Genomic DNA, 71,696 nt, shown 5'->3' on the forward strand with positions numbered 1-71,696 from the left:
TCGGTTGATAAACATGGTACATGAAGTATAACTATGAATAGTTAACGAGAAATGTGTAATGAAATTAAGTATCATGAGAGATAAGAATAATTAAATAGTACTTATATGTGTTCTAAACCACGTGAAAAATTGTTCACATTGTAATTGAAAGATTTGAGATTAAATCATTTGTACGTTTTGCGATAATAAATATTGCCTGCAAGGAATTCAATAATGTATCAGTTTATGGTATTATAAGAGATAAATTGTTTGAAAATAACATGTTAAGCATTGTACTTATTGAATAAAAAGTATCGATTCATCGCAATTAAAATCACATAATTATACATATGTCTGAATTCTATTTTTGACAAATATCTTTTCCTCACAATATGTTTTTGTATGGGTCATTTAGGACGCGAGAATATTGACACATTTTCACTCAAAGACATTTCCCCACCATCGTCATGTCTTGGAACACGATTGATTTATGTTCTTAATTAAGGCTTAAAATATTACGAGATAAATTTTGAGATCTCTTCAATAATATAAGCCTCACATATCAAAGTCTGTGTCTTATTTTTTACTTTTCTTTTAAAGTTGAACAAAAACTTGCATGGAGTTAAAAGAATGTTTTGAAATATGTGAAAAAAGATAATAAAATTTTAATTATGATGCATGTGTAAACCCTAATCTCTCGAATGGATATATCCATCTATATTAAATTGTGCCTCTAACTTTTGCATCAAACGGTAAATATATGGGTAGATGCTCTATTGAGTCAAAAAACAATTGAGGGAATATCATTTCAAGTTTGCATATTGTATGGACGATATTCATTTTAAGCCTCTTCATTTGTTGTGTCTGCAACTTGTTGGAGCTTATATCTCTAAAGACGTGGCTAATCTCTGTGAGTGCATCTCATATCTCTTTTGGCAATAAATCCTGGTAAGCTAATAGAATGAGTGTTTGCATAAACATATGAAAGTCACGACTCTTCATTCCATGTAATTTGCAATCCTCTAAATTCACTAACCTTAATATGTTCGAGGCATGTCCATTAGAAAAACACAGACTTTTAAGCTATTGGTAGACAAGTAATTGTGCATTCTTTTCTAAGATGGAGTTGACTTTGGGTTTTGCGAGCCATATCCTAACATAAATCAACTCTATATTTTTACGGTGATAAAACAAAGCTATATTCATTCCAACCTTGATGTTGTTCTTTGTCTTCCCCTTCATGTCCATCGTATTGAAAATGCTCTCAAACATGTTTTTTTTTATGTGCATGACAACTAGGTTATGGCAAAGAAAATTGATCGTCTAATAAGAAAGCTTCTAAAAAAAGTACTTCGCTTTACCTAATTATATGTCAAACCAAAACCATGAAACTTTTACTTACCAAATTGAAAATCAAACACAATGTCACCGTACTTTGACATCACATTATACAATTCTTCACCTAAAATAAGCGACGGTGCAACATCTCTTTCAATAATGCCAATAAAGAAGTCCTTTCTGTCTAAACTTGTGATTCATTGGCAAAAACCACTGATGACAGTAAAAAAAGATGTTTATTGTTGTTTATTAGCTTGAATGCCTTATTATTTTCCATACATTATAGACATGCTAGTTTTCCACACACACACACATACATGATCTTTTTTTATTATTATTGTATTAAAGAAATTATTTGGCTTTCTATTTTTATTTGTGTGAAAATGATTTTTTTGGTCAAAACATTAAATCATATACCTAATTAGTGATTGTCTTAATCTATTAAAAAAAATCAAACATGACAATCAATTTAAAATAGAGATGAAGTATATATTTAGTAAATACAAGGAAAAAAAAACATGTTTAATCCTAATAATATACCTAGTTACATGTTTTTAGACATCACAATGTAGTTTGTTTTAAGAACATGACATCTAAATTAGTTGAATGTGCTAGTGAATTTCACATAGTTCATGAATTGTTTTTTAAAAAATTACCATTCCTTCAATAAAAATCAAGAACATATCTATACATAGGGAGTCGGGATGGAAATATGATTGGTTTTACCTTATCATCTCCACTTTATATTTATAGAATTCACAATGGGGGTAAATATTCTTTTTCCCGTAAGGTTGGGATAGGTTAGAGGATTTCCCCTCAATTAAAAATATTTTGTTTAATTACTAAAAACATTTAAGAATTAATGCATAATACAAAAATAAATTATTATTATTTGATTTCAATATAATTATAATATATAGTTAAACATAAATAATCAAAAAATAAATTCAATAAAAAATATTTTAAAAGATCATTTTTGTTTTTTAAAAAATGCTTAATTAACAAAAAAAAAAAAACATAATCGGATTCAAATTTCTCAAGGAAGATATATCATTCCTTCCATCCCTATTTATTTATCTAGTCAGTCTTCAACAATAAAAATAAAATTGAACTATTTATTTTATTTAAAATATGAATATTTTTATATTAAAATAAATTATTTATAAGTCACATGCCTTGGTGTTTCTCATGATGATTTATTTTTTATAAGAATAATAAGTAATCTTAATATATTTACTTTAAAATGTTTTATAATAAATTTATATTGTAGTTCAGTCGGTTAACAAGCGTGGTAGGTTAGAGGTCACGAGTGTAAGGGGCATAATTATTTTCTAAATTATGACATATGATTATCTATCATTTGTTTTTCTGCTTAATTAAAAAATAAATCAGGTTTATTATTGGCCTTTTCTTTTTCTCTTTTTTCATGGTTTTTTTTACACTCCGTAACAAATTTATTAGGTTTACTTAATCTTTAATTTGAACAAATTCACTTACTATTTATGTGTGTGTTTTCTCTTCATTTTTTTCTAAGCTATATCTTTTTTTTCAATTTTAATTATATCAATCAATATTAGATTTTATTGAAAATTTAAGTTCATAATTTTTTTGATTTACTTTTTATAAGGTTATTTCAGTCCTTAACTTGAACCGCGAGTTTGATCAATTAACTCAGTTAACTCAAGTTTTTTTCTTCTTTTCTTATTGATCTTTTTTTCCCCTTAACTTCATCATTCAACATTGACTTTATTAGGAATTAGATTTCATAATTTATTTTAGTTTGTTTTTTATGAAGTTATTTTCATCTCATTACTCAGGTCACAGACTTGACATATTAACTCGAGTTAACTGAAGTTATTTTGTATGTCATTTCTTTATTGATTTTTTAATTATAATTATATTCTTCAACATTAGGTTTATTAGAGATTAGTTTTTATAATTTATTTCAATTTGCTTTCTATAAGGTTATACCGGTCTCATGATTTGAGTCATGGGTTTGATAGATTAACTAAGGTTGAATCGAGATTTTTTTTAATTGCTTTTTTTTTATTTCATCATTTAATATTAAGTTTATTAGAAATTGAGTTTTATAATTTATTTTAATTTGCTTTATATAAAGTTATTATGGTCTTATAACCCAAATACGGATTGACATATTAACCCGGGTTAATACGAAACAATCCAATTTATTACCATCTTTTTTATTTTTTAAAATAATTTTTTTAAATACTAATTTATTATCATCTTAATATTTATAAAAATATTATTTTAAATATTTATTTTAAATTAAATTATATTTTTTTAATCATGCAGATAAATTTTAAATCAGTCATCCAAGTCATTTAGAAAATTGCTTTAAATCTTGTTTTACGAAAATAATATTAGTAATATTTAAATGTTTTTTATATTAAGAAAAGTAATCAAATCCGAGAAGAATGATTTAGTTTGTATCTATACGAGAAAGATGCTTTTCTTAGAGGATAAATATTAGTGAAATTAGAAATATTTCCACGTGTCCGTATTGGAGTTCAAATTCAAGCAGGGCCAACCTCCATCTGAAAGCAACATTGCCAGCTAGCTTAGAAACAGGTTGTGATTATCTGTGAAACGGCCTTTCTTCTTCTTTTTTAGTTTAGTAGGGTAGTTTTAGTTATTTTTTATTTAAAAATTTATTAAAATATTTTTTCTACTTTTTTAATTTTTTTTAACATTAATATATTTTAAAATATTAATTTAAAATTAAAAAACAAACTTTTTTAAACAGCTTGTTTTTAAGATATGATGATCATCAGCTTTTAAAAGAAAAGCTTGCTAACACAACCTCGCATAGATATAGAAAAGCTTTAAACTCAGTAAGAAGAAGAAGAAAAAGAAGATGAAGATTGAGATTGTAAACACGAAATGGATAGCCACGGTTGCAAGCATCTGGATTCAAAGCAGCGTTGGTGCGTCCTACACCTTCGGTATCTACTCTTCCATCCTCAAATCCTCTCAAGGCTACGACCAATCAACTCTTGACACCGTCTCCGTCTTCAAAGACATCGGTGCCAACGCAGGCATCCTCTCCGGTCTCCTTTACTCCGCTTTCACTCTGCAAAATAACCGAAGAAGATTAGGTGTGTTTGCTGGACCGTGTGTTGTCCTCTTGGCCGGTGCAATCCAGAGCTTCTTGGGGTATTTCGTGATGTGGGCATCCGTTGTTGGGTTGATTCGCCGCCTTCCGGTGGCGGTGATGTGTTTCTTCACGTGGATGGCTGCTCACGCGCAGACGTTTTCTAATACGACGAATGTGGTGAGTGGAGTTCACAATTTCGGCGATTATGGTGGGACCATCGTCGGGATCATGAAGGTATGTCTCTTGTTACCATTTTTTTGCTTCTTCTCCTGCTTTTTCGTTTTGACTACTTTTTGGGTTTTGTTTTTTATTTTCTTGTTTGCTTCCGGCTATCATAATTCAATTAATAACACAAGACTTGTGTTTTTATTTTTAGTTAGTTAAATAGATGTGTTAGTATTTTTTTATTGGTATAAAAGGTTTTTGATGTTTTTAATTTATAATTAGATTTAAAAAAATACATTTAAAAAACTTATATATTTATTTTTTATATAAAAAATTATTAACCGACAGTAAATGCGGTTCATAGATTTTTTTTTTGTGCACGTCGCTTTCACTTGGTACTTAGATTGATTCATGGCTGCATTCATTACACGCCAACATTAGCCGATAGACTAAATTAATTTTAAGTTAAAGCTAATTTTTTTGTATATATTATTTTATAAAAAGTAACAATTTGAATGAAGATATAAATAAAGATTTTTAAAATAGTTAAAAAAATCTAATTAAGATTTTTTAAGAAATCTAGGACAAAATTGATATTAAAAAAATGTTCCAATTAAAACATTTTATATTTCAATAATTAAAAAATAAAAATAAAAATAAGTGTCAACTCGAGAGTTGTTTGTATGAATTAGCATGTTTCATTATAACAATCCCGCACTTGGAATTTTCTTTTGCCTTTATTTTCTTTTTAGAGAGAGACTTAAAACTTCTTGAATCATATATGAACACAAGAACAAATGTTGACTGGACAAGGACAAAGGCCCCTTAAATCAAAAGGATAAACTTGAGAATCATGCTTAGTCTTGAATCATATATTGATCATATGTTGAGTTTTTATAGTTTAATTGGTTAGATTTTAAGTTTGTTTTCTAGAGATTAGTTCAAATATTTCAAATCTTAGAATCACTAATTAGTTACATGGTTATTAATGTCATAACATCACAGAATTAAGTAAAGAGAGAATCATTGTTGCTTGCTTGCTTGCTTTCTTTCTTTCACATCACATCATTTAAAGATGCTAACTTGCACTGCATTTATTCTTTACGCTAAGCAAATATCTGGACTCGTTGTCATGACACCTACTGTACCAGACGTGTCCATATGGCAAAACGATCAAGGAGTATACATCTGCTCTTCTGATGTTTCGTTAAGATTTGGTCCGTGGCTCATTCATTCATTCAGACATCCTTTATGTTATTTTTTGCCACTTATTTACTCATTCAATTCAAGTTTTTATCATGTCTTTTTTTGTTACTAACCTACCCTTTCCATTAAGCATTTGCCAGCACTTTAATCACCAACTTATTCATCTCATTCAAGCATTTTATCAAACACCTTCTACGCAATGTTATCATCCCCTCTTCCACATCATGATTTCACATAACCAAGCTTCCTAAACAAATCAACAACAACTTACACATCACAAGCTACTTTAATAACAACATAATCAAACACAAACAGGCAAATCACCATCACATCACACAAAAATCAACTCAAAAACATCATTACATCAAATCATGCTCAAATTTGAAACTTACTACACTTAACATTCATGGCCGGCAACACATGGTTGGCCTCAAATTCTTTCATTTATCTACTAATTACTTTATTTCAAACACAAAATTCTTAATTTTACATAACCTAGGGAGAAATCAATTACGCAACAAACACATGAAGTTAAGGAGAGTAAACATTCCAACACTTCCATGTTACTCTAATTTACGGGAATTTTGGTGTGGGAATCAAAGAATCCAAGAACCCACCTTTCCTTCTATCCAAGTTATAATTTTCCAAACCATAGCCAGAGCACTACAACCTCTCACTCCCCTCCCCTTTTCCACTAGCTTTGATTGTGTTTTTTATATCGATCCTCACTCTCATTCACCCTTAGAAACCAATTTGGAGGATAAAAAGAAGAAAAAGAAAGCTCTCCTCTCACCCTCTCTTTTGCTCCTAGGCCACTGTCCTTAATTGGCTTTATAGCTGATACTTCAATGTTTTCCGTTAAACCGTCAATCATAAGTATTTTCTTCGTGTTACATATTCACGTACTCAGGGTTTATACTACTAAAAATGGGGTTGACAATAAATTTTACCAATTTGCTCCTAATTCATGTCACACATGCTTATTTTCATCAAGTCTTCGGCCATAATTATTTTTCGTATATAGTTTTATTATTATTATTTCTGGTCGGGATTTTCCACTAATTAACTATGATCTTACATTATTAAATCTTGGGGTGCACTTGTAGCTGGAAGGAGAATCCTAAAAGCAACGGTTTCCAACTGAAATCTCTTTACATCATGTATGTTGGCATTGTGGAAAGTAACTTTCTTGTGGTGAGCTGAATGGTTTCACATCCCAATTACACAACTGTTCATGATAAATGTTCTCTCTTTGTAAGCTATGGTGGCCGAGGTAGTTGACAGTGATGGATGGAAACAGCTCTCCAAGAACTTTTAGTTCTAGGAAAATGATTGATGATCTGCTCTTATCGTTTTCCTTCAGATTATTGCTATCCGCCGGGTCTCCTGTGTTTGTGTGTGTGTGTTCTATTTCCTTTTCTTCGTGTGGGATATTGGCATTGAACAAAGAAAGATAAGGAAATCAGACAACTAGTTCAGGACAAAACCTACGAGCACGGTGGAGAAGAAAGCGGCGTTAGGAGTTGTCCTTTAGCTTTGATAGATTAGTCACCGCGTAAATTCACAGAAACCCAGGAACATGCAATAAACTTACAAACACAGTGCAGAAGAAGGGAGCAACGGCAGCTTCCCTTTAACTTTGATAGATTAGTCGCCAATTAAATTCACAAAAACCCAGGAACACATAATAAACAGAAAACACTACTCTTATTTACCATTGCTGGTAAAAAACTAAAGCTTTATGACAACGCCCTGAAAGCCATGCAACCTAGGCAAGATTCCATTGCTGGCCAGAACTCAACTCAAACTTCACTTTCAACTTCAGTTTCACCAGTACAGATAGCTTCAGATAGGTATTCCTGAGCTTCTTCAAGTGCAGATTCCTTGGTATCAGCAGCATACAGTATCTTTTTTATAGCAACTACCACCTGCATGGAATTTAAACAATAGCATGACTAGAAGCATAACCCCACTCCATGTTTATGATACTAACCATGCCTTTATCTATATATTCGGCATCCAGAAACTCTTACCGGTAGATCCTCCAATTCAGGAGTCTGACATGGTATTTCTATATCACGCAACTTTGCAAAGTAAAAATCTCTTTCTTTCTCCAAAAGGTCCACTGAGAGCTTCATATCTGCAATCTATATGCACACCAGAAACTTCAATACTCATTGCATGATATCTTTCATATTCCCCATATGAGAACTATGACTACAAAGTAGAGCTAGTGCGGTTATTGAAAAATTTCAATCGCTACCATCTGTGTAAAACACATGCTCATCTCCCTGCCAAATTGACCATCTAAACTCTAAAGTGCATGATAACAATCTGCATATATCAAAGACACTAAATGCAAGGGGGTTTTGACTTGCTGCTGTTTCAAAAACAATAAAAAAGTAAAATAAAAAAAATCCAATACCTCCTTGGACAAAGCTTGAATCTCCTCCGAAGAATTTACCTCACCTACCACAGCACTTCCCCTCCCTTGCTTTTGCCCTGTAGCAACATGCATTAAACAACAGAGGATTAAAGCAAAATGAAGGCAAAATAAAAAAGAGAGGCAAGGATATGGAAGATATCACGTGCTGCATATTTACCAGACATTTTGTTCAGGTCAACTGTGTAACCAGAGGAAGAGTTATGCATGTTGCTTATGGCAAAACGATCAAGGAATACATCTGCTCTTCTGATGTTTCGTTAAGATTTGGTCCGTGGCTCATCAGAGCTTGAGCTCATATCTAACACTTATTTCCTTTTGAATTAGAAATATACTAAATCTCATCAGCATTTTACTGTAGTAATCCAAGGTGAAATTTTTTTTTTCATTTTTGTTTTTTAAACTGTTTTTTTTAAGTAAAATTTTTTCCTTTTTTTTTATTTTTTCATTTTTGATGCCTTTAGCTTTTATTTTTTGCTTTGTTTTTTATTTTTTTCTTTTAATAAATTTTGTTTTGTTTAATTTAGTTTGTTAATGTTAATATTTTTTTTAATTTAGTTATGATATTTTTATGACACTAATCCCAAGTTTAACAGGTTAACATGATTTCACGAGTTAACCTGAATTTTTATTTTTTTTTAATTATTTTTTTCATTTACTTTAGTTTGTTAATGTTAAATTTCTTTCTATTTAGTTATCAAACTTTCATGACACATATCCCGAGTTTCACGGGTTAACTCAGTTAATTTTGGATTAACCTGTTCATTTTTTTTATTTTTTTATTTAGTTATCAGACTTTCATGATAAGAATCTCAGGTTTAACGAGTTAATCTGATTTGACGAGTTAACCCGAAGTTTTTTGTTTTTGTTTTTTTTCTTTTTAATTAATTTTTTTCATTTACTTTAATTTGTTAATGTTAAATTTCTTTCTATTTAGTTATCAGACTTTCATAACACATATCCTAGGTTTGACGGGTTAACTTGGTTTTACGGGTTAACCTAGTTAATTCGGGGTTAACCCGTTCGTGTTTTTTGTTTTTTTTTGTTAATGTTAATTTTTTTTAAGTTATCAAACTTTTATGACACGGATCTCGGGTTTAACGGGTTAACCTGGTTTGACAAGGTAACCCGAAGTTTTTTTTTTCTTTTTAATTAATTTTTTTCATTTAGTTTAGTTTGTTAATGTTAATTTTTTTTTATTTAATTATCAAACTTTCATGACACATATCCCAAGTCTAACTGGTTAACCTGGTTTCACGCGTTAACCGAGTTAATTCTGGGTTAAACCATCAACTTTTTTTTTCTATTTAGTTATCAAACTTTCATGACATGAATCTCAAGTTTGATGGGTTAACCCAGTTAATTCAGATTTTTTTTTCTTTTTCTTCATGTTGGTTTTTTTCTTTGTTTTTTCTTTTTAATCAATCCATTTAATTATCATATTTTTATGACACGATCTTGCAGCCAAACATACATCCAAGGTTCTTGGATCTGAATGAACTAAATATATATAAAAAAACTAAATATAAAAACATAAAAAAAAAGAAAAAGAAAAAGAAACTAGAGGCATCAATTGATAACTAAATAGAAAAAATTTAATAGTAATGAATTAAATTAAACAAAAAAATATTAATTAAAAAGAAAAAGAAAAAGAAAAAAGATATAATTTGGTAGGTTAAATCAGCTGATTCAGATTATTTTTTGGATTAGTTTTTTTTTCTAATTTTATATTTTAATATTGTAAGCAGTCCACAGTGAAAATGTTGATGCCTTTAGTTTTTTTTTTTCTTTTTTTTATACTTTTTCATGGTGGACTGCACAGTGAAGTCCACGGTGAAAAGGCTTGATGCCTTTTTTTTTTCTTTTCAATTAATTTTTTTAAATTTATTTTGTAGATATTAATTTTTTTCTATTTAATTATCAGACTTTCAAGACACGGATCTCAAGTTTGACGGGTTAAACCAGTTAATTTATATATTTTTTTTCTTCATTAGTTTTTTCTTTTTATACGTTTTTTTTCTTTTTCTTTTTAATTAATATTTTTTATTTAATTTAGTTCATTAATATTAATTTTTTTTTCCTATTTAATTATCGACGGGTGCCTTTAGTTTTTTTTTTTTTATGTTTTTATGTCTTTGACTCTAGACTGCACAGTGTAATCCACAGTGAAAATGATAATGCATTTTAATTTTTTTTGTTTTTTTAACTTTTGAATTAATTTTTTTCTTTTAATTTGGTTTGTTTTTGTTAATTTTTTTTCTATTTAGTTATAAGACTTTCATGACATGGATCTCATGTCTGGCAGGTTAGCCCAGTTAATTCAGATTTTTTTTCTTCATTAGCTTTCTTCTTTGTTTTTCCCTTTTTAATTAATGTTTTTATATATAATTTAGTTTGTTGATATTAAATTTCTTTCTATTTAGTTATTAAACTTTCATGACACAGATCTCAGGTTTGACGGGTTACCCAGTTAATTTAGATTTTTTTTCTTTTTTTTATTAATTTTTTTTCCTATAAGTTTTTTTTTTTGCTTTTTGCTTTTTTTATGCCTTTGATTGTAGAATCTTAGCTTTTAAATCTTAATTTTTTTTGATATTTTTTATGCAAAAAGAATTAACCCACGGCATCGTGCAGGTCATTTACCTAGTTTACCTCTAAAAGAGGTAAACACTCACATACTTCATATATTATTAGATCAAATTAGTCATTTAACCCGTGATTTGCTGCGGGTTATAGTTTTTTTTTTTAAAAAAAGTTATAGGGTATATATATTTTTTCAATATGTTTTTATATAAATTTATAGAAAATCAATATAGAACGAATGAATTAGAATTTTTAATAAATAAAATTAAAAAAAGAATTATATAAAAGAATTTAAAAAAAAATAAGGTGAAATTTATTTTATTAGAGGACAAATAAAAATTATTTGTTAATGATTATTATATAAAAATAATTATTTCCCGATTTGACTCTTTCTTCCTTGGCCATTTCCTCTCTCTAGTTTCATCTCTTTAGTTTCATAACTAAGCTAGTTTTGAAAATATTATATATTTTGAGTGTTTCTTGAAAATAGAATATCGCGCTGTTAGAGACATCGCACTCTACTAAACTAGCATGCTAATAGCATACGTTAATTAATAATTTTTATTTAAATATACAAGTTTTTTTTTTAAATGACTAACATCATTTTATTCTCTATAGTGATCTATTTAAATCTTGATATGATTATTTGACTTATAGATTAATTAATAATTAGATAATTATCAATCAAATTAACTAGCTGTATTCAATTTAAAATTCAATAGGATTCCTTAATAGGTTAGTTGTATTGCATTTAAATTTTAATAGGATTCTTAACTTAGTAGGTTAATTAATAATTATGAATAAGATTTTGTGAATAAGATGACAGTAAATCAGGTGTTTTGACAACTAAAAACTTTAATGTATTATTTGAATACATTTTTAATTTAATTAAAAATATTTTTGTAAAATCACACACTCTGCATAAGAGCAAAATTGACTCACATCCTTTATCAGTCTGAAAGTGAATATTTCCTTGCAATTAGCATTGTTTTTGTATGTAATGGCTCCTACTTGCTGTCCTCTAAACTTATAGGACTACGACATTGTATGTAAGATTCAAGTGTGTGGTTTTCAATGCTCCCCGAATGTGTTGTCCTCTTCGATGTAATATTCCTGAATCTGCATTTGCAGATTACTCTCTTTTTCAATGTTGTGCTCGAAGCATGCCATGCTCTACTGTTTCATGTAATTTACCATTTCAACTTCCTGTCCAGGGCTTTCTTGGTTTGAGTGGAGCAATACTAATCCAACTCTACCAAACAGTGTGCAATGGTGATCCTGGCACTTTCCTTCTTCTTCTTGCGCTGACGCCAACTCTAGTCTCTCTCTTGTTTATGAGTTTGGTACGAAACTATGACACAAATACAAAAGATGACAAGAAGTACTTGAATGCTTTCTCTGCAGTTTCTCTGATTATTGCAGCTTATCTCACAATCATCATAATTTTGGAAAACATTAGCACTCTGTCATCATTGACGCGCATAATTACGTTCACAGTCTTGCTGCTTCTAGTTGCCTCACCTCTTGGAATTGCAGTCAGAGCCCATAGAGAGGACTCTGATAGGTATGCACAAGCGTTACTGGAACAGAGGGGTAGCAAACAGAACCCAGTGATATCTTCTGAGATCTGTAAAGCAGAGGATTCTATAGAATACCATGAACTTCCTAGTGAAGAAGGTCAAGCAAAGGCTGCTTCTGACGAGGAAAGGCTGTCAGATGAAGGAAACATGAATCTCTTGCAAGCCTTATGTAGCGTAAACTTCTGGTTGTTATTTATCGCTATGTTTTGTGGCTTAGGTTCTGGACTTGCTATGATAAACAACATCAGTCAAATAGGAGAATCTCTGGGTTACACGGCCACTGAAAGAAATTCTTTGGTTTCATTGCTGAGTATATGGAACTTTCTTGGCCGTTTTGGAGCTGGCTTTGTGTCAGATATTTTCTTGCACAGAGGTGGTTGGGCAAGACCACTGTTTGTCGCTGTTACTCTAGCAATCATGACCATTGGCCATGCAATTGTTGCTGCTGGTTTTTCCAAAAACTTGTACTTGGGTTCGGTACTAGTTGGTGTTGCTTACGGTTCACAGTGGTCATTGATGCCTACCATCACTTCTGAGATATTTGGGGTGGGGCACATGGGGACTATATTCAACACCATTGCCATAGCAAGTCCCGTTGGATCTTATACATTCTCTGTAAGAGTCATCGGGTTCATTTACGATAAAGTAGGAAATGGTGAAAATAATACATGCTTCGGCAGTCGATGCTTTATGTTATCTTTTATGATCATGGCATCTGTTGCTTTCTTTGGAGTTCTTGTTGCTCTCCTATTGTTCTTTCGGACCAGGAGGTTCTATAAGTCGGTCGTGTTCAGGCGTTTGCAAAATTTGTAGAGACCATAAGAGGTGAAGGTGGAAGGTTTTGTGAGCCAGAATGTATGTGACAGGCAATTTTCTTGTTCAGGTTGGTGTGCATGGCAATGTGCAGCCCGTTTAATATTTTGGTTTCTTATTTATTTTTATTTTTATTTTCGAGTGTTCGATTTCTTTCTTTCCTTTCTTACCTTTTTTATGTGTGGTTCTTGGTTGATTGAGCATGATTTCAGGAGCATCATTCTACTGATGAAAGTCATATGTGATACGATCAAATCAGAGAAATTTTCAGCGTAATGTCAGAGATAAGAGTACAACCAGATCTCCCTGTAATCACAACAGCATCAGCATAATCACACATGTATGATCACCATTCCAGCTTAATTAATGTCCTGATTGCTGTATGATTTTCTATCGTATTATAGCTGTATAATTTCTATCGTATAGCTATTTTGATCTCAAATGCTTTGTATATATTGAAGTTCTGCAAGGATGAAAATCAAGCCTTTTGGCCTTAATATTATACTTTTATTTGTTCACTTTCTTTTCTGTTCATGTAATCAGAGCCTCGCTGTCTTATAATAGCCTATCTTTTCCATACTCCAATCTCCTCCTCTTATGCAAATCCAATCTAAAAAGTAAGAATACTAGAATTCACAAATAAAAAAAAAGTTAAAAAGTTAAAATTATATTGATAGAAAAATAATTATTTGAATAAAAAAAGTGAAGTTATTAGATAAAAGATCTCAATTTATTAATTATACATAATCAAAAACCAAAGGTATAAGGATAAACACTATAAAGATAGTTATTTTTAATAAGTTTTGAAGAGTTTGATAGAAAAATAATTATTTGAATAAAAAAAGTGAATTTATTTGATAAAAGATCTCAATTTATTAATTATACATAATCAAAAACCAAAGGTATAAGGATAAACACTATAAAGATAGTTATCTTTAATAAGTTTTGAAGAGTTTGATAAAGAATCAAGAGAATGAGCAACTTTATACATATATAATATTATTCTAAAAAATATATATAAATATAAGCTAAATAACTCTATTTATATTAGGTAAAATGTTTTGAACAAGGCTGGAAAAACAACAATAGAATTCTAAATAAAATAGAAAAAAAATATTTCTATTTTGTTGGCCACCAACAATTAATCTAACTCTATAGGAAACAAGATATTTAGAATTTTCTAGAAAAATTTCAGTCAATTATCAAATCAAAAGTTATGCATAAAACTATGTATTAAAAAAAATAAGTCCAAAATCATCTTTAATGTCCTTGAATAACGAAGAAACCTTCCTAAAGAGGAAACCCACAAAATAAATGGAAACACATGTTGCTAAGGCTGCAAAATCTCTAATGTTCTTGAGTAATAAAGAAACCTTGCCAAAAAGAAAATTCACAAAAATAAAAGAAAGCACAAGTTGTTACCGCCTCTCTTTATGTTACTAAGGCTACGAAATGCTTTTAACCAAATAAAGATCTCCTTCTTTGCATGAATTACATTAATTAAAGTCTGACCATTCTTTATTGAAGTTTAAAAGCTAGATTTAGCCTAAATATCCCGAATAAACTGATTAAGTGCCTTTTTATTTTTTTTGGCTCTTGACCTTTTAATTAGTCTAATCGACACCTGTAATGGGTTTTATGGTGATGCTTGTTGATTGTCATCATTCCTCATCTTTGCAAAAGAATTAGTCAAATTAACAATAAAAATACCATCGATAGGCAATACATCCACATAATCATGCAACAAAAAATCAACGACACTATTTTCCATAATCTTGTTAGTATAAAAAATATTATTTACAACACTTTTTCTTGTATAAAAACTTTCATGCTTCTTTGTTTTTTCTTAAACACTTTTTTTTTCTTAACAAGTGGCTCATCTTTTATTTCTCTCATGTTGACCACTTTATTCTTGTAAGTTAATTCCATTGACATATCCTAAAAATTCAAATTCCTAAGTGGAATAACTTCACTCCCATATATGCAAACAAGCACATGAACTTCTTAGCCATGGATTCCACCGAAGCTTATATCCTTGATTATTGGAACAACTTTTGGATCATAAACATCACCAGGGTGTTCATTTTAGTCTATTTTGATAACAATTCCAACTTGTACATCATCAATTGTCAGGTTCTTGTTGGTTATATATTGAACATATCCATCTTTTCTAGGGGTAGTCTTGATCTGAACTGCACACCTTAAGCTCCATACAAGGAGGTTCTCCACATTAATATTTGATACCCCACTTGATAGGGGCGATCATTTTCGATTCGGTTTGGTTTTTATAAAAAAATAACCAACTCGAATTTTAAAAAAAACCAAAACCGAACAAAAACTGGTTCAAACCGACCGGTTTTGGTTCGGTTCGGTTTTTTTAGAAAAAAATCGGTTCAAACCGATTTGGCTCGGTTTTTTTGGTTTGGGTTTAGTTCGGTTCGGTATTTTGGTTTCAGGTTTATAAAACCGAAACCGAACCGAACCAGTTGGTTTTTTCAAAATTTTAATCGATTTAATTGATTTTTTTTCACAGTTTGGTTTTCTCGGTTATTTTTTTCGGTTTTCTCGGTTTAATCAGTTTTTTTACTCACCCCTACCACTTGACATCTTATTGCCAATTTATACGCTAATGCTAACCATAAAACGAACTATAAGATTACAGATGGGAATATTCATTAAAGGTTGTCCATATGCAATTTCATACCGATCTCATTTACTCTTTATTGCAATTACATCATCCCCCACACTTATGTAACGGTCTTCAATTACAATAACCTCGCGCAAATCAGGATCAATTCCATCGATATTTAGGGATTTAAATATGAGAGCCTTAATTGTTACATTCATAATTGTTATATTCTTGCAGTCATATAGATGGAGTGTCCAAAATGAGAAATTATGTAGAGTTAAATTTGTAAACACAATGTCAGATGACCATATTATCTATAGAAAGACCCTCTTAGTGTTATTAAAAAGCTTTTGGGGATACTTCTTGCATCATGTTATAACAACATCTCTAAGATTTGTTTTTTAACATGAATTAAACTTTTATACTAAGGTCCAAGATGCTCTCTTCCATATCCATATGAAGGCAATAAAGGTATTAAAGGCCAATACTTCTCATCCTCGCTAAATTTTTAGATATAAACAATAAAAAAAACCCACAAACAAGTAACAACCCAAGAAAACTAAAATCAAATTGATAGAAATTCAATCCAATAATTACTTGAACTAAAAAAATCTAAGTAATTGGACGAAAACCCCTACCCTTTAATTATAAAGAATCAAGAACTAGAAATATAAGGATGAATGTCACAAAGATAGTTAATTTTTACTTCCCTATATTAATTCCATCTCTAAAGTCTATAAGGTTTATAATGCTTTGTAGTATTCAAAGTCAATTTTCTAACAAGTGTAGTCCTAATTATATTAGCATAACTCACACCATTTATAATCATACTACATATCTCATTACTGATGTGACATCTAATATAAAAAATATTCTTTTTTTGTTGCTCCAAATCATCATATTTAACCTGAGCATTCAATGCTTGCCTAATCACAAGCGATTCACCCTCAACCAGATACTCTACATCATCATCACCAACATCTTTAAATGGGAAACATCTTCTAATCATTGCTATCACATTCAAATTCAATCTTCTTATGATCATGTAATATCATAACCCTCTTGTTTGGATATTGAGACGCTATGTGAGTTATTCTCAAACATCAAAAACATATAGAGGCCGTTTGGTAATGCGGCAGGAACTGAGATGCAGCCAAATCGTAATATATATCTGTTTGGTTATGTTTAAAACGTGGGTTGAAATTGGTGGGACCCATCACCATAGTAGCCGAACCTGTGGTTAGCAAAAAGCTGGAAATACTTGCTGCTAACCAGCAGCAACCTCAACTTTTGTCATCCACCGACACTGTCAAAAAAATTTAAACTCCTAAAAAAAAGCTGTTGGATAATTAATTACTCCTCTCCCATCAAATCAATTCAAACGGCCTCATCCACTGTCAAAAAAATATAGTATTGCAAATTGTAATTTTGTGATTAATATATATAAAGAAGAATGCCCGAAATTAGACTCATTTTATCATTTTTTTTTTTAACCACAATCCTATTATGTTCAACCAAGATTTTTATAAATGTTACAAAAGATTTTTTTGTCAAATTTTTCTTCATAACAATAGTGAAAAATAACTTTAAACCAGTTTATATATATATCTTGAAACTAAATTTTTTATTATTAAATTTTGTATGCGATGACATTGCACATAATTTAATGGAATAATAAAAAATATTTTATATCAATATTATTTATTTCATGATATAATAACAGTAGTTAAATCTACAATATTTAAATTAAAAATCATTAATATATATATATATATATATATTTAATTATTTTATAACCTCAATTTGAAAAATATTTTTTTAACCAAACACATTAAATTACTTTTTGTTCAACCTCAATTTCAACCACAGTTTTAACCAAACATATATTTTTCCAAACCAACCTCAACTAAAAGTATTTTTTATAAAACAACTTTTTTAAAACCACAACCACAACAGTAACTTCAATACCAAACACACCCATCATATCATGATTATGAGGTGTTAGAGTATTATGATTATCTTTAGTATTAGTGAAGACTTCTTTTTTGCCTTTAGGTGGTTCAATTTTAGCTTCCATAATTAACTTGGTTTAGACAATCCTCTTTCTTTTATAATTAAACCTATATTTAAAATAAAAAAAAACCTGAATTTTAAACTTGTCATGTACTGTCTCATCTTAAGTTGTCTTTCCACCTTTATAGTTATGTGCACAATGTCTTTCAACTTCATATAATGTTGTAATTTCACCATATTTGCTATCATGCAATTCAAACCATTCAAGAACCTAGCTATAATAGCTTCCTTATCCCCATTATATTAGCCTAAATTATAGTTATTTCCATCTCTTTATGTTAGTCCTCTACGTACACTCTTAGAACCATGAGTTAGGTTTTGCAATTTCTAATATAAATCCTGGTAATAGTGATTTGGGAAAAATCTCTACCATATAATTACCTTCATCATATCTCATATATCAATAGTTCTCTAATGATTTCTCCTCTTACTCAAAATGAGTTGATCACACCAAACTATAACATAATCAGTAAATTTAACTACAAAAAGTTTTACCCTTTTCTTTTCCAAGTACTTGTGACAATCAACTATCAACTCCATCTTATTCTTCTATTCTAAATAAGCTTTAGGATCATTCTTCCTATCATATAAATTCACAAAAAAATTGACAAGTCTGAGGTGATTGAGAACTTAATTAAACTTTAAATTAGTTTAATTAATGAAATTATGAGCTTAATTGAAAGAATTAATAAGTCTAAGGACTTCATTAAACTTTGATTTGGTTTAATTAATGATATCGAAAGTTTAATTAAAGAATTGATAAGTTTGGAGACTTAATTGAGTTTAAAATCAGTTTAATTAATGAAATCAAGGGCTTAATTGAAAAAATATTAAAATTCAGAGCTAATTTAGGTCAAAATTACATGAAATTAAAGTAGAAGGATCGTTTTGCAAAAGGCACCGCACTACAGGGGTCCAACTATAATTTGCCTAGGGGCCGGAACAAAAACATATCGAGACTTTGAGGACCAATTTGAAAATGGCCGTTCCCACCCAAAGTGACGCCGTTTCAGAGTCACTGTGCGTCTTCTTCTTCGTCTTAAACAGGATAAAGTCCGCATGCGGAAAAATTCAGGCCAGGCGTTCGCCGCCCTCAGTCCAGGTCTTGACCGAATGGTTTAACATTCAGTCGCATTCCAGCCAACGTTCCTCCACCACCGCGAGGCACCAGGGAGCTGAAGAAACCGCCACCAACAGTCCAGCAATGGCCGGACTGTTGGTGTCCCGATCCAACAAGAACACAAAGGCCCAAAGTCCTTATCTCCACACAAGGATCAGTATCCTGGGGAGATAAGGATAAAATCCACACCAGAAACGCCTATAAAAGGCGGAAAAAAAAAGAAAGAATGGGGGAGAACAAACGAGAGAGCACTAGACGAGAGAGAACGAGAGAGAGAGAGAGAGAGCCAGAAAGGGGCACAAAAGACGAGATAAAAATAAACAGAGGGGAAGAAACCGTAGGCAGAAGAAGAACCCCAGCAACGAGCATCAGCACCATTCTTTCGTGCAAAGCTCTACTGTAGTAGGCGTGCGTGGACAATTCACGCAAGCCTGCAGATGAGTCACCCGAGTTACTGGTTCTGGCTGGGCCGGACTGACTATATCTATCCCAGGCCAGTCCATACAGTTGGACTAGATCCAGCGCATAGAAGCGAAGAGAGAAAAGGAGAAATTTTACTGCTGGGCTATGTCTGGGTCTCGCCTAACCAACCCAAATTGCTTTGTTAAAGGTATGTTTGACAAAACATTCTTTTATGCCTTGTCAATGTATTTTATTACCTTTTTATCTTGATATCTAGCTAAACAAACCCTTTTTACACATTGAAAATTTTCAAAAATATTTGGGGAACTTCGTTGATTTATTTGTGGGCCCCTTACACTTTATTTTATTTTTTCTCTTTGTGTTTTGTTTTTTATACTATATGCTCCATCTGTGAACTATCACTGTTAATTGCAAATCTGTTATGCAATGCCTTTTGTTCTTGTCTAAAAAAAGCAAATAATAAAAAAGCTAAACAAAAATAAAAAATGCATAGAAAAATTGTTTCTTCTTCATTAAAGATTCAAAATTTTGCGAACTTATTTACTGAAGGTAGAGTCAGGAATATCATATTTTTTGGGTTTTTATAATATTTACCAACGACAGAGTTAGAAATATTTGTAGGTACTGTTCATTGACATCAGAGTCAGGAACATGATATGAGGAACAAAAAAAAAAAGAGGAGAACAAATCCTTAGTAATTTTAGACAAAACCAGCAATACAATTTGCCTTAAGTAGGACGTTTAAAGGGTAATAACATCTTTTCTTTTGCGTAACCAGTTATGTACCATAGAATTTCTGTTCACCAGTTAGGGTTCCTAGTGACCATAATACTAGGTGACGACTCTTTGAACTAGATATTTTCCTTCCAAGAACAAGATGTTAGATATTTATTTCTTTTCTATTAAAAAATTTTAATCGGTCGTCGTGATGTCCGGGTGTGACACCTCCCTTGGAAGGATAAAATTTTAATCTCAATACTCCCCAAGTTTCTGTCCAAGCCATCACAAAACCCTGTATGTCTTCCTATTTTTTTATAGTCAAAATTCTTAGCTTACTAAGACCTTCCATCACCATGATTTCTTTCTCGTTGAAATCTACCCTATTGGCAAAATGATACACGGTCAAATTCATCGGTGTTTTCATCTTCATTCTCATCAACCAACTTATCCACATGTGTTCAGGAGGACTTGAGGGAGGGTCTTATATGAGCATGCTCACATTGACTAATAAGAAGCGTTTTGAGGTCATATGTGGCTGTCAAGAACAAATCCGCGAGGCTCGTAGGCTAAAGCAGACAATATCTTGCTAGTGGGGTATGGTTTTACAATTTAGTATCAGAGCCCAACTCACTGGTTGTTTGATGGTGCCGACAGGGTCGTCAGACTCTTTAAGAGGGGTGAATTGTAATATCTCACATCGGGAAGTAAAGACTTGGGGGAGGGCCTTATATGAGTATAGTCACCCTAACTAATAAGAAGCGTTTTGGGGTCATGCATGGATGCTAAGAACAAATTCATGGGGCTCATGGGCTAAAATGGACAATATTTTGCTATTAGGGTGGGGTGTTACATGACCTCTCTTACAAACTTGCAATCATAGCATAATTCTTGTCCAATCGATCCCTTATATCACTAAACGCCATATTTATATGCTCAAACTACTATTGCATTGCTTATAATAATAATAATAATAATAATAATAATAATATGTTCTTCTCCTTTTTAAGTGATGATCCACTGTTGGAAAATATCGTCAAATTTAAAATTTGATGTTAGTAATAAAAAATATACCCACTCACTTTCTAACATGTTAACACTCAATAATATATCACCCCACCTAATGTTTTACTTGAATTTTTGCTTTTCACGATTATAGTCTCATTTTTTTTACCTTTTACCTCTTGTGCTCTCCTATTTGGTTTTATGGGGAACTGATCAAAACAATAAAGAATTTCAGTTTGTAACGCCCAACCAAGGATTTCAAGACATAAGATAATCAAGAAAACAATATAAAAAATGAACACGAAAACAAAACAAAATGAATATGCAAACAAAAAGCAAAAACGAATACAAAAACAAATATGCAAACAAAAAGCAAAAACGAATACAAAAACAAAAACAAAACGAATATGAAAATGGAATTTAAGAATGACTCTATGAATCTCAAAACTAACATATGCTCAACAAAATAACCCATTGTTATAGCAACCTAAATCGGAAGAATCTGATTTGTAATGTTCTTAAGATCTTAAATTAAAATTTTATAGTTTTAATAATCCGAAATCAATTTTAAATAAAACAATACCCACTAATCAAATATAAACTAATGTGACTTGCAATATCTCAAGAATCTGAATTCATATGTAATCTTTAATTGTGACAGAAACTTTAACTAATGTGATTTCCTTTTTTTCTTATACTATTTGGCAGTAACTCTTTTTAACATTTTTTATAAAGTTGTTGTACATTCAAAAATTGAAAACAAAGACTAATAATGTGAAAAATTAAAAGATAGATAGATAGACAGATAAAACTTGATTTTAGAGCATTACTCTAATACCAACTTATGTGAATCAAGAGGGTAAAAAACCTAGAATCCATAATTAGGATAAAAAATAACCGAATAAAGCTAAAATCATATTGATAGAAAACCTGACCCAATGATTAATTAAATCAAATAAGAAAAGTTATTGGATGAAAGATCCTAACAACCAAAAGTTAAAAGTATAAGAATGAACGCCATAAAGACTTATCTATGACAAGTTCTAAAGATTTTGATGAAGAGCTAAGAGTATGAACAATCTCATACACACAATATTATTCTAAAATAAAATAAATTGTCTTGAAAAAACCCATAAATACAAGCAAAATAACTTTGTTTATACTATGTAAAACATCCTAAATAAGGATGAAAAAAAAGAGTTTTAAATAAAATAGAAATAATAACCTAAACTACCTAGAAAAATAATACAATTCATGTATAGTAGCTTATGTATTTTATTGTAAAGCCTTCTCGAAGTCTGATCATTATAAAATTCTAACCCTGTAGGAAATAAGTCTTTAGAATCTTTTGGCAAAATATCAACGTAATCAAATTGTTAAATTAAAAGTTATGCTTGTTAGCGTAAAATCATGCATTAGAAAAAATAAGCCTAAAATGTTCTTGAATAATATGAAAACCTTGCCAAAGTGAAAATCCATAAAATAAAAGGAAACACAAGTTGTTGTCGCCTCTTCTTATACTATCAAGACTATAAAATGCTTCTAGTCCAATAAGGATTTTGTTTCTTTGTATGAATCACATTAATTAAAGCTTGATTATCTCTTTTTGAAGTAAAAAAGTTTTACTTTGCCCAAATATTCTGAATAAGCTCATTAAGTGTCTTTTTATTTTTTTTTAGTCTATCTTGTAATTGATCAAATCGACACCTCTAATAGATCCCATAGTGATTCTCATCATCCTTTATTTCTTTTTTTATTATTATTTTACTTTTAAATTTGATATGTTTGTGTCATCTTCACTAATATCATATTTAAAAGAGAATCCAACTTGTGGAGAACCTCATGTCATTACACCCTTAACTAGTGGTGGTCAAGTTAACTCTAATTTTTTTAATAGTAATACAATCTCTTTCAATGCTTCATCTTAGGTTCCATTCAAACTTACAAAAGAATGAGGAAACTGCATTTGTTATTGACAAATCCTAGAAATCCCAGATGACAAATCTTTTTTTTGTCTATGGACTTCTTGGCTATATTGATAGATCTTTTACATGTCTTGAAATCACTTTTTATTTATCAACTTTGGTTAAAGCATGATCAACTCTTTTTGTTAGGCATCCAAGCAGCAATTCACAACATAACTAACTTCATTATTAATAGTTTCTCATCATTGGTTGAAGCCTAGACCAATTAGAATCTAATTATGTTAATTGCTCTAATACCCATATGTTATTTCTTCTTACAACTCCAATTATCATTAAGATAGAAGGCTTGGTGTTGGCTAGGTATATGAATAAGGTTAAGAGTATTATTGATGATCTAGCCTTGATTGTTCATCTTTTAAGTGACGTGGAATTATTAATCACACTTTAAATGGCCTTGTTGATGAGTTCAAGGAATTAATCGTTACAATTCATGTCAATGATACACTATTATATTTGAGGATCTCTATAACAAACTTTTTGATAAAAAGTTGATTTTGAGTGATACCGAGAAGATGATGTTCAAATCACTGTTCAATTCTTTAAAAAAAGTACAACTTACAATGGTAGAGGTGGAAAGGGAAACAAAGGTGGCCAATACACCACTTATAAATCCAATGGATATTTTAGCCAACCTTAAAATTTTAGTCAGCTAATAAATTTTGAAAATTCAAACTATCATGGCCAACAACATCATCCTATTTCTAGTGCAAGTCATGGCTATGATTCACGAGGTATATTTTATTACTCTCAACAACATTCTTCACCTAATTAACAGCATGACTACTCTTCAAGGCTGTCACATATTTTTTGGTCAATTATGTGACAAGTTAGGACATAGTGTAAAAACCTATCACTCTTGCGTATAGACTTTTTGGTCGTAAGCTAACTATGTGGATTGTGATTCCAATTCTTCAAACAAGTGTTAGACTTAAGAGCCAAAAATTATCTTACATTTGATCACCAAAATCTTTCTATACACTCTAACTAAGTTAATAATAAGGATGTGATTGCTGAAAGTGATAACAATAAGTGGTAATGAAATTTCAATCTTTATGTTAGTTCTACTAATATTGACTCATTGATAGTCTCTTTTATGTTAAATAATAACTTGCATACACCTTTAATTAAAAAAAATCTTATATCATTCTTTCAATTTTACAAACAAAATAACACTTTGATTGAGTTTTTCCCCAACCATTTTCTTATGAAGGATCTAAAAAAAAAGGTATCCTTGGTCTGAGGTCAAATTATGAACAATTTATATGCATAACTATCATATCTTTCGCATATTAAGCCATTCTCACATCCTCCCACCTCTTTTATATCTTCCTTTCAACTATGGCATCAATGACTTGGCCACCCATCTTTGTCTATCTAACAAAGATTACTTGCTAGTTAAAATATTATTTTTTTTTATCTTTTTATTTCTCAAAACTTTTATGACTCCTACTTATATAATAAAATTCATAAAATTCCTTTTCAATGCACTTTAATTGTGTGTGATAAACCTTTTTAAGTTATTTATTTAGATGTTTAAGGTCCATTCCTTGTCATTTATTTTGATAATTTTGATATTGTATTATTTTTGTCAATTATTTCACCAAATACACTTGATTGTATCCTTTGAATCTTAAATCTAAAATGCCTTATGTTAGTTTAGCAATGTAAAACATTAATTGAAAAGTTTTTTAATATCAAAATTAAAATAATATATATAGATGATGAAGGAGAATGCCAAGCTCTTTCACATACCGTAACAGAGTTTGGCTTAACACATCACCTCTCCTCTTTACACTCTTGAACATATCAACTCAACTAAGCACAAACACATTGTATTATCAATATTGGCATCATACTTCTTCATCATACAACAATTCCCCTTGAATTTTAGACATTTTCCTTCCAAATCACCATATACCTGATTAATCACATCTCTACTCTGGTTTTACATAATCACACCCTTTATTATAAACATTTCCACCATCATTCTAACTACTAATTTTTACATGTTTTTGGTTATCTATGTTACCCTTGGTTAAGGCTATATGCAAAACATAAGTTAAAAACTTGTCCTCGACCATGCATGTTCCTTGGTTACTCTTTAAAAATTCATGCTTTTACTTGTTTTGATACCATCATTAATAAAGATTCACTTCTAAACATGTAAATACTTGTCAAATTTTTTTTCCTTTAAAACATATTTGATCACTCAATTTATGTGTCACTTCATAATTGATTTTAAAATTTGTTTCTTCTTTTATTAAAAAAGTATTTAGCAAGCAATTCTTCTCCTTATACTTAATCTTCACCTGATTCCTCTTTTTATTTGCTAAATACCTCTCGCATAAATAACTACCATGAACTTTGCACTTTCTAATTCAGAAACAACTCATCCTTCACACACCTTTACTCATTCTACTTCGACATCTTATTGCTCTAAAATTGATAAAACCACATTTTAACCACCTATATTAAGTAATGTTTTTGCTCTGCCTTTACCCAAGGTGCCACCGATTCCACTTTAACTCAGGAAATAGTTCTCTCCCTTATCATTCTATATATTTATCTTCTTTATCTCATCCCTCTTATATTGTTAATAAAGCATAAAACAATATTTTCAAATCTAGAAAACTTTTCGCTCTTGCCACCAATACTTTCCATTCACCCTAATCAAATTTGAGAAAAAGAAAAGGAGAAAGATAAAGGTTGGTTTTTCACATTCAAGAAACAAACAAAACTTAATCTTGATGTTCGTAGGTTCATCTTTCTAAGAGGAGATCCATTAGGGTGTTTGGAAATTTTATCTTGCCAAAATATAGATCAAGGTTTGAAAATATACGTTTTTCATTTTTATTTTTATTTTTTTGACTGATTGAAAGGTCTTTTGAGGTTAGAAATTGGTTTAATGTGGGTTAATAATATTTATTAGGGTTTTTCAAGTGAAAAAAAGGTTGAAAATGAGTTTTTAGGGTTTTAAAACTTGGACCCCTGCTTTTCAACAATCATTTATTGGAATCTAAACTAGTAGTTGACACTTCGTCTGTCAATATGGATAACATGTATATGTATTTTTTAAAAAAATAGGATAGATAATGGGTTGTCTGTTCTTAAAAAATAAATAAATCTAGGCACATATATTTTACCTCCAACACCTAGTCATGTAGAAAGCCTTTTAGGTCCTTTTATTTTCATAAATTATTGCTTTTAGATTTTAATTAAAATCCACTTTAAGTAAACTAATTAAAATAATAGTTAAATTATTAGTTATTTTTCCATGGTTTTTGAATAACACTATAGGTTTTTATGTTAATATTAGCAATTATATTTTAATTATTATATACCAAATATAAAGAACTTTTTTTTTAAGAATATGCTCATGCAAATATAATGAAAATAAAATTCATTTTTTTTATTTATTTTTTCATGATTTTATAACACTAATTTTTTTTTCCATTTAATCACACACAAAATATCAAGGTGTTATTTTAATATATTTTTTAAAATTTCTTTACAGGCCATTGTAAGTTTTTAAATTAAATATTGGTGCTTTCCATTACAAAACATGTTTTTATTAAAAAAAAATGCATTAATAAAGAAAGGGATTTTAGATTAAAGAAATGTATTTTTTTATAATTATTTCAAAATTTTAAAACTTTTATGAACCTTTATTTTAGTTTTCATTTCTTTTTTGCTCATAAAAAGATATGTTATATTAAAAAAGATCGTTAAACAAAATGTATTTTTTTCTTTGAAATCTAAATTCGTACAAATATCTACTTTAATTGTAAAAAAACTAAATAAAAAGATATATGGAAAACTGACCCACGGCATCACATTGATAGATAACTAGTTATATATATATATATATATATACAATAATTTTTTTCTCTTCAAGGTACAGCCATTGTTTTGACAGTTATTTAAGAAACCTCTTTGTTCTCAAGTTGTAGTTGCAGTAGCAGTTAAATTGGTTTAAAGACAAAAAAAAAAAAAAAAAGGAGAGATTTATCGTACTATATAAAGTTTATGGTATATAATGTAATTGTATACATAATATAACATTATAGATATATAATCTTGTAAAGAATTTTTTTTATATAAAACCCATTACATGTTTTTGGATTTCTAAAATTCCAAAATAAAATTTTGTACACCAAAAAAATCTAATTAGTTAAATGTGTTTTCTAAAATTTAGATATGTGTTTTTTTTTGTCTAAATATTTTTTATTATTAACGTGGGTGTCTGGGTCAGCTTGCACGTGGCTAGACTATTCTCACGGGTCCTGAAGTTAACGACTATGTAAGTCTCCAGTAACCCTGAGGTTTGCGAGACTCGAACGAGTGACTTTTAGGGAACAAACTCAAAGTCTGATCAATTGTTCAAGATTTTTTGTCTAAATATTTTTATTTATTTTTATTTTTTTATTAATGTGAATATCTTGGCCAACTTACGCGCACCTCGACTAATCATACGAGCCCTGAAGTTAACGACCATGTAAGTTTTCAATGACCCTGAGATTTATGAGACTCAAAGTAGTAACTTTTAGGAAACAAATCTAGGATATGAATAGTTAAACTACATCCCTCAAAAAAATTTTATCTAAATATTTTTTTTTTAGTTTAACGTGGTTGTCCGGGCCAGTTTGCGCGCACCTCGACTAATCCCACGGGCTCTGAAGTTAACGACCATGTAAGCCTCTAGTGGCCATCATATGAGCAACCACATGGCTCAAACCTGAAATCACAAAGAAAGCAAACCTCTTGATTCTAAGCTCTTAATACTAGACCACTACTTAGAGGATTAGATGAGTATAAAAATATTGTGATGAATTTTTGTGGTTGAGATTTATCACGAAAGTCTTGAACTCCTTCCTTTCCGCCAATTGCTTTATTGTATCTCAACCATACGAACCTTCTGTCCCTGGCTAGTGGACACAACCAGTGATTTACACGCTGTTTATATTTTTTTAAAAAAAAAACATAATTTTTAAAAGAAAAAAAAGAACACGGCTGGGTGATTTGTCTAGTTGCAAGACAAACCTCATTTCTTTGAATAAAAAACATCCCCATCGCGCAAAATCCAGCTTCTTTTAAAGGTGTTTTATTTTAAAAAAAATATTAGACCGATTCTTTTAATTTTTTCAAGATTTTAATATGTTAATATATAAAATAAAAATAATAAATATTTTAATAAATTTTCATTGTCTACGCAGTTAAAGCTTACTTTTGACTCAACAAAGCTTTCAAAGATTATTAGACCATGACCCATTTATTATTCAATTATTTCACAGCAGATCATGTCGTCCAGCATTGATGACGAGCACGTTGATACATACAAACATATATATATATATATATATATATATATATATATATATATATAAGCAAGTGGGATGAGCATATCTCATTTATTAAGCCATAATCTTTTTTTGTCTTTTCCTTCTTATTTTATGGCTGTGTGTTAGCACATGCATCGTGGAGTCTTTCCTTGCTGGCTTCTCTGTTGAACGGTTTTATTTTATTTCTTTATAAATAAATTATTTTAATATATTTTTAAATAAAAACTATTTTAGAAAATAATTGCTAAAAAAAAAAATATAAAACACTCCGGTATCATGGCCATTTTAAAGATAAGGTAGCAGAGAGGGAGTCAACTGTGTGAAACCCGCCCAATTACTTTATGAAATATTGAATCCGTGAAGCTGAGACAATGTCAAAAGCTCCTCAACTGGGAACTCTAGTGCACGATCAACGAGAGATGAATTAACAACTAATTTGAGAAAGAAAAATACTTGACAAGGATTTCCCTTCTGGAAGCTGACTTTAAGGACAATGAAAGGTGGAGCAGTTTGTAGGGGGCAGAGTGTTGAAAACCCAGAAAAGCTTTTTGTCCCTCTAAATTATGTCAACATAAGACTTTTGCTCCCTAAGATGTTCCTGGAATAGATAAGAAGGGAGAATCTTGTGCTGGGGCGATCTGTTTTCCCCTCTTTTCTGTTTGTTGTGATGGGAGCAGTTACTGCTATTTCCTTCCTGTTCTTGAACTTGCTGCTGCTGTTGCTTCCTGATCCATCCTTTTCTCATCCCTTGTGTACTGATTCAAGTGAGTTCTGGTCCTGTAGTGTTTAATTATTTCAGTTTGTACTTGGAAACTTTATTGGCTTGTTTGTCATTTTCTTTGTCTTTTGTTGATTTTTTTGCGGGTTATAGGGGCACCCTTTACCTTGAACACCACTCTGAGTTTTTGTCCTTACAATGGGAGCAGCTGCTGCAATTCCACACATGATTTACAGTTACAGAAGCAATTTCAAGCCATGAACATCTCTGATGCTGCCTGTGCCTCACTTTTGAAATCCATCCTTTGTGCTGTAAGGCTTTTGTTTCACTTTTAATTTCGGCATAGGCTGTGTGTGTATCAGGACATTTGTTACTTGATAATAACTTCACATGCTATCTCGGGGCTTGTTTCGTTTGTGTTTTCATTTTGAATATCTATCTTTTCATTTTCTATCCACCTTATTTTCATATATAAAGTCTTGTATGTTTATGTATTGAATTTGTATTGGACGCTGTTTGCTGGATTTTTTTTCTTATGAATTGCTGATAATCCACAGGATTGCTCTCTTGCCTGAACCCAGATAGGTTTGTGCATAGTTGTTGGTTAGAAGAGTGTTAGCAGCTTCATTCTTTATGGTTTTTCTTGGCATAAACTAATTGTCAGAGCACTCTCTTTTAATGGGCAATGCATTAAAATGTCCAAAATCAATCTATCCTACTTCCGATTATGACCACTGACGATTTCATACTGTTAAGGATTCCGATACAAGCTCCTTTGTCATGGTTGCAAAAGGGATGCATAGATAGTCCCCACTCCCCATGTATTATGGACTCAAATGCCACTTGGAGGACAAAACAAAAATAAGCATCTCAAAATGAACTTCTCCGGAAGCTCTCCTAGTCAATTTGTGATCTATTTCATAACGCCCTGTATATCTTTTGCACATAACAATGCAATGGACTTTTCATTTTAGAGACAACATAGATCTTGCTCATTCATGGTGAAGTGTTTCTTCTAATTCCAATCTAGATGGTCTCCACACAATTATCTAATTTGAAGAACACTTTGTGATTGATTTTTCTATCATGGTTTACAGGGATGCGATCCATATTCAGCCGAGTTATTTACTGTAAGCTCTGTACCAAGGCCAGTTGCTGTTCTTTGCAATTCTACTGTTTCAGCAAATTCATCACAGTCTAGCCAAGCAGCAAATGACTTCTGCTCTAATGTATGGGATACATGTCAAAATGTAAATGTATTGAATTCCCCCTTCGCACCTTCCTTACAAGGTCAAACTGGATCGCCAGCAAATTCCAGTTTCAACAAATTGACTGTTGTCTGGCAGTCAAAAGGCGACTTCTGCAATGCATTTGGTGGAGCATCTACAGATGAATCAGTATGTTATGCTGGTGAACCTGTTAAACTCAATAACACTGAAACACCAAGTGACCCACATGGCTTGTGCCTTGAGAAAATTGGGAATGGATCTTACCTCAGTATGGTTGCGCATCCAGATGGATCTAACCGTGCTTTCTTCTCGAGCCAACAGGGTAAGATTTGGTTGGCAACTATTCCTGAACAAGGATCAGGAGAGACATTGGGCTTTGACGAGTCCAGTCCTTTTATTGATCTAACAGATGAAGTGTATTTTAATACTGAATTTGGAATGATGGGGATGGCATTTCATCCAAACTTTGCACAAAATGGTCGGTTTTTTGCCTCGTTTAATTGTGATAAGGTGAAGTGGCCAGGATGTACCGGCAGATGTTCATGCAACTCAGATGTCAATTGTGATCCTTCAAAACTAGCTCCTGACAACGGTGCCCAACCATGCCAATATCAAACTGTTATTGCAGAGTATACAGCTAATGACACAGCAACCAAGGCTTCCTTGGTATACATCTTCTTACACAGGAATTTATATTCATATTTTAGTCCATGATCATGACTGAGTTTTGATAATTTTCCAGGTAACAACTGCGAAACCCTTGGAAGTAAGAAGGATATTTACAATGGGCCTTCCATTTACATCTCATCATGGAGGACAGATTCTCTTTGGACCTAGTGATGGGTATTTATACTTCATGATGGGAGATGGGGGTGGTGTAGGTGGTGATCCTCACAATTTTTCACAAAACAAGAAATCATTGCTTGGAAAAATCATGCGGCTTGATGTTGATAATATACCAAGTGAGTGTCTGAAGAGAGCGACTTTTTTAATGACTTCCTTGTAGATTTGAGTTAATAACAATATGATGCATCTCATATAATCCTTGTCATCAACATTGCTTGTGATCCAATTTTCTCATCTCGGTTCGTAACCTTTATATACTTTGAATTGTAAACTCTTTGTTACCTGGCTTGCCTCAGGGCAACTAAAAAGGTTAGAAATGCAGGTAAAGCCCTTGGTCTTGTTTTTCCTTTTTGGAATGTAGAGAAATCTTGTAAAAAATTTCTTCTCTCATGAATCTTTTCGATCCATTCGGAAAGGATAAATGAAAAGACCTTGAGAATTTCAAAATTGAAGCTATGGAGTTCATAGAAATGAGGCTCCTGTTTTCTTTTCACCCTTTTCAGCAAAGTGGTGGATTGTGAAGCCGAGTTGCATAGCTGAAAGAATTAATTATCTTGTTTCTTTTCATGGACTTGCAGGTGCTGCAGAAATAGATAAACTTGATCTATGGGGAAACTACTCCATCCCCAAAGATAATCCATATAGTGAAGATAGTGATTTGAAACCAGAAATATGGGCTTTAGGCGTAAGGAATCCCTGGCGCTGTAGCTTTGATTCAGAAAGGCCTTCCTACTTCATGTGTGCAGATGTTGGCCAGGTTTGTGATGTGTTTTTCTTCCAAAATATTTTGACAAACAGTTTATATATATAAAGTAAATTTCTTGAATCCTATGACTGCAATTTTCTTCTCTCTTTGTTTTCCTGTGCCCTGGCTGAAGTAGTAACAGAGTGGCAGCAAAGGGTATTATTTCCATGAAGGTTATTATTCACCTTCCTAGAAAAGCTTAGGTCCCTTGTATATCAATTAAGCCTTTGAAATAATAATTTTTTTAAAAAAAACATCAGATTTTCCTTCATGCTTTAAAAGAGAATTTATAACCCCTGCATGCTAGCTTGTTCTTCAAGATTATCATTCTTTACCCCATCCCATGAGCAGCAAATGAAGCAGAAACACCATCAGGTTTATATTGAAATTTGTTGCAAACAGACTTATTAAAATTCTTATGAAGAATGGTGCTATCAAAAGCATAATGGGGTACAGCAATTCATATAAGAACATCCTTGAGATGAATTAGTAGGAAAATCCACTTATGTGCCACAAATTTCTAAATTTGGTAAGGTGTTCTCACTTTTGCTTGGTCATGTTGTATAGGATACATATGAAGAGGTGAATGTCATCACTAAGGGCGGGAACTATGGTTGGCGTGTTTATGAGGGACCCAATCCCTTTAGTCCTCAACAGTCACCAGGAGGAAATACATCTTCAGAGTCCATTAGCCCAATTTTCCCTGTTTTGGGATACTATCACTCTGACATAAACAAGAATGAAGGGTCAGCATCCATCACGGGTGGTTATTTCTATCGCTCTCAGATAGATCCATGCATGTATGGAAGGTATGTAAGGTTTGCAGGTTTTGTTCTGATATTTAGAAACCATAGTGATTGGTTGCTGTGTGTGAATGAACAATTAGAAGAGCTATTTAAAAGTCATTCTCAGGGGATACTGCTCACTTTCAAAAACCAATCTGCCTACACATCTTCCTGACAGGGAAATGAACTTTCTTGGGGCCACCAACACGCTCCTTTCGATTGACGATGTTGTGGTTACCTTGCTAATCCACTATCGTTCTTTCAGGTACTTGTATGGAGATTTGTATGCTGGAGCCATGTGGGCAGGCACTGAAACACCAGAAAATAGTGGTAACTTTACCACCAGAAAAATCCCCTTCAGCTGTGGGAGGGACTCTCCCATCAAGTGCACCTCTTTGCCAGGAAGTGCTCTGCCATCTTTGGGTTACATTTTCTCATTTGGGGAGGACAACCGCAAGGATAATTTTATCCTAGCCAGCAGTGGTGTTTATAGAGTCGTTCGTCCAAGTCGCTGCAATTACACTTGCTCGAAGGAAAATGTCACCGCTGTTGGAAGCCCAAGTCCTACTTCACCCCCTTCAAATGCAAGCCAGTTACGTGGTTCATTTATCAGGATTCTAGCCCTGTTCTCTTTTTTGCTGCTGCTTTTGTTGGGTGTTATCTAGCTAATCGAGACTGATGTATGTTGTATAGGAGCTTTGTACTAGTCCAGGAGCATGAGATTATTGTATAATAGACTTCTAACTTTTCTTAGTATTGATTATTTTGGGACTATTATGGCGAGGAAGATGTAAGTTCCATTAGAAACTCAGTCGTTTTTCACGAAATAATGAGGGAGGAATGCGGGATTGCTCTGTGCTTAATTGTGTTTGCCTATGATACAGTCAATTATACAAGCTGCTTTACTCCTGACCGTGAACCAAAACACGAAAAGAAGAACAATTATGCAAGCAAAAGTTGTGCCATTTATGTTGGATTTTCTTCTTCTTCTTCTTCTACGCTGATGTTTCTCAAGTCTAACCAGTTTATAATTACTAATCTCAATAACGGTCATCAAATGATATTCATTCCACATATTTTGCATGGAGATTTTTCATATGTAAAGAGACTTAAAAGGTTAAAAGTATTGTTAGATTTTTTAATTATTTAGCTTATTTCAACCTTTTTTTTTAATATTTCTTCTTAATTTCATCCCTTACTGTGTTAAAATGGTATTGCATTTTTTTTTTCATCTCTTTCAATTCAATTCTTGACTTTTTAATTTTTAATTATTTAACCAATTTCAACTTTTATCTTAATTTCATCTTCATTTTGTTCCGGAATAATCTTAAGCATTTTTAAAGTTAATTAAAGAAAATAAAAGTATGTCGATAAGGGAGAGGACAATACAATGTATGAGATGAAACCAATTGTTTTCAACCTAGAGTTTGTTGAAATAATTAATAAAAATCCAATTAGAAAATCAATCTCAGCAATACCAATCTTTAACCATTCACTTTGACACCATTTGATGCTATATAAATCGCCAATCTAAACTCATCTTTATAATTCCCTGCATAACAACCAAATAATTTCTCACAAAATCAATCATTCTTTAATCAATCAACATCAAATGACTAGATCATCCCTAAGCAAGTAGCCTTATAGAAATACTTGGAGATATCAGTAAACATTACCATCTCTTTTACTATATTTGAGAGAGTGTTCAAAAGTCTCTTTAGCATTAGACAAATTGGTCTTACTTATTATCACATGTGTGTGATGTCATGGTGATTGTTTTTCTAGATCAGGTTTTGGGTGCGAAGAGAATAAGAAAATTTTGTTTTTTATAGTTTAAAAGGTTTGGGATCACCACCAAGTATTTTGATAATTAAAAACCCTAACTAGTATTTAGAGTTTAGGTAAGGAAACTAGTTGTATAAGAAAGATAATATCACCCCTAATATACCTTATCTAAAGTAAATTGCATTTTTTATTTGTTTGATTTTTTCTAAGACTTTGTTTTATTTTATTATATATTGATTAAAGTAGATTGGCCTAGTAAGGTGAATCGAGACTTTATTAGTCAAGTCTAACCATTTTAAAGTCAAATAATATTTTATTATATTATTTTTTTATTTTAATATCATGAAAATATCTTATATATAAGTTTATAATTCTTAAATATTAAAAGTAAACAAAAAAAAAAGAGAATAGGATTTTCATTTATTATGTACTTAATTTGCTTATTTTTTTTTACTATTGAAAATATATCTTATGTATAAGTTCATAAATCCTAAAAATATTAAAATTAAAAAAATTTAATGTTTTGATAGTTTTGAAATTTAGATCAAGTTTCTCATTAGTTTAATAAACTTGTTATTAAGTCCATAATGCATGTAAAATATAAAATCATGCAATATATTTTTGTTTTTATCCTTTTATTTTATATATTTTTTTATTAAAAATACAAACATAATTTTTTTCTAAAAACTTGTCCATAATGCAAGGTTTGGAAAATAATTTTTAATAAATCATCATGTTTTTTTTTACTATAAATAAAGCCCAACTTGTAAAGTCCAAAATAAAAGAAAAAGAAAGCTCTGTCCATGAAGACAACCAAAACCCAAAGGATCCAAAGACAGAAAGGAAAACATAGCCCATATGCAAGCGTGACCCAAGCTAACACAAAAATCCAAACAGGCCTAAAGAAAAAGAAATCAAACACACAAGCAGCGCAAGCATATCAAAGCAAAGAAATCAGTGTTCGATGCTTTTCAACAAAAGAAAACCTATCTGTGAATGTGGGCTCAGAATAAGCATGCTTGCGAAATAAGATTTTAAAAGAAAAACAAGAACCCAGTTTATTCCTCAACATTCATGTCCATGGCCGCAACACCACAACAGTGAAACTCGACAGTCCTGGGTTCTCTCCTCACTCACTAAACCTGATTGCTTAACATATATTCTAGCCGCATGTAAGAAACAATGGTTATTTTAAAAGCAAAAGATCATGTGCAGCCAACTATTGCGCCCATTTCTACACCACACGATGTCATTTACCTGGAGAAAGAATGGAGATCTGACTTCAACTAGGGAGCAGGAAATGAAGGAAGAGTAGCCAATATAGTTTCTATGATAGCATTCAGCTGAAGGGACATATCATCATAACAGCAGGTAGTTCATAAAATTAAATCTCAACCCTTTCTTCTTGAGCTAGAGCATATATGAAAAAAAACTGCACGATGAGATTTTCAGGCATAAACAAAAGGACATGGCTAAAAAATACCACATTATCATGAAGATTGAGATTCTGTCCTGGATAAAAGAAATTCTTGACAGAGGAAGTATTGAAGAACTATATACCAACCGTGATAAACTTGCTTCTCTGGGCTTGGTTTCCAAAATGTTAGAGACCCTGTCCTCTCGCTGAAGTTGAAGACTTTATGCCAGACCCCTTTTGCCTGGAAAGACCAATGGCTTTGAAACCTTTGACTTCGGACAACAAGAGGAAAAAAGATTAGGACGTAAAGCACCGAGGAAAGATAAAGTCAGGGCATCCATATATAGTGGATAAGGGAGAGGACTGACGTTACAATATTTAACTGTTTTAATGCTGGAATTTTCTGTTGATGTTTACTTTATTATTTTGTTGGTGTGAATTTTAATAACTAATTCACAAATGAAAATAGTCTGTACATAAATCTCTCATTGATAATTTCATTTCTATCGGCATTTATGTCAGTAAAAAAAACCTAATGATTTTACAGAAAAAAAATACTGGTAAAAAAAAATATTTTTTGTAATATATCAAAGAAATTATTCTGACGTCGGTGATTGGTAGTAGTATTTGGAGTAATTGTATTCCAACTCTCTATAAAATATCGACGGAATAATTTTATTAGTGATGTAACTGTTAAAGTGGTATATGAAGTAAATTTTTTTCAATTCTCTGGAATACACTGATAGCCTTTGTTCATCGGTAACTCCATCCATAATAATTAAAAAATATTTTTTAAAAAAATCTATTGAAAAAAAAAATTAAATTTTTTTTTTATAAAATTCAAGTATGTAAGAATAAATTATCTTAATATAAAAGCCAAATATTCATTACAAATTTATATGTTCAAATAAAACTAAACTAGAACAATGACAGCGCTAGAGGAGGAGGAGGCTGGTCGTTCCCGAAACCATATGACCAAAAGAGGTCATACACGTACCACCCATCTGTGATCTCATATCTATGACCATTCAGCGGAGTTCTTCACAATCCGCAGAGACTCGTTCATATTTTTCAGTGAGATGGGTCGTATGTTGTTGCAAGGCCGCGAACTCCTGAGACTGGGTATTCGATATTGATTGTGAGCTCCCAACAATTGAGATACTACAAGTCGTTTGCAAGTTTTTCAGCCGTAGTGTTAGAAAATCAGTATACCTGATTTCTATCGGGTCCATCAAACGATCCTGCCTCCATCCACAAATTTAGATCGAAATGCAGGTGGATCGACGGATCGACCTCGTATCTCTCCCTCAATCGGCTATTATATGTCTTCTGAAATTTAATTCAATAAAATAATAACTTACAAAAGAAAATGGTTGAACGAACATACCACAAAATGTTGAGCGTGGTTGTCAACGAACTATTACACCCTTTTTGGCGGTCTTCACTCCTCACGTGCGTCTCCACAAAAGCTCCATTGGGTTTGGCTTACGTTCAAGAGCCATAGCCTCTAAGAAAAAAATGTTGCAAATTAAATATATTTATAAATAACAAAAAATTAATTAAAGATAGATGTGATTAAAATTAATCTTACCATCAGCTTCATATGCGAAAGAAACGAAATGGAGCCACCAGTGTGCGTTGTAACCGAACCGTGAATTTGCCGGCTCCGATTTCCGCACCGGATTGTGAGTGTCATGTGAAACACTTAGACATCACATGTTGAATATATTTCGCCCATATATTCTCTAGGATGTATGGCGGCTTGAAATCTTTCCAAATCACCACGTCATTCCAACCCAGTATAGCATTTCTTTGGTATATTTTTTAGATTTTTTTGCGCCTCATACAAAAAATCACACAACCTACATGATACAAACTTACATTGGAAAGTCATCCTTATAATGCACCTTGTACTTGTAGGTGAATGAATCCCTCTATGAAAGGACACCGCCTCTACGTTGTGGAACCGTACGCGAGGAGGCAGTGTCTTGAGTCAATGCAGGTGTCTCTTCTTGGTAGGCACCTAATGAAACGTTGCCAGCATCGCTTCTAGAAAAACTAGTTGCGATCATATGCTCACAACGTGCTGTTGAATTTCCCCTATGCATCTACATAAATTTGATGAATATTTGCATAATCAATTTTGACTTTTTTTTTAAAAAAAAATTGACAGCATCTCCCCTATACTGGAAACCACCTAAAATTTTCAATCTTGCAAATATACAAAATATATGCCACAAACTAGTTGATTTTATTTTATTTCTACCAACAATTTTGGATTATTCAATTTCATCTCATTTTCAACATGATAATGTTTTTAATCCTAAATTGACAAGAATTTTTTGTAATTAAATTTCATCCTATATATTCAATTAACATTTATACTATAAATTTAATAATAATAATTAAAATTCAACAAATCAATAAAACATTATTGCAATGTAGAAAATAAAATAGATAAAAAATAAATTTTAATCTTATATATATATATATATATATATATATGTTATGATAGTTTGAGTTTGGATTGGATACCCAGTGGACTGAGAAAAATTCTCAACTGACCTTACTTGACTAGATACAAAGACAGAAAAACCCTTCCTGATTCTGTGATTTACCAACCATCCCTAGACACAGGAGCTAATTCTTCTAAATTTCAATCTTGTCGTTTTGACCATTTTCGACCACGATATCCAGCAACAAAGAGCAGAGCAGAGCAGGGGTGAAGAAAAAATAACCAAATAATTTTGAATATTTGTAAACCAATCCAAAATTAATTAAAAAAAAAAAACCAATCTGAGAAATCCAATAAAAGCCCTACGAAAAAGCTCGCAAGTCGCAGGTAGCTAAACCCTAGCGAGCGAGGAAAGACCAAGACCTAGACAGATTCGAAGACTCCCAGAGAAGATTGAAAGAAAGACCAGGCCAAGGTATGGTAAAAACACTAATCAACATTTGTTTAACTAATTAACCCAGATTAAATGCAGTAAAAAAAACCCTAAGCAGAAAAGGAGGGCTTTTATTTTACTAAACCCAAATTGACCCCTGGGTTAAATAGTAATAAATAAACCAAAATTCCCCGGCTATTGTTTGTTCTCTCTCTCTCTCTCTGTTATTCCATCCTTAATCACCTGAGCATCGTTCTTTCAACTCTAATAATAAATTATTATTATAAACAGTAAAAACACAGCATAGTAATAATAATAATTTTAATTTTAAGTATTGGATGATGGTTAGTACCCTTAGGTTCTCCCTCCCTCCCTCTCTTCTTTCTCTCTTTGCAAAAATTGAGGATCGTCTACATGTAATCCTACGTTAACTAACATAAACCCTCTCGATCTCCCTCTCCCTAACCATGTCTCGTGAACAACCCTCTCCTTCTCCGATCTCCCTAAACGACGCCGACGCTCCTCTAAACGAGGCCGACGCTCGAACCCAAACGCCGCCAGTTAACAGGAGCAACCGCCCGTCGCGAGCTTGTACCATACGGGCAGCGGCGAGGCTGCAGCAGCAGCAGCTGGCGGTAATCGAGCGGAAGCAGAAACCGAAGAAGCAGGAACAGCAACAACACTTAGATGAGTCTTCGGTGCAGCAGAAAGAGCAATGCAGTGGTGGAAGTAGCAAGATCGTTACGCAGCTCGTGGCGCCTCCGGAGCCGGCACAGTTGCCGAGGTGGAGCCTCCGGTCCATGTGGGAATTAGCTTCAGTACTCAATTTTTTAAATGTGAGTTGTTTTGTTTCTTGTTTTACTCCATTTCTTTGAGACTTCATCTTTAGTCATTTCCTAAATTTAATGTTGCAGGTATTTAGGCATCTATTGAATATAACAGTTGAGTTTTCAGCTGAGGAGTTTGAGACAGCTTTGATCACACCTAATGATACTTTGGGGGATATACATATGCCTTTGTTAAAGGTTAGTGCTTTCTGTTTTTCAGCTTCAAGGTTTATGTCCTTAATTTAACATCTTATGCTTGGTTTGGATGGAAGCAACCAAGTTCTTGTTATCGCTTTTTGTGCATGTTTAGAAGCTTAAGTTATAGCAAAGGTTTTCACTTTGTGTATAAATGAAGTAGATTAGCTGACATTAAGCGGGAAATTAGTATATTATGCCTATTTTATGTGTGTGGAGAATTAGCTGAGGATCCAATGCTAGTAGCATCAAATTATTTGTGTTTTTTATTTTCTAGTGCTGCGAGAATTGATTGTTGCATTAACAATTAGGGAGCTAGTTGTGGCTGATTGTATTCAGGAGACCATTTATGTGGCATGAAAATTTGATATCATGTTGCTTGTCTAATAGCTTCCAAAGTTGAGAGAAGGTTGAAATAGATGCACAATAGCATTTTTCTGAGAAATTAAATACCTCAAATAATAAATTATTTCTTAATGTGTCTATTGGAGTATCAAATGCTGCCTTCTTGTTTTTTCAGTTATGGAACTTTACCTTTAAAGGACGTTGTTAGATGCACGATGTTTATCAAATGCTTATACTTGTTAGGGACTACTTGGGACCATATGTCTCACATGTTCAAGACTGGTATAGGCTGATCTGAAACAATTACATGTAGGAATTGGTATCACTGGTCACCAGAGATGTCACTGGAGTTCCTTGACATCTTGAATCTGTGGTTGTTTTGTACTGGGCTCTTCAAATCTGACATTTTGAAAGATTTGTCCTAGACGTTGAGAAATTTGCTATAGCTTCAAATTAGTTGCCTCCAGAAAGTCACAGAACATGATATACAGGTGTAACCATGGAAACACTCCTAAATGTGTGCTGGATAAATGGCTAGTCTTTGTGGCCTAACATAAAATCAGATTAAGGTTTTCTCAAGTTTTATAGTAAAGTGATAAACCTGAGCAGTTATTGTTTTTTGGTTATCCCCACAGGAGATAAATTATTCTCCTAGTGGTTGTTATGCTTTCTTTTATGTCTGCCAAATACTTCTTCAACAGAGAGAGAGAGGAAAAAAGTGATTAGCTATCATAATTTATAGAAGCAAATATGGAGTTTTGCATCATAAAAGGTGCAAGATGACTTGGATCATTATTTTGGACAGAGAATGGCACTGGTGACCTATGTTTTTTCACGCAGGAACTTCTTATAAATTAGAACAGTGTTATCAATTTTTCTGCCTTGATTTGATATGATGTCACAAGTTTCTGGAGTTCCAATACTGATATCATCACTTATTTTGATTAAATCATTTATTTGGAGGTTGCTTGATTCTCACCAGTGCGTAATTGCTTTGCATGATTCTGAAGAACGCTGTAGCTTATTGGTTGCATAATGCATATGCTTCTAGTGTATTTCTTTAAGCTAATGTGTTTTCCTATTTTTTCCCCTCCCCACTGTAGAATAAAATGCAGCATAAATAATTCCATCACCCATGCAGTTTTGAGCACTATATTAAGATGATCTTTTTCTAATGGGAGAGTACTGACATAAGTTCTATCATATAGTGTGATCTGTGTAATTTGTGAGAATTTTTTTGATTCCTTTCAAAGTTATCTTCATCTGTGACTTCAGGATGGATTTCTGATTTGCTACACAATTCATTAGGGTTTCTTCAGTTTGAATTTGCGCATGAGAATTTCAAGAAAGAGGTTTTAAATCCTAGAATTAAAGCAAAGATTAATCTATATTTAACTTTTAGTTGGGAAGTGCTGCAGTTCACATGTTGCTATTTTGCATTGTACAATCACATACTTGAACTAATTGATATTTGTTGAAGATAGGGCGCCAAAGCAATGTGTTCCATATTCCTCAGCATCCTTTTCTTTTCTCTGTTTTATGTTGTATATCTACTATTTTCTAAATGATACTATCTTTATAACATGCTTTTCCCTCAATAATGGCATGTTTCCCCTATAAGGTAATTCCTAGAATATGTTATCCCAAAAACCAGATTGATGGGATATCAACCTCCATTAAATGCTCTAAATTTCACCTTAAATGGTAAAATCTGATTATGTATTGGCAGAAAACTATCTGTGATATTTTGTATAGTCATCTTATTTGACAATGGAAACTTTTCATTAGGTGTGGTTTGATTAATTTGATAGATTATGCTCGGAGAAGCTAACCGCTGCTGAAATCAAATTGCATTTTTATGCTGTATTTAAGCTAGGTGTAACATGATCCTATTTATGCTCTCCCTGATGGAAAGCAAGCTCATATTGCATTGATGTGAGCTATTGCAACATTGATTACTCATTGCTTTTGATTTGTTTCTTTTTAGGCAATCCCTCCTATTACCAGAATGGCTCTCACACGAGATACCTGGATTACTGTTTTGTGCAGAAAATTAAGAGACTGGTGGCACTGGGTAACTAACTGTACTGTTTTTTAGTTGATATTTATGATATTGAATTAAGGAAGAGGGGGCTATTGTGAACATCATTTTTAAGATGAGTTTGGTCTCTTGTCGTAGGTTGCAGATGGGGAACTTCCCTTAGTTGCTTCACATGGGTTAGTTTTTCATTCCTGGATACTCATAGATCACCTTTTTTTTAAGTTTTTTTTTTATGATTCTGATTTGTATTTTGACTTTGATATTGTAGGGTAGAGGTTGAAGTGTATAAAACACTTGATCCTGGGATCCGTGTGGTGATACTGAAAGCACTATGTGACATTCGTGTTGAGGTAACGCCACTGGCAGCAAAGATTATATATAATGATTCTTGATTTGAAATAATTGCCTTGGGCTATAATGATGTTGGTTTTTGTTCACTCAAATGCCCATTGGATCTCATTTTAGTGTTCAAATCAGCAATACATGTTGATTGTAGCTTTAAATTCATGTTGTGATTAGTTGGATTGGATGGAAAACAGAGCATAATACCTTGATGGCTATTTGTTGGGACAGATAAATGAAAGTTTTGGAGAATTTGACGCATTCTAAGAACGTTTTCCTTTGTTTCTGCACAATGTAGACCACCAGTTTCTTTGGCATTTGTTTTGTCTTGCTGCCCTTTCAGCTTGAATCAAACAGGTCCCAATTCTTGTGTTTATTTGTCTTGTGCATAACTGAGCCCCTCATTTTTCTGTAGAGTGAAACACTATGGTAGGCATATTGCTCTGTATTCTTTGTTGGGACAGATAAATGAAAGTTTTTGAGAAGTTCTTTTGGCACATTGTTGACCAGTTCTTTTGGCATTTGTTTTGTCTTGCTGCCCCTTCAGCTTGAATAAAAAAGTTCTCAATTCTTGTGTTTATTTGTCTTGTGCATAACTGAGCCCCTCATTTTTCTGTAGAGTGAAACACTATAGTAGACATTTTGCTATGTGTTCTTTTCATCTATGTCAATATCATTGTTTCCTATTTGCATGTACTTCACTATTCTATATGTTACTTTTTGTTGACCTATTCCTTTTCATCACAAAGCTTTGGCAGCCTTGTAATATCAGAACATGATTCCTCTCGTATGTATCTCACAGGATAATTTACATGCATTTCTATATTATGTATTCTACACATAATTCTAGAAGCAGCTTGTGCTTGTTTCTAATCGTGTTAATCATCTCCAGATAGAAGTATTCTCTTATTGCCAAACCTTCCATCAATCACCCATTTATGGAATAGAATCTTGCATTTGAAGGCTTCCACAATTATTCTCCTTACATCAAACTGAATTAGTTTGTGAGCTGGCTATAGAATCTTGCATTTAAAGGCTTTTTGTTGGGATATTTTGCTAGAAATTAATTGATGTTGGGGTTTCTCATTTGTCCTTTTTTCTTTCTCGGGATCATATTTTGGTTCTTTATTTATTCTTTGAACATTTTGAACATCTTGGTTGCTTTGAACTTCTTTCTACTGTAAAGGAATTGAATCTGAGTAATCTTTTGCAGCAAGAAGATATTCGGAATTACATTGATAACTCCCTCAAGCATGGCATTCAACTTTCATTATTTCGCAAGGAACGTTTTGGGGGTGATTCACAAGGAATAAATTACTGGTAATGGAAATAATAAGCTTCTCATGAAGCATTCAATGTGTTTGCTTGTTAGGTGTGACAGTGATCAAAATGATCAGCGGTATATTTTTATGTGATAAATTGAGATTTTATCTCATCTTTTTTCTCCCCTATTATTTTGTAGTTTTTTGGCCTTTGTGTATGTAAATTCTATAATTACAGCTTTATTGTTGATGCAGGTATGAAGATGATCCAATGATTGGTCAAAGGTTATACCGGGAAATAAGAAAAACCGAGGTGAAGCTTAAAGCAAAGGCAAAGGGATCTCAGATCATCCCTAATGTGACATACCTGTGGGAGACAGTTGCAACTAATTTCGAAGAATTTCAAGATGTTTCTGTAAGTTACCCTAATTGCATGATTTTGTGTATGTGCTTTGTTCAAATTTTGATGCAAGGTTGTCATGGTTTTTACTTCAATTCCCCCCTTTTTATTCTTACCCAGCATTCATGGTGAATTCAAATTCATATTGCATTCCTTCCTTATCTTTTGAATGTGTGATGTGCCTTGATCACAGTGGGTGGCGGTATGCATTATTGGAAATTCCGATGAAACTAAATTATGGATGTTAAGATTGTGAGATATCAATCTAATAGAGGATTACTACTATAAAGAATGAAAGATAGTTATCCAATGATGTTGTGCACCAGGAATGTCAGGTTGTATGATTCTGGGCCTTGTGATGATAACTTAGATATTATGGTGCCTTCCCAGCTTCTTCTATTAAATTTGGCTATTTAAATGAAAGTGGAGTTACCAATCAATTTCTATCTCGATGGTGAGATTATATATTCCAAGATTTTACTTAAAAGTGTTTGCTTACATTTGCCTATTGACATATTAGGTGAAAGTGGATGGGCATGAGATGTACTTTAGGTTGCAGGTAGTCTATTAGATGTTTGACGTGTGCATCAGAAGAATCATCTTACTAATGGATCCTTTTAGTGGCAGGTTACATTGTGAGACTTCCTGTCTCATTCAAATGTAAAAAACATATCCAGTCAAGAGGTCTATCCAAACCCATTTTTTTGAACTATAATTTCATGAGAAATGCCCAGTTGTGGTGATGTTGTGAATGCATTCTCTATGAGCCTTGACCATCTCAAGTTCCATATTTTTTGGATCTCTCATTTGGTGGATTTATATTTCATACCATTCTTGTGCCACACTTTCCATTTACGGTTTCAATCATAGCAATTTTATTTGTAATGAGTAGTTTCAATTTTGTGTAAGGGCTTGCCTTTTCTTCTACAATTGTATGGTCAGCTGTCATTGCTGACAGTTCCTTTGATAGGTTTAAAAACCTTGAAAGGAAAATTAAAAAATAATTTGGTATGATACACTATGAATCAACCTTGCTAGCTCGAAGTCTCTTTTTACTGATCTCAGGAGTGCTGCTGTTGATAGTGCAAATGGTTGACAATTCTATACACTTATAGTGCCAGTGGTATTCCAACTGTGGAAAATACTTTCGGTCAACTTGGTGGTTTCCAAATGCCTCTGTATGGCCATTTGCTAAATACTTTTGTGGGGTATTGTTCTTCATTCATCCGTGTCCTTAAAATGCTGCAGGAGAAGCTCTATACTAGCAAAAATAGAACAGAGGCTTCATTGGGGAAGAAATTAAAGAATGACATGCTTCCTGAGATTGAGAAGGTTTACAAGGTACTGGAAATTGCTTAGTGAGTAACATGGTTTACTTAATTGGATTTCATTAACCAAGAATTTCTTTCTTGCCTCAAATTATTCTTGATTGAAATCCGCTTTAAGTTATGTTATCCTAGAAGGAAATCATATTCAGATTTCCTTTTACACTTGTGTTTGCTTAGAGGAAAGAGAGGCTGCTGAAAAAGCAACACAGGCAGGCTCTACTTCTTGATAATTTCTTGAGCATGGATGGACATGCACCAGGACGTTCTCTCCGTGATAGGAAGCCTGTCACTTATACTTTTGGTAAGCAAAGAAAACTTATGATCGTGCAGTAGTAAGAGCTTTAGTAGTTGTCAAGATTGATTACTCTCGACAGATGAATTTTTCCTACTGTTATTTCTCTCAAAGTAGATGTTGCCTATAATGCCTAGTCCTTTATGTATACCATTCCAGGAGTTTTGTTTTTGGAAATTGGGGGATGTTGAAGATAGAACTAATATTAACATTGGACAGTTAACTGGGAATCTATTCGTTTTAACTTAATCTCTCTTATGTTGTTTTTCTTGAAATCTTAGAATAAAAGTTGTATATATTACCTCAGTTTTGCTGAACTTTCAGACAGTTGTGCTGATGAGCTTTTCTTAATAATGAGAATGTGCTTTTATTACAGTAATAATTGTTCTCATACAAAAATAGGCAATCTGATTGCTGTATCAACTATTTTTGCAGATGATTATGATCGGTCAATCAACGAGGCTATCAAAATAACAAAGTAAGTTCTTGATCATGTACATTCTTCATACAGTTTTTTTCTTCCTATGCTAGGAGGAATTTGTTTTTATCTCTCTACCATGGAATATCAAGTTTTTCACTTTCTTTACTCTTTTTCTTAGGCGTAAACCACCGTCTCCAGAACCTTTTCACAGAAGAGAAGGTTTTGCTAAACCTGAAGCTTCTACAAATGGTGAATTGAGCGGTCCTTCACACACATCGCAACATGGCACTTTCAGTGCCGCATCTCCCGATTCTCTTGAATATGATGACATGGATGAAGACCATAAATCTGAAATGTTGGATCGAGGGTAAGATAAGCTTGTCTTTCAAAACTAATCATGTTTCCTTGATCTTGCACATAACTTATCACTGCATAATGGCTTGCAGCAACAGGAGAAGACAGAGGCCTCAACGGTATTCAGCAACAGAGTTTGTTGAGGCAGTTTCAGATAATGAGGCAGGCTTCGACAGTGATGATGATATAGTTGGAGAAGCTGTCTATGATGATGAATACTTGAGGAAACGTAAGCAGAAGAGGCCGTCTAGCAGCTCTGAAGGGGATGAAGAGTATCAGTGGGATGATGAAAATGGTGAGGAGGAAGAAGAAGATGAAGAAGAGGATTCCTTAAGTATTAGTGAGGATAGTGAGGAGCCCCAAAAATTCAATAAATTTCCAGGCCGTACACGCAGGGAGACAAAATTACGGTCAGTTGATGAAATCCAGTCAGGTCTAAGACGCAGCAGAAGGAGCACTCGGAACCAGATTAATTACCGACAATATGAGCTGTCCGAGTCAGAAACAGAGTCAATGAAACGTGAGAAATCAAATGTATCAGATGAACACTCAGATGCAAGTGAGAATGCAGGGTATTCAGCTGGAAGTCAAAGTCAAGATTCTGATGGCAATTATGACAAACAAGATACGAAAGTTGATCAGCCTGTAGAAGGTAACAAAGTGACAGAACAAAAGGAGCAAAATCAGCCACCTGAGCAGTCAAATAGCCAAGTCCAAGATGAAGTTGATGGTGTAAGGAAAAGACGTTTCCTCGATCTCAACGAACTAGCTCCAGGTTCTGGTTTTGATGATGGTCTGAACACAGTAATGAAAGATGAAGATAGAAATGATTTTTGAGGTTCCCTCTCTAGTGGCAAAAGAAGATTCATTGTTTTCTCTGGGAAGCTCAATGTACAATAGTATAATGTTATAAATTTTGTGACAAGTCCATGGAGGAAATTACCATCGGAGTTCATCCATGGCCTAAGCGAAGCAACAACCTTGATGCAATTCATTTAGGATTTGCAGCAAGGAGCAACTTGATGCTGAGAGTTCCGTAGATTAGGTAGTCATTTTTTAGCATGTCTACATTCATAGAAGCCTACAACGGGTCAATGAGAATTCCTTGGGAGTTCTACATCTTATCCGATTAATGTACAATAACCTAAACTGATATTGTAACTGAAAAAAATTGGCTTTTAGATGTTCAGGCTTCGTAGTTTAATCGTTCACGATCATGGCTCTGATAAAATGATCAGGTCAGGGGACTGTTGTCTGTATGTGATGAGTCATCCTCGCTTAAAAGGTAACTAATGTTTCTTTTGCCAATTTAACATTTTTCCTACTTTGTAATTATAGCCATTTTGTGATTGTAATGCTCAAAATTTTATGCTAGGCGTGTCGCACAGAAGTCTTGACTCAATAACTCTAAATCATGATGTTTGTAATTCTTCAATGATGCAACTGCATGAATAGAGTTTGTTTTCTAGACCCTAATGAACTTGTAGGTGCAGATTTTTGAATTTTCTGCTTCACTATAACCGCTGCAACCTCGGACCAGAAAACTTAAATGGGAATTAATACAACTCAATGGCACTGCTAATTCATAATTTGGCTTTTCAGTGACTATTTTCTTGTGGTTGGGCAGCGTCTTCCTTGGCACGGCCCTCTGCTGCCTTAGTAGCTGCTTGAGCGTTTTGTCTGGATGCGTCTTTGTCAGCCTTTTCTGTAGCTTCTTCTGCTTCCTCAAGAGCTTGAATTAAGTGTGAGAGACACTTCTCTGCATCATCCAATGGGGACTTGGGCATGAGGCTCTCTGCGACATCTGCTGGTGTGATCTTGGTCTCCTTCATTAAGCTTTCAATTTTATCGAACAAAGGATGTGCTTCAAGTCTCAGGTAATTCCTTGAAAGCACTTTGAATGCCTCAAAACTGCAGTAAGAGAGCTCAATATGCTTGTCCATTCTTCCCCTTCTTATCAGAGCAGGATCAAGCTTCTCCACGTAATTAGTAGTAAACACAATAAGCCTCTCCCCTCCACTAGCAGACCATATCCCGTCAATGAAATTCAACAACCCCGAAAGTGTCACTTTGCTGCTAGTCTCTTCTTTATGATGTTCTTTGCCAGTTTCGTTCTCTGACTTCTCCATGTCCTCATCCGGAGATTTCTCTTCTTTCTTATTCCTTTGACCAGTCAGCTCAAGCGAGCAATCTATGTCTTCTATCACTATGATAGATTTACTACTGGTCTCAATCAAAAGCTTCCTTAGCTCGGTATTGTCTTTCACAGCAGTGAGCTCGAGATCATAAACATCATAGTTTAACAAGTTGGCCATTGCAGCAATCATGGTAGACTTTCCTGTCCCTGGTGGACCGTAAAGAAGATACCCTCGTTTCCACGCCTTTCCAATTCTGGCATAGAAATCCTTGCTCTTGCTGAAAGTCACCAGATCTTCTATGATCTCCTGCTTCTTTGCAGGCTCCATGGCTAACGTCTCGAATGTGGCAGGATGCTCGAACACTATATGGTTCCACATGGTCTGCTTGTAGATTTGCCACTTGTTTCCAGAACCATTTGTGTAAAGCTTCCTCTGTCTGTTTCTCACCCTAATTTCTTTCCCTTGCTGCATCACATGCTTCAAGTAAACCTCACTTATGATCCCCCTGTAACGCTTATGAAACGTGAGCCTATAATACCTTCTCTCTTGCTGAGGATACATGGATTGTAATGGTGGCATCACTTTGCTTGAAACCCACCAAACTTGGATACCCTGAAATTCATCTTTCACTCTCTCATACTCATCCATACTAAGTACCAAGTTGCTGCAATCCTTTGCCATCTCCGCCTTAAGTCTCGTAGCACACTTGGATGAGTTGATGCTAAGATATGCCTCAACAGCAGCATAGGCTTCACTTCTCTTGAGGCGATCTCCAGCGTACTCGTGGATTGATATCTTAATGTAAGGATAGAAAAAGCTCATGATTCTTTGTGTATACTTGCCAAAGTAGAGACGAACCTCGTAGGGGCAGTATTGGTGAATAATAGCCGAAATGAACATGAAACTGGCAATGGTTGAACCCATTGTTGCCCACATCTCGGTCATTGTTTGAGGTACAATCATGGTTTTTTGTTCTCCAGGCTAATGGTAAAGCACTGATGTGTTTCTAAGGACTTAATGCAAGGCTCTTCTTGATGGGTTTGCATTCGCTTCTACAAAATTGAGTGACTGACGAGGGTAGCAAAAAAAGGTATGTAAAGAAAGAGAAATATAATAATGGCCGGCGGGTCATGTTTTGTCAACAAAGCTTTTGACACCTATATCTTGCGTGTTGATTAGTGGATAGTGGTCCCAAAAGTAGAAATCCACACCGGCAAGAGATTATTTGATAAAATGTGCTATGCTCTTTGCTTTTCTCGTATAGTGTTACTACATCATTTGCAAAGAGGGAAACTTTAAGGAACGTGTCATACTAGGGGTTTTAATTTCGTAGAAAATGGACAGTTGTGAACGTCCTTTCTAGCCTAACTATAATGGTTTCCTTTTCATATTTGATCAGTTTGATTAATCTATGGCTAATACGTAGTAAAAGTCCATGCAAGCCTTGTCAGTTTCTATGTAAAGCGAGGAGGAAGTAGGAAAAGAGTGTAAGAAACTGGCAAGTTTAAGTTCAGTTTCGGACCACTTGTGCCTTCATATGATGTGAATGCATGCACGATTCTCATTCGTCTTTCTATTGAAGGAACAGTAGCTTCTTACAATAGCTCGTGATCAATCCTCATCAGAAAGGCTTTAATCAGTTATCCATACTTCTCCATCAATCAAGGAGTAAGGTTACTGTCAATTTCATGAGAATAGGGCTTCATGGATTAATTATTTGGGGGCTAGAGTGAATCAGACTTGATGACACAGATTTATATATAGGAACTTGCATCTCGGTTTTTCTTTGATCAGTCTCTTCTCATAAATTTTCATTTTTATTTTATTTTATTTTATGGATAATAGCTGGTACATTCTGGTTTTTTCTTCCAAAACTTGAAGTAACCACTTAAGTGGTGTCTTCATTTTTATTTTGGCCATGAGATTAGGCTAAGTGATATTATAATTGCATTATTATAATTATTTATCAATTTGTTATAATTTGTTAGGGCCTGAACAAAATTAACAAAAAAAGAGATAAAAGTGCAAAACAAGAAGAAATCTTATGACCAGTCTAAAATTCATTAAAAAAAGTTATGTTTAGTCCATCTTTTTTTTTATCTTCCTTTCACGGTTATAATAGTTTTTGTATTTTTAATTTTGATACAAAATCTTATTTTCATAACATTTTAGTCATTGAATTTGAGAAACGAGAGAGAAAATTATCTATAACCAGTAAAGGTAAAAGAAAGTTGTTGGTTTAGCCACATTTTAGTGACAAAAAATAAAAGAATGATCTTGATTAACGGGTTTTGTTCGATGAGGAGGGTTTCATTAAAATATTTCTAAACTTTTATTTTGCTTGAAAAAGTAAATCAGAATCAAGAGAAAAATTAAGTTTGATTTTGTATTTTTGAACTGTTTTTTTAGGTTTTTTGTTTTTTTAATGTTCCAAAGGTGTTTATTACTTGTTTTGAGGTGAAAATGAATTTAAAATTTTATTTTTAGGATAAAAAATCCCTCTAATTTTCTGTCATCACTTTGATGAGCAGATTCTAGGTAGACCAATGGCGCATTGTATGCCTTAACCTTTAAGAAAAGAATATGAAAGAAGACATGTCATGCATTCCTTTTCTTGATTAAAAAAAACTATAGAAAAGCCAATACAAAAAGATAATGCGTGTGCGTTTTTTTATTACGAGCCCAGATATGTTGGGCTACTTTGTCATAAACGCCTACTTTTTTTTTAATTTAAATTAAGATTAATTAAAATATATTAGTTAAATAAAGTGTAGGGTGCCCAACCTAATAGATATTTAATTTTAATTAAAATAACTTAAAATAAATTAATTAAAAAAATGTGATTTTTAATAGCATATAATTTTTATTTGGTTCTCAAATAAGATTATAACTTCTTCTTTTTGGTAATATTAGCATTCATTCTTTTTGTGCAACCCTACATAATATCTTGTTTCCCTTAAATTTTTTTTTAGTAACTTCAATGTGTGTATTTATTTTTATTATTATTTAATTAATGAAGAATTGATTTCTATAAACAAAGTTATTAAACCCAACTACGTTATAGTCCATGTTACAAGATTAAATATTTTAATTTATCTTTATCTCTCAACTTTCTAATTTATTTTTTAGTTAGTGTTAATTTTTTTAATTTATTGACACATATATTTTTTAATTTATTTAATTAAATATATAGATTAAATTTTTGATTTACGATAAAGTTTTTTTCTTGACATCAAAAAAACGTTGGAGGCATTTGCACATTCATTTTTTGCATGAAAAAAACTTTTGATTCTACCCATAACAGTGTGGTTCAACTAACTATATTTTAAAAGTAATTATTAAAATTTTACTTAGAAATAGAAAATACGTTAGCAATATTAGAATTCTCTCTTTTATTTTTTACATTCAAAAAACCTTTTTTATCCAACCCACAATGAAGCACGAGAAAGTTAATAAAATAAATTAAAAGAATTGATTTAAAATAATATCATTATTATTATCAGAATCACAACTATATCATCTTTGAAATTACTATTATTTCATTGCCGCTATCATGATCGGGATTTAACTAGCATAATACTCTTCTCACCTTTACCTATCAAACAACATATAATTTGTTCACAAACACACCCTTAATTTATAATGTTATCTACATGAAATTGTTTGATGAGATTACTCAAAAATGAATTTGATTTTACTCCGATTCCTACTCTTTACTCAAAATGAGATGCATCACTGGCTATTAATTCATGTACAAAAAGATGAGCAGTTTATTAGTTCGGCAATATCTCACATATCCAGCGCTGTAGCATGGGGGCAATCAGAGTTTGACCAATAAAGACAGAGGGCTATTTCTATGTCTTCGACTAGAAAAGAGTCGTCCAGTCATGTCACTCAGGAAGCATAGTCGGCCTGTGAGTATCTGTGGGGACTCATAAAGCATATAACTTTGCTTCGGAAGGTTGTTTGCCACTTTCCAAAATCTTTCTGTCCATGCATAAATTAAGTAAAAGCAGCACCTTTCCTCCTCCGTCCCTTTTTAATTCCTTGGAACCAGAGGAAAAGATAGAGTTAGATTTTTCACCCAAACTCAATTGTCTTTTACGTTGGTGACAAAAAGGAGAAGGAATGTGGCGGTGTACTGTTCATTATTATGGGGCGGTGCTTCCTTCAGCCGCAAGCAAATATTGATTCCCTCGTCAAGACTGGTGTGCTTGCTGCAATAGAATTCAGCATGTCCCTACGTTTCATAGTTTTGACACATAAACCCTTGCTTTGGGTTAACAGCAGAGTTATGTATCAGACAAAGTTGTGATCGGAACCAATCAGAAAGCTATTAGATGGTTATAGTTGAAGATGATGAATTGGCATGGAACTAGTTAGTAGATTTGACCAGCCGAGCTGGTGGTTCCTGCTCATTAGTGCAGAGGTCAACACCTCACAAAAAAGATGATGAAAGATAAACGCCATGAACAACTATAACAAATGAACCATTCCTTGTCATATAAACTAGCTAAACACGATTGGTGCGAGCCTGCAATTCTAGACAAGTCTACATAATGGAAGAAAGGCCTACTTTATATATACATGATCACTACTTTATACAGTGATCGGAACCAAAATACTGTCATGCCCTATGGAAAACAAGATCACTGTCTTAAGGATGCTGCAATGGAAGTATGATCATCTGACTAGAAAAATGGAACATACCAAATGACTACTTCTAGGCATCTTTACGAGTGCAGGTTCTTGATATCCTCTTCCTTGGCAAACCAGCTGGGTATTATCTGAGACAAATGAGGAGAAAGATCCTTGTACGAGTTCTTGATGGTACCTTCAGCCACTTGAGTTACAACTGAAATATCTGCAAACATGGAGTATTAGTAATCCCTTGATCAAAGGAAACTATGTGGTTCAGTTGTGTTCTCACCTTTAAGAGGCTTCTTATCATCTGATAGTTGAATTATGATGTAAATAACAGCTGCTGCAATTGATATTGGGCTCCTCCTGCAAAAAGCAAAGAAAATTGTTAAAAACCAAACAAACATTAGATTGTTTTCCATTGTTCTCCTTCAGTTTATTTACTAACATCAATATTGTTTATTGTTATCAACACAAGTAATTTTTTGGAATCCCTTGCAAGGTATGTTGCATCAGATTTAGCCATCAAAGACTAGAAAGAAAGAGAGGGAGTGATGCAGAGAGGAAGTTACAAGATCCAAATAAAATAATAAAAAAAAAACACTCAAGTTGACTAGCTTATTATGAAAACCATTCCCCTCCAGAGTCCAGACTACTTCATCCAGGAAAAACAGTATACTTTAGTGAGTGCTTTAACGTGCCAAGATCCAAATTAGTGGTGGAGCCAGAATTTTTCTCTTAGAGTCACGAAATGGGCATGTCAGAACCAATGATATATAAATTTGCAAAACTCAGGTCTTCAAGAACAAAATATGGGTGCAACGTCCAAGGAGCCCAGAATTTTCCCTTTCTTTATTTCAGAACAAGTTCATTCGTCAGGTTTAACTCACCAAAAGTGATCTTTTAACATTTGCGAACGATTTGAAAGTTACCAATCATTTGTGTGTGAAATTACAGTGAATGATATTATATCATGCAAATATAAACATTCCCTTTGAATAAGATTTTCGAGCTAACGAAATTTTTAATTGTACATTTTTACTTCCACAACAAGAGCCTGGTAATTTTTTCTTTAAGAACATCACCTTATATAACTTGACTTTATGAGATGTGGCCCTTTCATGTAGCACATGTAACTCAAGCATTTTACGGGGCTGGGCAGACCAGCGCTCCCCTTTGTTACCCCTTCCTCTGCTTATGATCCAAATCCATAAAAAGATTTACACAAACAACGGAAATATGCACTTGACAATGGATTTGAAAACAGCTATACCCAAAAGGATAATTGGGAGAGTTCACTGGCACCCTCAAAGTTGCAAGGCCAAGAATTTTCCATTGTAACAATCACAGAAGGAAGAGGAGGAAGAAAGAAAGAAAGAGTTATTAAAAAAAGGAACAATGAAAAGAAAAGGAAAGACAAGACAACATATGAATAGAGGACTCGGTGATTAAGAAATTCAAACAGACATTCCGACGTCGTCAGACAATTAAGAACAAGGAGCATAAAGAGTAGTTTTGACAACACAAAGGAAATGGTTTTGACCACCACTATCCAAAATTTCCCAATTAGGAAACCTTTTCTTTCTCTGTCTTTTCACCTGGATAAGGTTTTGAGTAATTGGAGACAAACAAGCAGGTGGAAAAAGCATACACATAGTTGTTATGTCTAGCAAGTGAAAAGGACAGTTTTTTGCTTCCAACATGCTGATTAACCCAAAAGAAGCTACGTGCATCATTCACACGCTTTGCACAAGGTCTGTGCATATTGGGAGCTACAAGTCATATTATATCAACACTGTTTAGAATATATAAAATTTCATGAAATATTTTCAGCAAACAGTACAATACATGTGCACACATAAACAAATACCAGAAGCAGACCAAGCTATAATTACACTTCGACACTGCTGACCATGATAAAAGAACACAGGAACTAACCTTATGTCAAGCTCCTCAGATTTCTGGACAGCTTCATGGGCAGCTTTAACAGCTTGATTTGTCATTCCCAGATTGGAACAAAAGCGTCTCTGCACGGAGAAGATGAAAATCATAAAATGGTTCTAGACTTCTAGCTAGCACATCATAACCGATGTGAATGTGAAGATCAAAAAATAATCAGCGTGCCTGAAGTTGAGGAAACTAAAATACAAGAGAGTTTGGGTGAATTGGGGAATTGAGATGAAACACTTCAACAACAAACTCACCAGATAGTCTGCAGCATGTATGGTTCCCATTTCCATTGAATGACCCATCTCTACCTCCAGATGCTTCACAATAAACTCTTTTGCTCGTCCAATTTCTTTCTTTGTGGCTCCATTGACAACAGAACAAATCTCTAAAAGAAACACAAACGTAGGATCTCTTATGCATATAGGAAGATAACCAAGTAGTTCTTTCTAACTCTTTCTTCTTTTAATTTCTTTCTTTCTTTCTTTCTTTTGAAGAAAAGCACTGTCTGTACCTTTTACAGTCCGGGCCTTGTTCTCTTGTCGACATGCAATATAGAGACAAGCAGCTAAAATGGCATCTTGATTTCGTCCTTTAAGAGGTTTTTGATCCTCTACCTTCTTATATATTTCATTAGCTCGATCCTTAAAAAATAATAATTAGAAACCAATATCAGAAAAGGCTTTGGGCACAAGATTCAAAAAAGGACAGGATAGACCATCACTAAAGATTCTGTGAATATCCAGGATATCAAACTAGATGAAAGAAACAGAAGAAGCACAATCATTCATCAAATTCATACTTATTGTGCATAATACATTAGCAAACATAATCGAAATGCAAACAACTACAAAAGGGATGCAGATTCTCTACAGATTCTACTTCTACTAAGCCTTAGTGACAAAATTAATTCAGTTTTCCCTATGAGGCAGGAACATCAATGAACAATTTGAGGAAATAGGTTGTGAATTCAAGAAAAGAAATCCCCATGGAAGTGTAGAGTTTAACAGAGAATGATAACACTATACAGTATAAACAAATTGTAATTATATCACTAGGCAGGGCTTGAGTTGCAAAGAGATAGTCAGTATGGGAAGGCATTAGATTGTTAAAGCTAGACTTTATCATATGGCAATGATTGTTACGAGAGATAACCATCTAGTAGTTGCTAGTTCAAGAAACACAAACTTGTCCTAATGGTCCTATTTCCTATATCACACACTAAAATTTGAAAACTTAAGAATTCATTGAGTGGCATCTACAGTCAACAAAATTTCATGGACTATTCCTCACACTTGTCTTCATCCTCAAGGTACTCAATATGCTTGAGTGCTGGACATTCAGTCCATATGCCAGTTCCCATTGGATTCTGCATTTGATAATTGTTTTCTAACCTCTGTTTTTCATGCAGAGAAAACACAGCTTTTCTAACCTGTCTTTCATGTCATTAATGCACTTTGATAATTGTTCTATATTAACATTGAGTCAAATCAACCCTTGTATGCATCTGTTCAACAAGATCACATCAAGTTTCAGCTCACCAAAACATAACTTACAAAGCTTCCACGGGTAAGTCACATGTGCTCTAATTGCAGTAGAAATTAAAAATTAAAAGAGAAACAAATAATAATAAAAAAAAGTTACAAAATCATGAAGGATTCGAAGTAAGTAACTGACACACACCTTTATGGTTGTAACCAGCCCCAACCTGAAACATACATTTGTTACATTAGTTCTCTGTGCAAATCTAACGAAGACATCAAAATTCCATTTTTTTTAAAAAAAAGGAAGAAAAAACCCTTATGGAATCAGAAACTCTCTTCTTTTATTTTATTTTTCCATAGTGGTGCCTGATAAAATTCCAAAGCCAACATGAATTAAGCATGCATTTTCCTAATCTACAAACAATGGCTAATAACCGAATCCAGAGTTGAAAGACATCATCTTTAAACACAAAATTAAATCATTGTGTGTTCATTTAACAGAAAAGATGACAGCTTTCTTTGTTTTTTTTTCTTTTTTCCTCCCACAAATTCTCTTTTATCAAACAACAGAAAATAACATTAAAACCCCCCCCTTTTCTAAACAAATGACAAGCAAAGCAGGAAACTTTTTTCCCATAGAAAATAAAAAAGAAAGAACCTGTCGGCCATGGCAGCAATAGACTTGAAAGCCTGAATACGGTTTCTATCAGGATTGGCGCCACGGCTCTGCCATTTCCCAAGAGAGCAGGACAAAAGCTCGTTGGACCCACCATTTGTTTTAGAAATGGTAGTGGAAAGACCACCGTCGGCAAGAAGAGGGTTAAGTGGGCCACCAACACGGTTAGGGTCATGATCAGAGGACTCGTTAGAGAAAGTTCGCCACTCTGATGTCTCGTCCACAGAGTGGGCTTCCAAAATTAAACCACATTCAGAGCAGATGGTGTCTCCTGCCGAGTGGTCGAACACTATCTCTGTCAGTCGCTTGCAGTCCGGGCAGTATGAGTCTTCCATTTTCTCTCGTCTTCTTTCTGTTTTTTTTTTTTTTGTCGTTGTTTAATTTGATAATAAAATATCATTACCTACTGCTGCTGCTGCTATGGATTTTGTGTTTTATATATATATACACACACACACGCATCAGGTTTTTGTGTTGTGTTTTTTTTTTTAATTTAGGAGTCTGTTAAGGAATTCAAAATATTAAGATTGAATTGTGAATTCGCCAGGTTAGGCTTGACTTTTGTAGGAAGAATAAAAGGCTTTTTTCTGGTGAAAGTATTAATGGTTTTCTTCTGTTTTGGATTTACTTGACATTTATTGTTTATTTATGACTTAATTTGGAATTCAGAGATATCAATTCAGTCAGTGTCATCACTCCACGCTGGTTGTTGTTTATACACACGTCCGTACGTAACTGGGTTTGGACTTCGACGATTATACTGTCGTTTTCAAGCCACTCTCATGTGTTTTGAAGCCATCTCTTCACCCTTCACTGTGTTCATTCAAACGGGACGAAATTCACCAGCAACAACAAATTAATCTACGAGTTAGTTTCATTCTATCCCTTCATATTATATCATTACTATCCTCCAGCCCTTCATCTATTTGTCAGCAAGGCTCTGTTTTACACCGCGGTAAAATGAAAATATTCACCAGTCGAGAGAGTAGTCGATGAAGAATAAATCTTTAGAAAGAAATCAATAAATTCATATGCTTTAGGACAAGTTGAAGCATCCATGTGTCTCAACAGTCATTTCATCTCTACTCTATTTAAATGGGATGATGAGATCAGTCAGTCTGTGTACAAGGAAAATCCCATGGCCAACTCTAACTTCTCTCAATCAAAGAATCAATGATCTTACATGTATGGTGGGAGGGCAACGAGAGCAATTTTGGGATTTGCAGGAACAGTTGTTTTGTGCCCGACAAAGATCTGTCACAGGGATGTTTCACCTGGTGTTGGTCCTAATGCATGCTACCGAGGAGAGTGCTGACAAAGAAGAAGAAGAAGAAGAAGAAGAAGATCTAATTCCTGGAGTGACCCAGCTGACTTTTAGGCTTGTCATTCATCTTCAAGTGCTGCCATTTCATGCATTTCTTTAATTTTCTTTTATATTTGAACTTGCGGATTTAATCTTTATTATTGCCGATTTATTGCCTATCCTTCCTTTTTTTTACATGACAAAGGGGGAGAAAAATGTGGTTGTGCGTGCATATTATTATTTTAGGGTTAACGTGGTTGTGATCATATGCATGTGTTCAATCCTCGTGTTATCATGGCAAAGTTAATATTTTGTGTTGAACTTAAGCATGTCATACACTTTTCCATGTATTTTATATTTAATGTTGACTTGTGATATTGTCTATGGCATGTGATTAATATACATGTAATTAATATTTTATGTTAGCATGCTATATAATTTTTATTTTTACGTATCTTTATATACACATGGGAGTATTATAGTATAAAATCATATTTATCTTCTTAATATGCATATTGGTTGTTAATCCAAAGTTCTATCCCAACATGGTTTAATTATTTTGATGATAACAACCTATTAAAATATTTAATGTGGATTATTCAAAGTTTTAAGTTTTATAAGAGTTTTTTTATATATCAAATTAAAGTAATATGACTTGACTTGAAAATGACTAAGTTTGATTTTATGTAATTAAATCTTTATAGAATTTAATTTGACATCACAAAAATAATTTTTATTCAAAAATAGTTTTATTGCTGAAATTAATACATGGTAAAAATATCTCATAAGAAAATATTTCATTAAATATTTTGATACTATCACTCAAATTCTTTTTAAGTTGATAGCATAAACTTGGTCAATGATTTCTTGTGTTTGATCAAACTAAAAAATTCTTGTATATTTTTAACTAAGTGGTAAACTTATAATTTGAAATTGTTATACTTAATTTATTTTATACTCAAGAGCTAACTTATCTTAACTTATCAAATATGCAAGGGGTTTTCCATTTAAAATAAGAAATTTATTCAATTTAAGAAAAATTTGGCAGAATCTTCCTTGCAAGGGCCCTTACCTAAAATTTTATCTCGCATTAATACATACAACACAATAACAACAACAACATAAACCACATTCGACCCACACAACCAGTATTTAGGTAGCCCCAAGCATACCACCCAAATAATTTCATTAATTTCAAGTATTCACAATATTCATACATAAGCAAAGTTTATATTATTTTTTGAGATACATAAAAATATTTTTTTATAATATAAACCAGAATAATTAATAATCCATCCTTTTACTTTCTTACAAACTTCAAAATATTAAAACTTCACGTATACATCATGTTTAATTACATGACATAATATGGTAATTACCAAATTATTCCAATTATAAAATGTCTATGAAAGTTTAAAATATGATATCAAGGTCGTGGTGAAGATGAAATATATATGTAACACATGGACAATGTAGAAATATAAAGTAAGCATATATTCATCCATTACTACTAATATCTTTACTACAACCCTAGAAATAAACACATCATCATTAGTCTTTTTTAACACATTTAAATTTATTAAATCATTTTATAGTACTAAAAAATATAAGAAAACCGATCTGTCTCTAATCAATATGATAATAACTAATAGATTCTAATGAAATATCATTTTATTCTTAATGGCTAGCTCATTATTTTTGTTTTGAAAGGATAAATATCATTACACTGTAACAATCCATAATATTCTAAATATGTGTATATAATAAAATACTAATTTTTTTTTTGTAATAATGTTGCATTAATAAAATAAAAATTGATTTAGAATGGAAATATGCATTTTCCCTATGTATTTGAAATGACTAGGTTTTTAGTGATTGTTAATTGAAAAAACATATTACTAATGAAAAAAAGCATGCCATTGTTTTTTTTTTTAAATTAGAATTAGAATTTTTCTTGATGATTTTTCCATGCATTGGCGGCAAGATTACGGTAATAATCAGCCTTTTCCGCCACGTCCCCGCATAGGGAATTCTTCATTATTTACTAACAAGGGAATTTGGAAATGTGAATGTACAAATCTGGCATTGCACCGCCATGAAAGTAAGGCATACAATCCACGAATGACAAGTTCATTAATTTAGGATTAATTGAGATTCGTGTAAGCTATATTAAATATTCATATTAATAAAAAAAATAACAATCACAAATAAAAAAATAAAAACTGTGAATAAATAAATAACACATTCCATGTTCCGCTAACATTTCTAACGTTAAGAGAACTATGATTTCTATAGAAATGTTTCCTCTGCACAATACAACCCCCACCTTCATCTCCAACCTCATACCTAAATGCCATGTAACGAGGAAAAGAAAAGTATAAAGAACAAAAGGAAAAAACAAAAAGATGAACAAATTTTAAAAGGGCATTTCTATAGCCAATGTACCAGTTGGCCAATCCCCCTCACAGAATATACAATGCTATGACTGCAAAATTTGCCCCCTGTACTCGTCGTATCTTGAATTCTCAGGACTGCCATCCATGTTCCAGTCCTCGTTGTCACCAAATCTACTGACCATCCTCCCCTGTTCCAGCACTTGGAACCTCAACTCACGTCCTGATCATCATCTCATGTTGCAGCACTGAGGCCTTCCCTGCTTTTGTAATTTTTCCCAAAGGCAGATCATTTGCTTGGGGGACTGGTAATGAGCCGTGTAATAACCTTCAATACATCCAAACTGGCAGAACTTCAAGCTGTGCACATACTCCACAGGTCTTGAGCTATTGAACTGCTCTACCCACATTCCCATGCTCACATCTTCCATCTTGAACAACTGCAGAAAGTGGAAGTGCTGGTCAGTTAAAATAGACGGAAGGCTCAGAGAGAGGAGAAAATAGAAGGCAAAATTCAATTACTTACCCTTAATTTGTGACTCTCAAACTCAGAAACAATGAAGCGCCCGATGTCAGAAGACAAAATGTAGCCTGGCCCATTTGCATAGGGTGGATAATCTTCTTCTGGCCATTCCTGAAAGTTGAAACCACCACCAAATGAGAAAAGATGGCAAGACAATCTTAATATTTGAATTCCTTCGCAGATTCCTTGACATTAAATGAGCATGGCCTACGGAAAATATGCATGAGACATATACCAGATAGATAAAAGATACAGATTGAAGAACAACATGCGTGGTATCAATCTCTTAGATTCTTCTCTCACAAAGCAAATTACTTTCTAGATCTAATGTAGACTTCATTTTTTTTTTCTTTTCCCCCCATTTTGGGTAGGTTTTTGGGGTTGGGAGAGCTAGGCAGTAGAAGAACATAAACATCATATCATCTATTTCTAGCAAACAATACACATAGGAATCATTACATTCCACACACAAGACTTCTAGAATGAATGCGATGCTATGCAACCAAGTAACATTTACCAGTGGTCTTTCACATAAAGCTAAATATACTGATCGAAAGCAAACTTAAGGTAAGAAATAGATTGGACGATTAATAAGTTCAGTCCTACCTCATATGTCACTGCCCATTTACCATATCGCAGGGGCTTATGGTAGTAATTTATGTTTCCAATGTACAAGCTCCTACCAGCAGGAATTTCATTTACTTCATCAATAATGGAATCCACTCTCACAAATGTATCATCGTCACCCTTCATGATATATTTTGCACGCACTGTGCGGACCTGTAAACAACCAAAGCCCTTTTTTAAATTACTATACCCAGAAATAACTTATTTTCAAAATCTCGAAATAGCTCATTACTCACCCCATATTCGCAGATGGCAACAGTTTTCAACACCACAAGATCATAGTTATCCATGTAAGGCACTATAACAATATCACCAAAAAATTCAGCCTCTTTCTTTAACTCCAAATTCACTTCTTTTCGAGCATGCTGTCCAAACATCAATTCAGGAAGGTAAGTCACTTCAACTCAAAATCATTTTGTTAAGCAGTAACAATCAAAAAGCAGATTCCACAACAGTCTTCACATACCAGTGCTACAAAGAAACGAGCTACCACATTTGAAGATTTAATAAGCCTATGCTGCATCCAAGACTTCCTCACAGCCATTCGCTCAGAAAAATGATTACCTGCAGAAAGAATACCAATAAAAAGTTCCACTGACCCCACAGAAAGAGGTGGTGCTTTCCACCTGCTAGACATCTCTAGATGCCTTTGAGGAGAAAAGCTAGGGTGATTCGAGGGCAATGAAGCAGCAAATACAGAGTGAACATCTATGTCCCCAGTAACAGCTAGCCCCGTTGCATCCTCAAGAGTATACCCCTGTCAACATTACCATGAAATGTTACAAAAACTCCACCCTCCACGTCCATCACGAGATTAATAAGCTGTAGTATGTTACTCACAGTTCGATAAGGAAAAGAAGTGGCATGCCTCCCATCAACATTAATATGATAACCCTCCAAACCAGCACTTAGAGTTAGGACAAACAGCTTCTCCTCTGCAAAAGGATATGGCCAGTCAAAAGACACCTTTTTTGTTCGACCTATTAACCGGTTCAACCACCAAGTTGCCTTGGACTCCTCTGATTTATCATCATCTTCATCATCACGGACCCACTTCTCGCACTTAACTTGACCATCAACTGCAGTCAAGTAAAAGAATTACTCGATTTGGTGGAAACACAGGAAGAAATGGATGAACTCCCAGAAAAAAATTACTTGAAAGTAGAGCTAAAATTTTACTCTCTTCCATAGCAATTTCAATATGTGACTTGGGAAGAGGAGAGGATGAAATCTTGCATGCACTATTGTCCGTTTTTAACCTAGCAGCTAAATATACACTTAATACCAATATTCTAATTCTTATACGCAAACATAATACTAAGCTGATAGAACTTGAGGATCCTTCAAAAGAACCAAACCTCCCACCTAAAAAGCCTTACAAACAACAACCCAACAACTTACATTTACTAGTCTACCAAACCAGGAAGTAGTATAAATTCCCTAAAAATAGAGCCAAGATAACAGAAGAAATCACCAAAAGAAACACTATTGAATAAAAAAAAACTCACCAGTCTCCTCATCAGCCTTAGAACCCCACCCCTCGCAGCGCAAAGCAGTCCCCCACTGCATTCTGTAACAAGTATTCTGCTCAATTACAGGCTTCAAACTCCAATCACCTTTCAACCTGGGATTAAAATGAAGAATCCTAGGAGGGTCCTCAGCCTCCACAGTCTTCAATCCCAGCAATTCCATCATAAACTGCGAAACCATCACCGTCTCGCCTGCCTCCTTCACCAAGGCAATCTTGGGGTCCTTCTCGGCATGTGCTGCTCTCGGCTTACCCACCACCGTTATATGTGACCCCAAAGTGAGCCCACAGGGCAAATCCACCATCCTCATTCGCTTCAAAAACTCGGACCCAGAGAGCGAAACCGAATTGGGACACGGTTCGGATTTATTCTCAGGCTTTTTAACCTCCAAAACTTGCATTTTTCCGGATTCCATTTCATCCCATATCTTCAACCCGTCTTCCCAAGCAGTCTTCGCAGCTTTATGGAGGCTCACCGAGCCATCTTTCTTAGTGGGGTCAAACGTTTTAGGTTCAAAACCCAAAGTGGACAAGATTTTGTTGGGTTTCGTGGTGGAACGAGCGAGTTGCGAGCGCATAGGCTGGGCGGAATTATGGGAAACCCAGTTCATAGGTCGAGTAGGGGCATCTTTATCATGCAAATCTTGTTCGCTTTGAAGGTGAGAAAAGCGAGTAAGGGTGGTCGAGGTGGCGGTGGTGGTTTCAGAAGTGAAACGAGAGTCGAAAACAAAAGGGATTTCAAGAGTGACAAGAAGCATGTAGAAAACAGCTACAGCAATCACGATTTGAATGGATCTTTGCTTGCTTAATGACACAAACGTGTCCAATTTCGTATCAGATTTGCCCCTCTTCATCTCCTCCAAATTTCAAAAAGAAAAGAAAAATGGGGTTTGATCAACAGGACAAGAGAAGAAAAGAGATGCTAGTTTCTATATAAATATTCAGAGACAGGTGATCGAAATCATCATCATCATCGCACTTAGATGAGAAACGCGGTGAGACATGACAAGGTCTGGCGTTTGGTCGGTTTTTGAAACTTATGCAAAGGAAAGAGTGTCGTGTTGTGGTTCACAAGAGCGAGTGATCCATAGAAGAGAATTGCTATTTATTTACCGAAGAATTCCATAGCCTTTACAATTTCGAAAAAACTATGGTGGTTTTTTCCATCAACAACAACAATTTTACTTTCTGTATTAGTTTCTAATTTATTTTTTTCTGAGTTGGTTTGGAGTATAAATAGAATTGTGAAAAGAGTAATTAATTTATTTTTTTATGAATCGTATTTAAGTTATTGAATTTATTTTTGCTAACGTATGTAATTCGAGTAACTTAGGTTATTAGTTTGTTCATTCAAGAGAAATACTACGGAAACTCTCAAAAACATGTATAATTAATTAATATTCCTGAATTTATTACATCATTAAGCACTGCATATGTTAATTGAGTACCCGATGTCTAGATTTTATTTATAATTATTATGGTAATATAACCTTAGAATTTTGAAACAATTTTACTGATTTTCAACTGCCAGCTTGATAATAATTATCAAATATATTGTTAATAGGAAGTTTTGATACTCTATCATACTCCTGTTAATTTCTTTTGTTGATGAAGTAAAATAATGTGATATGCTCTCTATACATTGGGGAAAAAAATTATAATCTTGGACCATGTTCACTTGCCGGAAAATATTTTTTTAAAAAAATAAATTTCGAGAAAGTGAATTATTTTTTGATATTTGGTAGTATAATGGAAACTAAATTGAAAAATACTTTCCAGTGTTTAGTTATGTTATGGAAAATAAGTTGGAAAATAACTTATTAATGTCTTATTTTTTTCAAGTTTATTAAAATAATGAGGAATAAATCTTACAAATTAAAAGATTGAATGGGAATGAAATTGAAAAAAAAATATAACTTCATAAATTATCTCAAATAAAATAATAATAATAATAATCAAAATAATAGAGATAAAATCTAAAAAGTAAAAAAATTGAAAGATGAAAAAATTAAAATAATAATAATTATCATTTCATAAATTATTTCAAATAAAATAAGTAGCAATCAAAAGAATGAGGACCAAATTTGATAGATAAAAAATTTTAATTAAAAAATGATAAGAGAAAAGCAAATAATAATTATAAAAATGAGGACCAAAGTTAATATAAAAATTAAATTATAAGAGATGAAATTGAAAAAATATATATTCAAAAAAATAAAAATAATATATATATATAGCAATCAAAAGTTTGAGGACCAAATTTGATATAATCAGCAAATAATATAGCATTTCTAAATTTTTCACAACTTCCGTAAAGTGTTTTCCGTAAAAAAAAAAAGAAAACACTTTTCTAGAAAACCAAGCTAAATTTTCTTTTGACTGGAAAGTGTTTTCCGTTGACTAACTTTTCTAATAGCAAACAAACACAGGAAAATTTGAAAAGTAGTTTCTCGGAAATCATTTTCTGGAAAACAAACACACCCTTAAAAGAAAAGAAAAATTCAAAAAAATAATTGAAATATCATAAAATAAAAGGTCTTCTAAAGATTATAATATTATCTTTAATATCAATATATATATATATATATATATATATATATATATATATATATATATAGCTTTCTTCTTCACATCCTTTATTGTGTTATTATTTGTATTTACTTTTCAGGGACTTTTTTATTTACCAAAAGCAAATTTCTTTCTTAAAGTCTCATAACAACTTATATCGGAAACGGCATTAAAAACCAAAGAGTAATTAAAGAGTGATAGCATGCAGAAGAACTAATAATTAGAAACATAAAAAAAAAAAAAAAGAAATATATGTATACGTTTTTAAGAAAAAAAATTAGAAAAAGACAAAACGGCAACGGACCAGGAGGAGTTTTCATTTGGTGAAACCGGCCTCATATAATGGAAGTGCGGGTTGTGTTGTATAGAGAAAGCCACGCGAAAGTGCGGATGGTAGCGGCAGTTTTATTGCATTTTATATATATATATATATATATATATATATATATATATATATATATATATATATATAGAGAGAGAGAGAGAGAGAGAGAGAGAGAGAGAGAGAGAGAGAGGAATCTTTATAGGAAATTCCGCTTGGCTCTTGCCTCTGGTGCAGTGTTAGGTGTCCACGTCAGGTAACACCAAGAATGGACAGGTGGGTCTTTCATGCGACTGCGGATGCTCCACCAGCTGTTGTGTCTTTTAGCGTTGTGGTTGGTAGTTTTTATTATTGCGGTAGAAGTAGTGATTATTTATAAAAATAATTTTTATTTAAAAATATATTAAAATATATTTTTAGTTTTTTTAAAAAAATTTAATATCAACATATCAAAATAATTTAAAAATATTTAAAAAAATTAATTTTAAGTAAATAAAAAAAATTTAAAAATTAATTGTTTTCAAAAACGTTTTTGAAATACAAAAAAAATTGATTCTTTATTAATAAATAAGTTAACAGAATATTTTTAATTGTTGTTTTAGAAAAATAGATTTTAAAAATACTTGTTGGGTTAAAATTACCATGAGAAGAGTTTGAAAATACTTATGAAATAAATGAAAAATTAGTGTTAATAAATAAAAAATACATTTCATTTTAATTTTTATAAAATCAAGGTTTCGTTATTATATAAGAATCTATTGAAAAAATAAAACCTATTTAATTAACAGAACAGTTTTTTTTATATAGTTTGATACAAAAACATAAACTATAATAATATCAAATAGTATCTGAATATATTTTATTTGATAATACATTGAAGATGCTTTTGCAAAACAAATTTAAATAAAAATATTTTAAAAAATATATTTTATTTATTTTTATTTTTAATATTAACACATAAACTTCATATAAAAAAAATATCAAATCACATCAACACAATTTAAAAAACATTGCATATCTAACCGCACTAACAAACTAAGCGTAGAGATTCTTGATTATACGGTGGCTGATATGGTGGACGATAGGGGCAATTGGAAATGGGATGTGTTTGCCCATCTAATTCCTATGCAAATTGTGATGAGCATTGTTGGATACACTCCACCAATGCAAGATGGAATAGACGACACGGTGGGTTGGGATCATTCTTCAAATGGAAAGCTTACAGTCCGAACTGCTTATATGGTTTTAGAGGAAAGGGGGGAGATGGATCAAGACCCTATTTGGAGGTTGATTAGAAAGTGGCAAGGCATGCAGCGTATCGAAGTGTTTCTTTGGACGGTAGCCCATAATTCTATTATGACCAATGACCTGAGATATCGGAGACATTTAACAGCTAATAGATTTTGTGATCATTGTGGTACTGAAGTGGAAACATTAACCCATGCGTTGCGCGATTGCCCTAAAGCTCGCAAAATTTAGGAGGTGTTCGTAAAGGTAGAGAATAGAGAGTTATTCTTCAGTCAAAATTGGTATGCATGGCTGGTATCAAATATGTCCGCCAGAAATAGAAATACGGATCATGGGGCTTGGTCGTTGGAATTTAGAATAGCTCTATGGTATATTTGGAAAGAAAGGTGCAATAGAGTTTTTGGAGTAGATCAGGGTAATTGGTTTAGGGCTATTCTTGCTATAAAAAGAATGGTCCGGGATACTGAGTTTACTCAAAGGCATGGTAATGATGAGGGAAGAAGCAGTAAGGAAGATACTCAGGTTGGGTGGAAATACCCACAAGAAGAGCGGATCAAGCTAAACGTGGATGGATGCAGCAAAGGAAATCCAGGAGTGGCAGGTGCTGGAGGAGTGATTAGAGACCATTTGGGAGCGTGGATAGGGGGATTTGCAAGGAATATTGGTATTTGTTCGTCAGTTAATGCAGAGTTATGGGCGGTCTATGTTGAGCTTCAACTTGCATGGGATAGAGGGTATAAGAGGGTGGATTTGGAATCCGATTCCAAAGTTGTAGTGGGTCTCATTAATGGGGATAGTGTGAGAGTGGACATGAATTATAATATAATTATGCAGATTAAAGGTATGTTAGGGAAGGATTGGGAAGTAACAACTTATCATGTGTATAGGGAGGCCAATTGTGTGGCCGATTGGTTGGCAAATTATAGGCTAACTAGGGATTTATTAGCCAGGGGATCAGATGTGTTAGAAGAACCACCGTCGGGGCTTTATCCCTTATTGTATTATGACCTGATTGGGTCTATTGTTACTCGTTCAATTTAGAAGGGCTTATTAGCCCCGATTATTACCAAAAAAAAAAAACAAACTAAGCGTAATCTTCACGTGTGCTAGCAACTTTGCCTACGCTTCTTGATCCTCCCAGTTTACATCTCTTTGTCCTTATGAAGCCTTATTTTATGATTTTTAAGTAGTTATTAAAGACTTGTTTGTTTTTTTTAAAAAAAAGTATTTTAAAAATATTTTTTATTTGTTTCAAGTTAATTATTTTTTGGTATTTTTATATCATTTTGATGTTAAAAATAATTTTTAAAAAATAAAAATAAATTATTTTAATTTATTTTTAAGCGAAAAGTATTATAAAAAACAACTATTACCACACTTTCAAAAATCCCCTAGCACTTTAAACAAGCTTGAAGAAAGTTCTTTGGAGTTTGGATATAGTAAGGTTTAATTTAAATCATGGTTACTCAGTGCTACGTTACGAGATGAGTCAAAAATCAATTTTAATATTATTTAAAAAACACATAGGCACATTTAACTTTTTTATTTTAGTGTACAAAAAAAAATCTAAAATGCAAATTGAAAGCTTAATCCATTTATTTAATAAAATTAATTTATCATCATATACAATCATAAATACTAAAAAGAGTTATTAACAATAAACAAATGTTGAATCAAGATGTTAAGCAATGGATGCAAATAAAGAAACATGATTTAACGATGCATCATGTTATTTAACATATTTATTTAATTATATGTCAATATTTAAAAAATAAAAATAACAATTTAATTAAAACAAAATAACTTGTTAGCGTAGTTCTTATGCTTTTATTTATTTGGCTTCATCCTATGTCGTGGTCCCTTGCATGACCTAGGTTTCCAATTCATTGTGTTGGGGTTGGCTCGACGTGACCTGTTCAACCAAGCATACCAAAATACGATATGCTCGCCCCCATTCAAACTCAATCTAGCTCCAAAAAATATTTTAAGTTGCCGTCATTTTAACTTCTGTTGAAGCTGATGGAGCTTTAAATGCAAAACAACAAACTGTCCAAGGATAAAATAAAAATATAAAGCTTAGGGAGTGAGATGAAAGACGATGATGTATTGGATTGACCTCAATCAACTTGGGGTAACCTGCTAAATTCACGACTCGAGTCATATATATGACCACAATAAGCTAACTTACTTTGATAATCTACCTCTTTCTTTTTCCTTCTCTTCTTCTCTCTAGTTGGGCCTTTTATTGAGCTACGGTGGGTCAAAATATAGGACTAAATTAAAGAGTTATCAAAGAATTAGATACCAAATCAAAAAAATTAAAGAGTTATCAAAGAATCAGGGATAAAAAAAATGTCTACAAATTGGAACACATGCACTAGGCGCACATAACTTTCTTTGAGCTTTGGTAACAACTTTTCTTGGTGTCGATGAAATCATCTTGGTAGGGACTTCCTTTATGGGCGACGTGTGGCGTCTCCTCTAGTATGGTTTTGGCAACCCATTCCTCTTTCTTTTTTTTTTTATTTCTTTTTCTCCCTCTCTCTCTCCTCCTCTCGATTTTTGCACATAATTTCTTCAATTCTTCCTTTCATGGACGAAAAAAGCCTATATTTTTCTTAACATCAATCTAGGTTCCTTTATCCTTAATTTTCTTTCAAGCAACAAAAAAAAGTATATTCTTTTTTTTTTTACAAGATTGAGCATGAACCAAATGTTGGGGTGTGTTATCGTTACCCAAGCTTCTCACAATAAGTAAATTAAAATATTGCATCATACTCAAATGCATAACATCGAAGTGTTTAAAGATAAAATAAAATAAAACAATTCATGAAGTAAAATGAAAATAATTAAAAAAATGTTGTGATCCAAAATGTTTGTTTAGTTTTTTTCTTAATATTCAAATAAATTAACTCTTCCTAATAGTGGATTAGTAAAATGATAAATAAATTTCTTAAAAAATCAAAATTATGTTACATTACAATTATAATTACAATTACAACATAAATTAAATGAAAATGATATTTTACTGTTTCAATTATTTTAGAGCCATATTTGTGTGTATTGTAGATTTCTACTGTGTATCTACTAAATCATTTTTTTAGTACAAAACAATTTAGTTTCGTACCAAATCCTTTTAGTATTTTTAATTGTGGTCCCTATAGTAATCCAAACTTGCATTTTAGTCTTCAAATTTCATTTTCTAAAGTTTCAATCTTTGAGTTTCGAGAAAGAAGAGAAAAAGTAGTTGAAAATAGAGAGGAATAACAAATAATTTGATATACAATATTTTAGCCATACAAGGACAATTGTCGTGCTAATAAGTTTATCTTAAAAAAGGAAGTTCGGTAAAGGTGGTTTGGTCCTTAACGGTGGTAAAAAAATAAAATTGAAGCTTGCAACGTTTGTTTACATTTGATCTTATTTTGAGTTTTTAGATTAATTAGAAAGTGTTTTTAGGTTGAGAATGAAGTAATTGAAGTTTTAGGATGTGATTTAGATTTTTTAAGAGAAATTTAGCATCTAGGGTTTGAATTCATTGGACCGTAATTAATATTTCAAGCAC

The 71,696-nt window shown here is 32.9% G+C and overlaps 6 protein-coding genes, 1 long non-coding RNA gene and 1 pseudogene across 8 annotated transcripts; 3 read left to right on the forward strand and 5 right to left on the reverse strand.

Annotated features, from left to right (window-relative positions):
* The first annotated feature begins 4,082 nt into the window (after positions 1-4,082).
* LOC133676171 (protein NUCLEAR FUSION DEFECTIVE 4) lies at positions 4,083-13,740 on the forward strand. 2 transcript variants are annotated; one of them, XM_062097780.1, is made up of 3 exons: positions 4,083-4,666; positions 12,044-13,292; positions 13,424-13,740. In XM_062097780.1, exons 1-2 carry the CDS (start codon positions 4,193-4,195, stop codon positions 13,220-13,222), a joined length of 1,653 nt encoding a protein of 550 aa, XP_061953764.1. In that variant the 5' UTR covers positions 4,083-4,192; the 3' UTR covers positions 13,223-13,292; positions 13,424-13,740. The 2 variants fall into 2 exon arrangements, with proteins under 2 accessions (XP_061953764.1, XP_061953763.1); XM_062097779.1 differs by having other exon boundaries at positions 4,084-4,666; positions 13,435-13,740.
* Positions 13,490-16,860, reverse strand: LOC133676062 (probable polygalacturonase; annotated as a pseudogene).
* Positions 16,861-28,789: 11,929 nt separating this feature from the next.
* LOC133675670 (HIPL1 protein) lies at positions 28,790-33,699 on the forward strand. The gene is made up of 7 exons (XM_062097120.1): positions 28,790-29,277; positions 29,385-29,542; positions 30,329-31,126; positions 31,203-31,422; positions 31,885-32,063; positions 32,619-32,860; positions 33,102-33,699. Exons 1-7 carry the CDS (start codon positions 29,181-29,183, stop codon positions 33,499-33,501), a joined length of 2,094 nt encoding a protein of 697 aa, XP_061953104.1. The 5' UTR covers positions 28,790-29,180; the 3' UTR covers positions 33,502-33,699.
* Positions 33,700-35,653: 1,954 nt separating this feature from the next.
* LOC133675671 (uncharacterized) lies at positions 35,654-36,377 on the reverse strand. The gene is made up of 2 exons (XR_009835453.1): positions 36,186-36,377; positions 35,654-35,878 (listed from the first exon to the last, which is right to left on the reverse strand). It is a non-coding gene; the product is annotated as an uncharacterized LOC133675671 (long non-coding RNA).
* Positions 36,378-38,877: 2,500 nt separating this feature from the next.
* LOC133675902 (DDT domain-containing protein DDR4-like) lies at positions 38,878-47,922 on the forward strand. Its single transcript, XM_062097452.1, has 12 exons — positions 38,878-39,762; positions 39,841-39,951; positions 42,281-42,367; positions 42,473-42,510; positions 42,603-42,684; positions 43,890-43,996; positions 44,194-44,353; positions 45,587-45,679; positions 45,844-45,967; positions 46,394-46,436; positions 46,558-46,746; positions 46,826-47,922. The coding sequence occupies exons 1-12, from the start codon at positions 39,394-39,396 to the stop codon at positions 47,568-47,570; spliced, it is 2,148 nt and encodes a 715-aa protein (XP_061953436.1). The 5' UTR covers positions 38,878-39,393; the 3' UTR covers positions 47,571-47,922.
* Positions 47,923-48,113: 191 nt separating this feature from the next.
* LOC133675903 (AAA-ATPase ASD, mitochondrial-like) lies at positions 48,114-49,962 on the reverse strand. The gene has a single exon (XM_062097453.1). The coding sequence runs from the start codon at positions 49,832-49,834 to the stop codon at positions 48,332-48,334; it is 1,503 nt and encodes a 500-aa protein (XP_061953437.1). The 5' UTR covers positions 49,835-49,962; the 3' UTR covers positions 48,114-48,331.
* Positions 49,963-53,348: 3,386 nt separating this feature from the next.
* On the reverse strand, positions 53,349-58,209 carry LOC133675085 (transcription initiation factor IIB-2-like). The gene is made up of 7 exons (XM_062096361.1): positions 57,602-58,209; positions 57,143-57,167; positions 55,974-56,103; positions 55,717-55,847; positions 55,451-55,539; positions 53,802-53,878; positions 53,349-53,735 (listed from the first exon to the last, which is right to left on the reverse strand). The coding sequence occupies exons 1-7, from the start codon at positions 57,952-57,954 to the stop codon at positions 53,605-53,607; spliced, it is 936 nt and encodes a 311-aa protein (XP_061952345.1). The 5' UTR covers positions 57,955-58,209; the 3' UTR covers positions 53,349-53,604.
* A 2,921-nt stretch (positions 58,210-61,130) lies between these two features.
* LOC133675862 (hydroxyproline O-galactosyltransferase GALT6) lies at positions 61,131-65,086 on the reverse strand. The gene is made up of 7 exons (XM_062097384.1): positions 63,974-65,086; positions 63,306-63,544; positions 62,932-63,222; positions 62,702-62,830; positions 62,445-62,618; positions 61,842-61,949; positions 61,131-61,755 (listed from the first exon to the last, which is right to left on the reverse strand). Exons 1-7 carry the CDS (start codon positions 64,845-64,847, stop codon positions 61,546-61,548), a joined length of 2,025 nt encoding a protein of 674 aa, XP_061953368.1. The 5' UTR covers positions 64,848-65,086; the 3' UTR covers positions 61,131-61,545.
* Between the last annotated feature and the right edge of the window lie 6,610 nt (positions 65,087-71,696).

This window comes from Populus nigra, chromosome 16 (genome assembly GCF_951802175.1).
Source record: "Populus nigra chromosome 16, ddPopNigr1.1, whole genome shotgun sequence".
Lineage (NCBI taxonomy): Eukaryota > Viridiplantae > Streptophyta > Magnoliopsida > Malpighiales > Salicaceae > Populus > Populus nigra.

Bases quoted from the DNA above. Each gene is read 5' to 3' on its own strand.
- LOC133676171 (XM_062097780.1), top strand. From the start codon at position 4,193: ATGAAGATTGAGATTGTAAACACGAAATGGATAGCCACGGTTGCAAGC. The intron at 4,667-12,043 runs GTATGTCTCTTG...CTTCCTGTCCAG, and splicing joins CCATCGTCGGGATCATGAAG to GGCTTTCTTGGTTTGAGTGG.
- LOC133675670 (XM_062097120.1), top strand. From the start codon at position 29,181: ATGGGAGCAGTTACTGCTATTTCCTTCCTGTTCTTGAACTTGCTGCTG. The intron at 29,278-29,384 runs GTGAGTTCTGGT...TGCGGGTTATAG, and splicing joins TCCCTTGTGTACTGATTCAA to GGGCACCCTTTACCTTGAAC. The intron at 31,423-31,884 runs GTGAGTGTCTGA...ATGGACTTGCAG, and splicing joins TGATGTTGATAATATACCAA to GTGCTGCAGAAATAGATAAA.
- LOC133675902 (XM_062097452.1), top strand. From the start codon at position 39,394: ATGTCTCGTGAACAACCCTCTCCTTCTCCGATCTCCCTAAACGACGCC. The intron at 39,952-42,280 runs GTTAGTGCTTTC...GTTTCTTTTTAG, and splicing joins TACATATGCCTTTGTTAAAG to GCAATCCCTCCTATTACCAG. The intron at 45,680-45,843 runs GTACTGGAAATT...GTGTTTGCTTAG, and splicing joins AGATTGAGAAGGTTTACAAG to AGGAAAGAGAGGCTGCTGAA.
- LOC133675903 (XM_062097453.1), bottom strand. From the start codon at position 49,834: ATGATTGTACCTCAAACAATGACCGAGATGTGGGCAACAATGGGTTCA.
- LOC133675085 (XM_062096361.1), bottom strand. From the start codon at position 57,954: ATGGAAGACTCATACTGCCCGGACTGCAAGCGACTGACAGAGATAGTG. The intron at 57,168-57,601 runs GTTCTTTCTTTT...TGTATGTTTCAG, and splicing joins ATTGCTGCCATGGCCGACAG to GTTGGGGCTGGTTACAACCA. The intron at 55,540-55,716 runs GTGAGTTTGTTG...TTCTCCGTGCAG, and splicing joins TACATGCTGCAGACTATCTG to AGACGCTTTTGTTCCAATCT.
- LOC133675862 (XM_062097384.1), bottom strand. From the start codon at position 64,847: ATGAAGAGGGGCAAATCTGATACGAAATTGGACACGTTTGTGTCATTA. The intron at 62,831-62,931 runs GTATGTGAAGAC...ATGTTTGGACAG, and splicing joins CTCGTTTCTTTGTAGCACTG to CATGCTCGAAAAGAAGTGAA. The intron at 62,619-62,701 runs GTGAGTAATGAG...GGTTGTTTACAG, and splicing joins TTGCCATCTGCGAATATGGG to GTCCGCACAGTGCGTGCAAA.